Source organism: Pleurodeles waltl, chromosome 12 (assembly GCF_031143425.1).
Source record: "Pleurodeles waltl isolate 20211129_DDA chromosome 12, aPleWal1.hap1.20221129, whole genome shotgun sequence".
Classification (NCBI taxonomy): Eukaryota; Metazoa; Chordata; class Amphibia; order Caudata; family Salamandridae; genus Pleurodeles; species Pleurodeles waltl.
In genome coordinates this window covers 4526014-4597499 of record NC_090451.1, presented here as the reverse complement: position 1 = coordinate 4597499, position 71486 = coordinate 4526014, and the positions used below count along the sequence as shown (strand labels likewise).

The 71486-nt window shown below is 47.7% G+C and overlaps 5 non-coding genes across 5 annotated transcripts; all 5 read right to left on the bottom strand.

Annotated features, from left to right (window-relative positions):
* Positions 1-18208: 18208 nt before the first annotated feature.
* TRNAW-CCA (transfer RNA tryptophan (anticodon CCA)) lies at positions 18209-18280 on the bottom strand. The gene has a single exon. It is a non-coding gene; the product is annotated as a tRNA-Trp (tRNA).
* Positions 18281-23544: 5264 nt separating this feature from the next.
* Positions 23545-23616, bottom strand: TRNAG-UCC (transfer RNA glycine (anticodon UCC)). The gene has a single exon. It is a non-coding gene; the product is annotated as a tRNA-Gly (tRNA).
* An 11380-nt stretch (positions 23617-34996) lies between these two features.
* On the bottom strand, positions 34997-35068 carry TRNAW-CCA (transfer RNA tryptophan (anticodon CCA)). Its single transcript has one exon. It is a non-coding gene; the product is annotated as a tRNA-Trp (tRNA).
* Positions 35069-51594: 16526 nt separating this feature from the next.
* Positions 51595-51666, bottom strand: TRNAG-UCC (transfer RNA glycine (anticodon UCC)). The gene has a single exon. It is a non-coding gene; the product is annotated as a tRNA-Gly (tRNA).
* An 11400-nt stretch (positions 51667-63066) lies between these two features.
* TRNAW-CCA (transfer RNA tryptophan (anticodon CCA)) lies at positions 63067-63138 on the bottom strand. Its single transcript has one exon. It is a non-coding gene; the product is annotated as a tRNA-Trp (tRNA).
* Between the last annotated feature and the right edge of the window lie 8348 nt (positions 63139-71486).

Genomic DNA, 71486 nt, shown 5'->3' with positions numbered 1-71486 from the left:
AAAACCTCACCTGAAGCCCAACTCACTGACACAACCTCACGCAAAGCAACCCCAACTCACTAACACAACCTCACGCAAAGCAACCCCAACTCACTAACACACCTCACCCGAAGCCCAACTTACTGACACAACCTCACCTGAAGCAAGCCCAACTCACTGACACAACTTCAAGCGAAGCAACCCCAACTCACTAACACAACCTCACCGAAGCCCAACTCACTGACACAACCTCACCCGAAGCTCAACTCTCTGACACAACCTCACCTGAAGGAAGCCAAACTCACTGACACAACCTCACGAGAAGCAAGCCCAACTCACTAACACAACTTCACGCAAAGCAACCCCAACTCACTAACACAACCTCATGCGAAGCAACCCCAACTCACTAACACAACCTCATGCAAAGCAACCCCAACTCTCTAACACAACCTCATGCGAAGCAACCCCAGCTCATTGACACAACCTCACCTGAAGCAAGCCCTGACCAGCCCACCCCTGTGGGTGCACTGATATCTGTAGTAACTGACAACACCCTCCAATGGTCGCTGCCCCTTAAAACCTAGTGAAAACACATGCACAGCTGCAGAGGCACACAACTGTGTTTAGACCTTCTACAACCCCCTCCTGCCTCCCATGAATCAGTGATCTACTCTTCCTCACAGTGGCTTACACTTCCTGAGACAAACAAGCCCCACATAGTACAGCAAGACTCGTCTTAAGCACATCGCCCGGATTGTGGGTGTCCACAAAGGCATCAAACCTGTGAAGAGTCTCAGACTGAGGACCTGCACCTACACTGCACCACACACCTCCCCCCCTGTCCTACTGACTAACAGAGCACCATGTGGTAACCCTGCATCCAGAGGTGGACTCACTCACCTGGTGGCGCATATTCTAAAGTGTTCACAATTTCAATACCTGAAATACACCAGTCCAATCCCTAAACACCAACACACAACCTCACAATTAGAAGAACCAGTGAAACGACCGACAGCCTCAGCCGGGCGCACACTGAATGTGTTCGTCGCTTCCAACAAACTGGGAGCAAAACTCTGCTCTTTGTCAAAAAGTAATAAGCGGCCAAGAAGGTGACAGATGTGTGTTATAGTTTCAAGTTTAAATTTATTGGCACAGTTAGTTAAAACCATCGCAATTCAAACATACATATTTGTAGAAATACTTAGCATACTCACTGTATTAAATAGAGACTCATAAAAACATAAAATGCTTGTTTAAACTAAAACTTATCATAATGATCAATTTGTGCATGACTAAAATGTTCTCTACTGATTCCAACCTTACTCTTGGTCTTAAATTTAGGACTTTCTTACTCCCGTGCAAAACTGTGATTGTAGATGAGTAGGGCTCAGGGAATACTAAAAATGACGAACACTAAGTTATACCTGAGACTGTTTTCTGGCTGCAGCTAACCTGTTGGGTGCTTTACTAACATAAAATGATAACCCGTGCGCACTCGGCTTAGACTTTATTCTCTAGTTCTTTCTGGGCCTGTACCATAAATTTGGCCCCCGACAAGAAAAGGCTGGCCTGCATGTTCAATATCCTACAAATATTTTTCAGATACAATATCCTGTAACCTAGCAACGCCGGGCACACACAGAAAATGTGTTCTAAGGACTCCTGTCTGTATCCACACAGTCGACAGGAATGTGTCGGATCTTGTTGTCTCCATGAAGGGACCATATCTTTCGTTTCCATCAACCCAAATCGAAAGAGCATGAACTAGTGTTCCAGCAACTGGTTGAAGGATGCTGCTAAATATTCCTGTGCCCGTAAGGTTTTGTATGATGTTGTTACAATCCTGGCGTGCTGTCTTCTTCTTCCCAATTTTTGTTTGTCAGAATTTAAAGATTTTATCTTAGTGACAGCATTTGCCTTCCGGTAAATCTCCTTTTTGCCCAAATCAAATCAAATCATTAACATTTATAAAGCGCGCTACTCACCCGTGCGGGTCTCAAGGCGCTAGGGGGGAAAGGGGGGGTTATCGCTGCTCGAACAGCCAAGTCTTTAGGAGTCTCCGGAAAGCGGAGTGGTCCTGGGTGGTCCTGAGGCTGGTGGGGAGGGAGTTCCAGGTCTTGGCCGCCAGGAAGGAGAAAGATCTCCCACCCGCCGTGGAGCGGCGGGTGCGAGGGACGGCAGCAAGTGCGAGGCCAGCGGAGCGGAGGGGGCGGGTGGGGACGTAGAAGCTGAGGCGTCTGTTGAGGTATTCCGGTCCCTTGTTGTGGAGGGCTTTGTGTGCGTGGGTGAGAAGACGGAAGGTGATCCTTTTGCTGACTGGGAGCCAATGCAGGTGTCTCAGGTGTGCGGAGATGTGGCTGTTGCGGGGTACGTCGAGGATGAGGCGGGCCGAGGCGTTTTGGATGCGTTGCAGGCGGTTTTGGAGTTTGGCGGTGGTCCCGGCGTAGAGGGTGTTGCCGTAGTCCAGGCGACTCGTGACAAGGGCGTGGGTCACGGTTTTTCTGGTGTCGGCGGGGATCCAGCGGAAGATCTTGCGGAGCATGCAGAGAGTGAGGAAGCAGGCGGAGGACACGGCGTTGACTTGCTTGGTCATGGTGAGAAGAGGGTCCAAGATGAAGCCGAGGTTGCGGGGGCGTGGTCTGCGGGGGTCGGTGCGGTGCCGAGGGCCGTGGGCCACCAGGAGTCGTCCCAGGCGGACGGGGTGTTGCCGAGGATGAGGACTTCCGTTTTTTCAGAGTTCAGCTTTAGGCGGCTGAGCCTCATCCAATCTGCGACGTCCTTCATACCCTCTTGTAGGTTGGTCTTGGCGCTGGCGGGGTCCTTGGTGAGGGAGAGTACAAGTTGGGTGTCGTCGGCGTAGGAGGTGATGATGATGTCGTGCTTGCGTACGATGTCGGCGAGGGGGCTCATGTAGACATTGAAGAGTGTCGGGCTGAGCGATGAGCCTTGAGGTACGCCGCAGATGATCTTGGTGGGTTCTGAGCGAAACGGAGGGAGGTAAACTCTTTGGGAGCGGTTAGCGAGGAAGGAGGCGATCCAGTCCAGGGCCTGGCCTTGGATCCCGGTGGAGCGTAGGCGGGTGATTAGGGTGCGGTGACAGACGGTGTCAAAGGCAGCCGAGAGGTCGAGGAGAATGAGGGCGACTGTTTCACCGTTGTCCATCAGGGTTCTGATGTCGTCTGTGACTGAGATGAGGGCGGTTTCCGTGCTGTGGTTGGTTCGGAATCCGGTTTGTGAAGGGTCGAGCAGGTTGTTGTCTTCCAGGAAGGTGGTCAGCTGTTTGTTGACGGTCTTTTCTATTACCTTGGCTGGGAAAGGTAGAAGAGAGATGGGGCGGAAGTTTTTCAGGTCGCTTGGGTCAGCCGTAGGTTTCTTTAGTAGGGCGTTGACTTCAGCGTGCTTCCAGCATTCGGGGAAGGTAGCAGAAGAAAAAGAAGAGTTGATGACGGTCTGGAGGTGCGGGGCGATGATGTCGTCGGCTTTGTTAAAGATGAAGTGCGGGCAGGGGTCCGAAGGGGCGCCGGAGTGGATAGAGTTCATGATGGATTTGGTTTCTTCCGTGTTGATGTGGGTCCAGTTGTTGAGGGTGATGTCCGGGGAAGCGGGTTCAGTGGTGTATGGTTGGGTCTGGTGTCCGAAGCTGTCGTGGAGGTCGCTGATCTTGCGATGGAAGAAAGTGGCGAGGGATTCGCACAAATCCTGTGAGGGCGTGACGGCGTTGGCGCTGGCGCTGGGGTTGGAGAACTCTTTGACGATGTTGAAGAGTTCTCTGCTGTTGTGGCTGTTTTTGTCTAGTCTGTAGGTGAAAAAGTTCCTTTTGGCAGTGCGGATCAGGTGGTGGTGTTCGCGTGTAGCGTTCTTGAGGGCGGTCATGTTGTCAGCGGTGTGGTCCTTGCGCCAGGCCTTCTCAAGGGCACGACAAGTTTTCTTTGATTCTTTGAGGGTGTCAGAGAACCAGAGAGGTTTTTTGGTGTTGGTCTGTCGATGCGTGCGTTTGAGGGGAGCAAGGTTGTCAGCGCAGTTGGAGATCCAGTTTGTGAGGTTGAGAGCTGCGTCGTTGGGGTCGGTGGTGAGGGTGGGTTGGTTGGCGGCGAGAGCGGAGAAGAGTTGCTCTTCAGGGATCTTGTTCCACTGTCGACGAGGGATGGGTTGAGTGCGGAGGTGGGAGGTCTCGCATCGGAATGTGAAGTGGACGCAGCTGTGGTCGGTCCAGTGTAGGGCAGAGGTGTGGCTGAAGAAGACGTGTTTGCTGGCGGAGAAGATAGGGTCGAGCGTGTGTCCGGCGATGTGGGTGGCGGTGTTCACCAGTTGTTTGAGGCCGAGGTTGGCGAGGTTGTCGAGCAGGGTGGTGGTGTTGGGGTCGTTGTTTTGTTCCAGATGGAAGTTGAGGTCGCCTAGGAGGATGTAGTCCGGTGAGGCGAGGGCGTGCGGGGAGATGAAGTCGGCGATGGCGTCGCTGAAAGAGGCGCGAGGTCCGGGAGGACGGTAGACGAGGGATCCTCTGAGGGTGGTCCTTGGGTCGGTGCGAATCTGAAAATGCAGGTGTTCAGCGGCGAGGGGGGGGTCTTCGGTGGAGGTGGTGACGCTGATGGAGTCTTTGAAGATGATGGCGACACCTCCTCCTACTTGGTTGGTGCGGTCTTTTCTGGAGATCTTGTAGCCTTCGGGGATGGCGGGTAGCGATGTCTGGAGCAGAGGAGGCGTTCATCCATGTCTCCGTGATGAAGGCGACGTCCGGGGCTGTGGAGTCCAGGAGGTCCCAAAGTTCAACGGCGTGCTTGTGGACGGAGCGAGCGTTGACCAGGATGCACTTGAGGTGGTTGATGGCGCGTGGGCTTGTGGTCGTGGTAGTTGCGTGGTGGAAGATGCGTTTGCAGGAGTTGCAGGCGAAGGGTCCATGGGTGCGTTTGGGGTGAGCTAGGAAGCAGGTTTTGGAGCGCCCTGGATTGAGGGCGTGGAGGGTGGTGGGGTCGTAGCGGATCAGCGGGGCTTGGGGGAGCTGGGGACCAGGGGTCGTGGCGCTGGGCGCGGGCCAGGCGCGGACGGGCGCAGACGGGCTCGCCTCCGGCGCGCCAGCGGCGTGCCCGCTGCGCGCGCCCGCTGCGCAGTCGCGCAGCGGCCGCCATAAGAGGTAGGAGGGGGGGGGGAGGGGTCAGCTGGGGGCGAATGGGAGCTGGGGGGCGGGGGCGTGCAGGAGGTCGCGGCGGGAAAGCGCGAGGGAGGGGGGGGGACAGGTAGAGTGAGAGGAGCTGGGGGAGGGGGTTTAGGGTGGAGGAGGGTGAGTGTTAGGAGGTTTGGAGATTAGGGAGAGAGATAGGAGTAGGGTTGTGAAGATAGGGGAGGGGGGGTTGTAGAGGTGGGTGAGGGAGAGAGGTAGAGTGAGAGGATAGGGAGATAGGTAGTAGAGGGGGTGGCGGGAGGGGGGGAGAGATAGAGAAATAGATAGAGAAAATAGATAGAGAAGTCGATAGATAGGGAAATAGATAGATAGACAGATAGGTAGGTAGGAGGAGGTGGAGAGTGGGGGAGTTAGATAGTGAGATAGGGAGCTAGAGAGATAGGAAGATAGGAGGCGTGAGGGAGGTAGATAGCGAACGGGTTAGCTAGGGGTGAGAGAGGGGGAGGCGAGTGAGGGAGGGGGATGAGGAAGGAGCAGGAGGGCAGGCTCGGGGGAAGAAGACGGAGGAGGTAGAAGAGCCGAAGACAGGAGAACAGAAGACAGAAGAACAGAAGACAGAAGAACAGAAGACCTGAAGAGCAGAAGAGCAGAAGAACAGAAGCACAGAAGATCGGAACAGCAGAAGAACAGAGAAGAACAGAGAAGAACACAGAAGAACACAGAAGAACACAGAAGAACACAGAAGAACACAGAAGAACCGAGAAGAAGAACACAGAAGCACAGAGAAGAACAGAGAAGAAGAACACAGAAGACCGGAAGAACACAGAAGAACAGAAGGGAAGAACAGAAGAACAGAAGGGAAGAACAGAAGAACACAGAAGAAGATTGCAGAGGGGGAGCGAGGAGGAAGAGACAGAGAGGAGGAAAAGAAGCAGGAGCAGGAGAGAAGGTGAGTGGCGCGGGGCAGGGCGAGGGGCTGGGAGGAGGGGGGTACTTACAGTTAGGTGGGTCTCAGGAACACAGGAACTCGGGAACTTGGAGGAGCTGCAGCGGCAGGGGGAGCGACCTACCCTTGGGTCAAGGGTCGCTACCACTGTCGCGCAGCGGCCGCCATAAGAGGTAGGAGGGGGGGGGGAGGGGTCAGCTGGGGGCGAATGGGAGCTGGGGGGCGGGGGCGTGCAGGAGGTCGCGGCGGGAAAGCGCGAGGGAGGGGGGGGGACAGGTAGAGTGAGAGGAGCTGGGGGAGGGGGTTTAGGGTGGAGGAGGGTGAGTGTTAGGAGGTTTGGAGATTAGGGAGAGAGATAGGAGTAGGGTTGTGAAGATAGGGGAGGGGGGGTTGTAGAGGTGGGTGAGGGAGAGAGGTAGAGTGAGAGGATAGGGAGATAGGTAGTAGAGGGGGTGGCGGGAGGGGGGGAGAGATAGAGAAATAGATAGAGAAAATAGATAGAGAAGTCGATAGATAGGGAAATAGATAGATAGACAGATAGGTAGGTAGGAGGAGGTGGAGAGTGGGGGAGTTAGATAGTGAGATAGGGAGCTAGAGAGATAGGAAGATAGGAGGAGTGAGGGAGGTAGATGGCGAACGGGTTAGCTAGGGGTGAGAGAGGGGGAGGCGAGTGAGGGAGGGGGATGAGGAAGGAGCAGGAGGGCAGGCTCGGGGGAAGAAGACGGAGGAGGTAGAAGAGCCGAAGACAGGAGAACAGAAGACAGAAGAACAGAAGACAGAAGAACAGAAGACCGGAAGAGCAGAAGAGCAGAAGAACAGAAGCACAGAAGATCGGAAGAGCAGAAGAACAGAGAAGAACAGAGAAGAACAGAGAAGAACACAGAAGAACACAGAAGAACACAGAAGAACCGAGAAGAAGAACACAGAAGCACAGAGAAGAACAGAGAAGAAGAACACAGAAGACCGGAAGAACACAGAAGAACAGAAGGGAAGAACAGAAGAACAGAAGGGAAGAACAGAAGAACACAGAAGAAGATTGCAGAGGGGGAGCGAGGAGGAAGAGACAGAGAGGAGGAAAAGAAGCAGGAGCAGGAGAGAAGGTGAGTGGCGCGGGGCAGGGCGAGGGGCTGGGAGGAGGGGGGTACTTACAGTTAGGTGGGTCTCAGGAACACAGGAACTCGGGAACTTGGAGGAGCGCCAGGGGGAGCGACCTACCCTTGGGTCAAGGGTCGCTACCACTGTCGCGCAGCGGCCGCCATAAGAGGTAGGAGGGGGGGGGGAGGGGTCAGCTGGGGGCGAATGGGAGCTGGGGGGCGGGGGCGTGCAGGAGGTCGCGGCGGGAAAGCGCGAGGGAGGGGGGGACAGGTAGAGTGAGAGGAGCTGGGGGAGGGGGTTTAGGGTGGAGGAGGGTGAGTGTTAGGAGGTTTGGAGATTAGGGAGAGAGATAGGAGTAGGGTTGTGAAGATAGGGGAGGGGGGGTTGTAGAGGTGGGTGAGGGAGAGAGGTAGAGTGAGAGGATAGGGAGATAGGTAGTAGAGGGGGTGGCGGGAGGGGGGGAGAGATAGAGAAATAGATAGAGAAAATAGATAGAGAAGTCGATAGATAGGGAAATAGATAGATAGACAGATAGGTAGGTAGGAGGAGGTGGAGAGTGGGGGAGTTAGATAGTGAGATAGGGAGCTAGAGAGATAGGAAGATAGGAGGAGTGAGGGAGGTAGATGGCGAACGGGTTAGCTAGGGGTGAGAGAGGGGGAGGCGAGTGAGGGAGGGGGATGAGGAAGGAGCAGGAGGGCAGGCTCGGGGGAAGAAGACGGAGGAGGTAGAAGAGCCGAAGACAGGAGAACAGAAGACAGAAGAACAGAAGACAGAAGAACAGAAGACCGGAAGAGCAGAAGAGCAGAAGAACAGAAGCACAGAAGATCGGAAGAGCAGAAGAACAGAGAAGAACAGAGAAGAACACAGAAGAACAGAGAAGAACACAGAAGAACACAGAAGAACCGAGAAGAAGAACACAGAAGCACAGAGAAGAACAGAGAAGAAGAACACAGAAGACCGGAAGAACACAGAAGAACAGAAGGGAAGAACAGAAGAACAGAAGGGAAGAACAGAAGAACACAGAAGAAGATTGCAGAGGGGGAGCGAGGAGGAAGAGACAGAGAGGAGGAAAAGAAGCAGGAGCAGGAGAGAAGGTGAGTGGCGCGGGGCAGGGCGAGGGGCTGGGAGGAGGGGGGTACTTACAGTTAGGTGGGTCTCAGGAACACAGGAACTCGGGAACTTGGAGGAGCTGCAGCGGCAGGGGGAGCGACCTACCCTTGGGTCAAGGGTCGCTACCACTGTCGCGCAGCGGCCGCCATAAGAGGTAGGAGGGGGGGGGAGGGGTCGTGCAGGAGGTCGCGGCGGGAAAGCGCGAGGGAGGGGGGGGACAGGTAGAGTGAGAGGAGCTGGGGGAGGGGGTTTAGGGTGGAGGAGGGTGAGTGTTAGGAGGTTTGGAGATTAGGGAGAGAGATAGGAGTAGGGTTGTGAAGATAGGGGAGGGGGGGTTGTAGAGGTGGGTGAGGGAGAGAGGTAGAGTGAGAGGATAGGGAGATAGGTAGTAGAGGGCGTGGCGGGAGGGGGGGAGAGATAGAGAAATAGATAGAGAAAATAGATAGAGAAGTCGATAGATAGGGAAATAGATAGATAGACAGATAGGTAGGTAGGAGGAGGTGGAGAGTGGGGGAGTTAGATAGTGAGATAGGGAGCTAGAGAGATAGGAAGATAGGAGGAGTGAGGGAGGTAGATGGCGAACGGGTTAGCTAGGGGTGAGAGAGGGGGAGGCGAGTGAGGGAGGGGGATGAGGAAGGAGCAGGAGGGCAGGCTCGGGGGAAGAAGACGGAGGAGGTAGAAGAGCCGAAGACAGGAGAACAGAAGACAGGAGAACAGAAGACAGGAGAACAGAAGACAGAAGAACAGAAGACAGGAAGAACAGAAGACCGGAAGAGCAGAAGAGCAGAAGAACAGAAGCACAGAAGATCGGAAGAGCAGAAGAACAGAGAAGAACAGAGAAGAACACAGAAGAACACAGAAGAACACAGAAGAACACAGAAGAACCGAGAAGAAGAACACAGAAGCACAGAGAAGAACAGAGAAGAAGAACACAGAAGACCGGAAGAACACAGAAGAACAGAAGGGAAGAACAGAAGAACAGAAGGGAAGAACAGAAGAACACAGAAGAAGATTGCAGAGGGGGAGCGAGGAGGAAGAGACAGAGAGGAGGAAAAGAAGCAGGAGCAGGAGAGAAGGTGAGTGGCGCGGGGCAGGGCGAGGGGCTGGGAGGAGGGGGGTACTTACAGTTAGGTGGGTCTCAGGAACACAGGAACTCGGGAACTTGGAGGAGCTGCAGCGGCAGGGGGAGCGACCTACCCTTGGGTCAAGGGTCGCTACCACTGTCGCGCAGCGGCCGCCATAAGAGGTAGGAGGGGGGGGGAGGGGTCAGCTGGGGGCGAATGGGAGCTGGGGGGCGGGGGCGTGCAGGAGGTCGCGGCGGGAAAGCGCGAGGGAGGGGGGGGGACAGGTAGAGTGAGAGGAGCTGGGGGAGGGGGTTTAGGGTGGAGGAGGGTGAGTGTTAGGAGGTTTGGAGATTAGGGAGAGAGATAGGAGTAGGGTTGTGAAGATAGGGGAGGGGGGGTTGTAGAGGTGGGTGAGGGAGAGAGGTAGAGTGAGAGGATAGGGAGATAGGTAGTAGAGGGGGTGGCGGGAGGGGGGGAGAGATAGAGAAATAGATAGAGAAAATAGATAGAGAAGTCGATAGATAGGGAAATAGATAGATAGACAGATAGGTAGGTAGGAGGAGGTGGAGAGTGGGGGAGTTAGATAGTGAGATAGGGAGCTAGAGAGATAGGAAGATAGGAGGAGTGAGGGAGGTAGATAGCGAACGGGTTAGCTAGGGGTGAGAGAGGGGGAGGCGAGTGAGGGAGGGGGATGAGGAAGGAGCAGGAGGGCAGGCTCGGGGGAAGAAGACGGAGGAGGTAGAAGAGCCGAAGACAGGAGAACAGAAGACAGAAGAACAGAAGACAGAAGAACAGAAGACAGAAGAACAGAAGACCGGAAGAGCAGAAGACAGAAGAACAGAAGAACAGAAGACAGAAAGAGCAGAAGAACAGAGAAGAACAGAGAAGAACAGAGAAGAACAGAGAAGAACACAGAAGAAACACAGAAGAACCGAGAAGAAGAACACAGAAGCACAGAGAAGAACAGAGAAGAAGAACACAGAAGACCGGAAGAACACAGAAGAACAGAAGGGAAGAACAGAAGAACAGAAGGGAAGAACAGAAGAACACAGAAGAAGATTGCAGAGGGGGAGCGAGGAGGAAGAGACAGATAGGAGGAAAAGAAGCAGGAGCAGGAGAGAAGGTGAGTGGCGCGGGGCAGGGCGAGGGGCTGGGAGGAGGGGGGTACTTACAGTTAGGTGGGTCTCAGGAACACAGGAACTCGGGAACTTGGAGGAGCTGCAGCGGCAGGGGGAGCGACCTACCCTTGGTTCTGCTTGGTTCTGCTCCCAGGCTTCTGGCAGACCTAGCACTTTAAAACAGTTGTTTAAATGCTGACCACAGGTGCCTTTATTGTTGTGACCCTGTTGCTCCTCGATTTCCATCCAACATAGGTTATTTAAGGTACCAATCTCTGCTGTACGCATCCTCCAGCATAATTTGGTGAAAGCACATTTACTCTGAAATTCGTAGTTTTTCAGACCCAATTCTAGGCAGACCTGGACTGGAGATGCTGGTCGGGGTATCCGAAAAACCATTTTGTAGGCCTTTGTCTGGACTTGATTGAAAAAAACTGCCTCCTTCCCCAGCATGATTTCGGCGCCATAAGTGACAGTCGGCATTAGTCGTGCTGCCATGACTGAAAGGAGGTGTGAATATGACGGGCAGCTCAGTTTTTGTTTTAGTATTTTGAAGCCATAGGTCAATGAAAGGGCTTTAGCTTGAGCAACAGCAAGCTGTGGCTTGAAGGTCAAGAGGCGGTCCATGGTGAATCCCAAATATTTGTATGTGGGGGCAGCCTCCACCCGGGTTCCCTTTATGAACCATGAAGAAGATTTGTACTTTATGTCTACTAGGCGGACAACCTTAGTTTTACTCAAATTCAATTCCAGACCTTGCATTGTTATGTATGTATGAAATGCGTTGATGCTATGCTGTAGGCCGACTTGTGTTTGGCTGAGTATGACTGTCGTCTGCATACTGTAGCCATGCTATTCCTTTCTTGGGCAATATTGGCGGATGGCTGTTTACCGATGCTAGAGCCTCAGCTAGGTCGGCAAGATATAAGTTGAACAGCGTAGGAGCTAATACATTCTTGTTTTAGTCCTTTTGCCATCAATATTCTGTTGGTGAGGTAGCCACCTTCTTCGATTTTTACTTGCGCCCAAGTGCCTATGTACAAGTCCATCATTGCATTGAGAAGGCTACAGGGTAAGCCCCAACCTTTCAGTTTGTCCCATAGGTGGGTTCTTGGTACGAAATCAAACCCTGCCTTTAGATCAATAAAACATGTGAATAGCCTTTTCTTCTTAAGCCTGGCTTTGTTTCCCAACAGAGCCAGGGTTGTCAGGTTAGTGGAGGCTCCCATACCAGTTCTGAAACGTGTCTGGCATTGTGGAATTAGATGTCTGTCATGAATCCATTCTGCTAGTAGTTGCAGTAAACATGCTGAGTAGAGTTTTATTTCCACATCTATCAATGCTATTAGCCTGTAGTTTGAAGGGCTAGCGGGGTTGCCTGCTTTATATATTGGATGGATGATACTGCCTTTCCATGCGTCTGGTAGACCCGTGGTGCCCTGGGGGTCATCAAAAAGCAGCATCATATATTGTGCCCAGAATGAAGGGTCTCCTCTAAATAGGGCATTTGGCATTCCGTTCCGGCCAGCTGAGCCTTCCAGTTTTAATTTCTTTATAAGGCTTATCACCTTTTCGATGTCGATGCTCTTTAGTGTGTACTTTTGTTCATTTTGGTTTATAAGTAAATCTGTTTGCGTTGTCTCTCTGAAACCAAAGTTATCTTACTTGGGTCATTGGCTGCCTGAGTGGCCTCCTCCTTTATATGGTGTACTGGGCGTGAGAACATTGTTTGTATGTGGGCTTCCCATGTGGCCGCATCAATTCCGGTGTTCATATGTCAATTTTTTCCCCTGATTTAGTACATTTATCAGTTCCCAGAACTTTTCATTATTTTTCTGTTTGTTGGACATGAGCAGCTTGGTCCACAAATCCTCATGATACCTCCGTTTTGCCATCCAGCAATTTTTCTTGTATTTGGCTCTTAGCTCAGAGAGCCTTGTGTTGTCAGATTTCCTTCCCCAGCGTGTGTCCTTTAGGACTTCTTTTAATTCTCTAGAGACTTGATTTTTCTGATTATGCAGTGTTTTGTTAAACCATGGCTTTTCTGCTCTGCCGCTCTTAACTTTGTTTTTTGTTTCTATGACCTAAATTGGGAGACTTTTTTTGATGGAAAATGTATTCATTAAGGAATCACACAAGTGCGTCCTATCGGTCACTCGTTCTCCTAGAGGAAGATTTTCTTGTTCCTGCATTCTTAGTGTTTCTTTAAGCTCATTAATTGTGCCAGCACTGCGGTACACTTCTTCCATTACTATACCGAGGCCTGGCCCCTTCCATTTAAATTGTTTTGTGTCATAAGTCACTGGGGCTGAAATTATGATATTGGCAGAGGGTAGCCTGTTCCATTCATTCCGGATCTTAATGAGTTGTGGGAAGTGATCGCTCTCAGTGCGTTCTTGGATCCTATATGCTAAAACCAATGGCAGTGCAGTTTCATTGATAAATGTAAAGTCGATGTTAGATTTTTTTGTGCCACTTAAGAAGGTTACTTGTGCGGATGAAGCATCCTCAGGAAGAGGAATCAGGCAACGCAAACACAGGGTTTCAAGCTTTGAGTTAGTGTATGTTCCATTTAGAGGTTTTGTGCTGCACTTTCTCAAATCAAGGTTGAAATCGCCAGACAGAATGAGGATTGCGTCCTTATTTTGCTTCTGCAGCATTTTTACAATGCTGATCAACGTTTCCATATTTTCTCTGTTTTGCATTTTATTAGGATGATTATATACATTGATCAGTAGTAGGGTTCTGTTGTTGCCTAATGGAGCCCAGTGTTCCAACATAGTTGGTAGCAGCCAGTCAATGCCCAGGTCGATCTGTTTGATCACCCAGTTGATTTTCGTGGAGCAGTATGTTGTAAGGCCCCCCTTGGGGTGTCCGTGACTTTGAGGTTGTTTTGCAGAGACGTCTATCCCTGAATGTCCAGAAATGTGTATTGGCTCCATGCACCATGTTTCCTGCAACATGAAGATTTCAAACTGCTTTAGGAAACTCAGTGCCAGCTTATTGGTAACCAGGTTTTTTAGACCACAAGTGTTCCAGGAGCATATGGGGATATTGTAGGGAGTTGGCTCTGTATGTACTATTTCAAAGTAAGAAATAGCATGCACAGTGTCCAAGGGTTCCCCTTAGAGGTAAGATAGTGGCAAAAGAGATAATTCTAATGCTCTATTTTGTGGTAGTGTGGTCGAGAAGTAGGCTTATCAGAGGGTAGTGTTAAGCATTTGTTGTGCACACACAGGCAATATAAGAGGAACACACACTCAAAGACAATTCCATGCCAACAGGTTTTTGTATAGAAAAATATATTTTCTTAGTTTATTTTAAGAACCACAGGTTCAAGATTTACAAGTAATACTTTAAATGAAAGGTATTTCACTTAGGTAACTTAAGAACTTTGAATCAGCAAAATAGCATGTACAGTTTTCACAAAAATGGCAATAAGCTTTTTTTAAACTAGACACTGCAATTTTCAACAGTTCCTGGGGGAGGTAAGTATTTGTTAGTTTTGCAGGTTAGTAAACCACCTGCAGGGTTCAAAGTTGGGTCCAAGGTAGCCCACCGTTGGGGGTTCAGAGCAACCCCAAAGTTACTACACCAGCAGCTCAGGGCCGGTCAGGTGCAGAGGTCAAAGTGGTGCCCAAAACGCATAGGCTTCAATGGAGAAGGGGAACCCCCCGGTTCCAGTCTGCCAGCAGGTAAGTACCCGCGACTTCGGAGGGCAGTCCAGGGGGGTTTTGTAGGGCACTGGGGGGGACACAAGTCAGCACAGAAAGTGCACCCTCAGCGGCACGGGGGCGGCCGGGTGCAGAGTGCAAACAGGCGTCGGTTTGTAATGGAGTTCAATGGGAGACCAAGGGGTCTCTTCAGCGATGCAGGCAGGCAAGGGGGGGGCTCCTCGGGGTAGCCGCCACCTGGGCAAGGGAGAGGGCCACCTGGGGAACGCTTCTGCACTGGAGGTCGGATCCTTCAGGTCCTGGGGGCTGCGGGTGCAGTGTCTTTACCAGGCGTCGGGTTCTTAGAAGCAGGCAGTTGCGGTCAGGGGGAGCCTCTGGATTCCCTCTGCAGGCGTCGCTGGGGGGGCTGAGGGGGGTCAACTCTGGCTACTCACAGGGTCGTAGTCGCCGGGGAGTCCTCCCTGTAGTGTTGTTTCTCCGCAGGTCGAGCCGGGGGTCTCGGGTGCAGACTGCAAAGTCTCATGCTTCCGGCGAGAAAAGTGTTGTCTTTATTGCAAAGATGTTTCTTCTTTGGAGCAGAGCCGCCGTCCTAGGGAGTTCTTGGTCCTTTTAGATGCAGGGTAGTTCTCTGAGGGTCCAGAGGTCGCTGGACCCTGTGGAACGCGTCGCTGTTGCAGTTTTTCTTGAAGTGGGGAGACAGGCCGGTAGGGCTGGGGCCAAAGCAGTTGGTGTCTCCGTCTTCTCTGCAGGGCTTTCAGGCCAGCAGTCCTTCTTCGTCTTCAGGTTGCAGGAATCTATCTTGCTAGGTTCTGGGAGCCCCTAAATACTCAATTTAGGGGTGTGTTTAGGTCTGGGGGGTTAGTAGCCAATGGCTACTAGCCCTGAGGGTGGCTACACCCTCTTTGTGCCTCCTCCCTGAGGGGAGGGGGGCACATCCCTAATCCTATTGGGGGAATCCTCCATCTGCAAGATGGAGGATTTCTAAAAGTCAGAGTCACCTCAGCTCAGGACACCTTAGGGGCTGCCCTGACTGGCCAGTGACTCCTCCTTGTTTTTCTCATTATCTCCTCCGGCCTTGCTGCCAAAAGTGGGGCCGTGGCCGGAGGGGGCTGGCAACTCCACTAGCTGGAGTGCCCTGGGGTGCTGTAACAAAGGGGGTGAGCCTTTGAGGCTCACCGCCAGGTGTTACAGTTCCTGCAGGGGGAGGTGAGAAGCACCTCCACCCAGTACAGGCTTTGTTACTAGCCACAGAGTGACAAGGGCACTCTCCCCGTGTGGCCAGCAACATGTCTGGTGTGTGGCAGGCTGGTAAAACTAGACAGCCCACACTGGAAGTCGGGTATGTTTTCAGGGGGCATCTCTAAGATGCCCTCTGGGGTGTATTTCACAATAAAATGTACACTGGCATCAGTGTGCATTTATTATGCTGAGAAGTTTGATACCAAACTTCCCAGTTTCCAGTGTAGCCATTATGGTGCTGGGGTGTTCGTGTATGACAGACTCCCAGACCATATACTCTTATGGCTACCCTGCACTTACAATGTCCAAGGTTTTGCTTAGACACTGTAGGGGCATAGTGCTCATGCACCTATGCCCTCACCTATGGTATAGTGCACCCTGCCTTAGGGCTGTAAGGCTTGCCAGAGGGGTGACTTACCTATGCCATAGGTAGTGTGAGGTTGGCATGGCACCCTGAGTCATTTTCTCCCCACCAGCACACACAAGCTGGCAAGCAGTGTGTCTGTGCTGAGTGAGGGGCCTCCAGGGTGGCATAAGACATGCTGCAGCCCTTAGAGACCTTCCCTGGCATCAGGGCCCTTGGTACCAGGGGTACCAGTTACAAGGGACTTACCTGGATGCCAGGGTGTGCCAATTGTGGAAACAAAGGTACAGGTTAGGGAAAGAACAGTGGTGCTGGGGCCTGGTTAGCAGGCCTCAGCACACTTTCAAATCATAACTTGGCATCAGCAAAGGCAAAAAGTCAGGGGGTAACCATGCCAAGGAGGCATTTCCTTACAGATTTTTTCTGAGTTTTCATCAGGACCAGTTATGATTGTTGTCGTTTAAAATTTGCCTTCCAGCCTGTTTGACTGTCGAGGGCATACCGATGAAGAACTGTTGGTGCGTGCCGTTATGAAGCATGCTATGATGCTTTACTATAGCCTTAGAACCCGCCGTAGCGGGCTCTACCGGCTATTAAAGGCCCGCTCGGCTCGGGCATTTAACAAGGGAGAGGGACTTTAATAGCCGGTAGATCCCGCTACGGCGGGTTCTAAGGCTATTAGAACATTCTGCCACACAGGGCAGAATGTTCCATTAAAAAAAAAAAAAATGTTCACGGAGCCAGAGGGGATTAATATCCCCTCTGGCTCCATGAGGCTTTGTTCACAGCTGTTGCTGTGAACAAAGCAAACATTGGAATGTTGGCGCTGCGGGCTTTTACCGGCCAGTAAAAGCCTGCAGCACTCCATTGTTTTCAATGGAGCCCCCAGCATTCCAATGTTCTAATATTGTCAAATGTTCCCGATTACTTGGGGAGGTTTCTACTTCCACGGCCCCTTTTAAAATTGATCTGCCCTTCTTTTGTTGCGGTATTAAAAGATTAGTATGTCCGGGCGGTTCTAATTTTTGCAGGACGATGCCCCATGCGCTGAACGTACCTTGATATTCTAGATCTGTTAGGTGACAGATGTGTGTTATAATATTGTAACACCACACCACACATACACAGCACACACAACACAAAGCAACAGAAGGTAACATAACAACATATGATAACAGATATGTTGGTTCACTTAAATGCTTAAGTAGGTTTAGATCATAAGCATGTTAAAAGTGCCTTTGAATATACAATATACAATTGTTCACTTCCACCCCCCTGGGTATCTGAGTACCTCTGGGTCTTGATCCCAACGCTTGATTTTTTGTCTTAAATGTTCAGAGGTGACAAGTTAAAACCATCTGCTCTGTATATGCGAAGATCCTGGAGGGGGCTGAGCAGAATGTGTCAGGAAGGAGAGTAATGCAGAGCGAGGCATGCAATGTAAAAAGACAGGGAGAAACAGAGCCTCAAATGAAAATGTTATTGCACCCAAAGGGTCCTCTCCAGATGGTCTCACTCCTCCAGTCTTAAGGGTGAAGAGCGTTGTATACGTGTTTGTGGTCAGTCATTGTTTAGTCGCTTGAGTGTTTGTGGTCAGTCACGTGAACTAACTCAACGCACCAGTATAATATGCGAAAATAAATCTGAGGGACATTCTAAGAAATCTGCAGAAAGGAAAAGGCCAAAATGCAAAATACATATATACATCTCATGAAGTACCACGCACTGTGTTTATGTACAGAGATCCATAATGTTTGGTTTGAACCCTTCTTGGTAAAAATAGGTTCTCTGGTCTCACATAAATGCATCGCATAATGTGTGCATTACCGCAGAAATATTTCTGCTGAATCACATATTTTATCAATAATGACAGGGCTGTAGAATTTCACTAAATAAAAAGGATTAAGGACTCTTTTCCGTGTGAAACAGTAGAGATCCCAGTGGAAAATTAGTAGGCCTGTAACTCTGTGGTCCAAGGTTCGAAGTCGTCCTCTGCTAGTCATTTTGACTTCCAGCACCATATTTTCATTTAACAGTTCATGATTAGTTCTGTATTATCTTCCGCTGAAGGAAAACGTAATATTTTATTTTCCACTCCACAAGTGGAAAGAATGATTCATCATATGCGGCTATAGACTTATACGACAGCGCCATCTACTGTCTATCAATTGAAGTATCCAACGCATTGTTTAGATAATAACTAGCAATGTGGGGTGAGGTAAGGCTGCTACTTCCTGTTAATGTAATACAGAATTGTGGCATAGCATTATTTTTGTTGCTCAATGCAGCTAAAACACTTGCATTTTTCCCAAAGGGTACATTATAAATGATGCGAAGCTTCTAAGTACACATTAGAAGCAGGTTTCCAGGTAATCTATGAGAGCTTGGTCCACATTTATGTTTATATAAAACAAGAGTTTTTAAATGCAATTATTTTTTTAATTGAGAAATTAGGGTAAATTCATGGGAGTCAATTTTGGAGTTTAAAAGAACAACTTTTTGACCCCGACGTGATTTGAACACGCAACCTTCTGATCTGGAGTCAGACGCGCTACCGTTGCGCCACGAGGTCTACTGTTCTGTTCAACAGGATGACTTAAAAGTGAGCAAAATGATTTCGTGCTCGTCAAACTTTCCAGAGTAATTAACGAGATTAAAGTACATGAAGCTATTCTACAGGCCTGGCACTAGGTCACTCTAAAGTAAACATTTACAGTCCATTCAATAACACAGACCATCCATGCGATATGTATTACTACATTTTCATGACACCCTTGTACTTGCTTTGTTGCTGGCGCTGCTAATTTATAGTCCTGTCAAGTGTGACATAGACTATGAAAAACACATTTCTTGTATCATCAGCAGCGAAAGATCAGACATTTGTAACACAAGTCAGCCGAGATCCCATAAACTCAGCAAACAGAGTTTTTTGTTAATATGCCACTCTCCTCGAGGGCACAGAGTCAGAACTCTGCCTCCTTGGCCACAATTGTTAGTAGCTTTGCTTTGGTGGGCGCACTGTTACTGGGTGAATGGGAGAGTCACGCATGAGTCCAAGTGGAGAGATGATTTTGGAGTGAACTGTGTCAGTGGACATCACTCAAGTGTGTCACGGAGAATACTCAAATAGCGACAGAAAATGCTGCCCGCCCCGAAATATCCTTGCACAGGGATACCTTGTTGAAGTTGCTACTCGCGCTAGGAAATTCTCCTCCTTAACTTTTCAGTTAATTTCAAGTATTTTCTATCCTTTGAAGGGTGTGGCCCCAGGAACATCACAATGGTATCTATCAACAGTGCAGCAGGTGCAGTGGCACTGAGGTTGTTGAATTTGAGCGGACCACTACATCCCAATTAGGCTTTTTGCTACTTAACCAGAGGACATGTATGCATTTCCCTTGCTTGCATGAGGGCACCATGTACCCTCACTGCACCACTGGCCAAGATATCCATTGCGAAGGTTTGTACTAATGTTTAAGTCAGGCAAAGAAGGAGTGCACATGACCTAGATTTTGATAGATGATATCACAATTAATAAAAATAAGTTAGATGACTATGACTAGTGGGAGAAAAATGTGAAACAGAAATCTATAGGAAAAAAAATCACTGGCAGATTGAACTTTCCACTTTTCACGACTGTATTCCACTTGTTGGATTTAGTGGAATTTTGGAGCTATTGCACATTTTGTGCTCTTTCAAACCCCCACTGTGAACCACCACGAAACACCATGAACCACCAACTGCAAACTACTAATCAGAACAAGCATTTGCAATTCTATAGGTCTTGCATTTTCTTGAGTTTGAGCTATTGGCATTGTAAATTCATAACTGGACTTTCCTTGCCTAAACGTCTGAACAGAAATTGGGAAATCAGGCTGGAAAAGTATTTTCTTTTTGTTTTAACAGAATGAAACATCTTGAAAGCCTAATTGCCTTCCATTTCAACAAAGCTCGAATGAAGTTAACAATAGCAGAGCAGCCTGAGAAGATTTTTTTTCCCCCAATAAAGGAGGTAAGAAATGCCCTATGTGCTATGTCGTGAGAGCTGGCAGGGAGGGGCCCTTGAGAAAGAGACTCAAGATGCATGTGAGGCTAAGCAAGATTCACATTATTGCTTCTAGGTTTAGCTACATTGTACCAGAAAGGGCATATTGTGGCTTTCGTGAACAGTGAGCTAAACAATGGTGTGTTTCTTTTATAAAATAAGCGTATTTTAGAACCCGGAGGTAAACAAGGACAGCACTGGAATAAAGCCAAAACAAATGTCAGCGAAATGGGAGGAGGTGGGAGGAATGAAATGCTGCAACAAAACGCAGGTCGCTACCAGCCTAAAATGCCCACAGTGAAAAGGGAGTACCAAAGAAATAACAAAAATAGTCAGTCCCAGCAACAGATAAAGAAACCAAAGTGGATCAGTACAGTAGTTGGTCACTGCTCTGAAACAGTACAAGGAGTGAGAAAAAGGCAGAACTGACCACTAGCGATTTTTAAAGGACACTGCAACCAACAAATGAAATTGCTTTAAGCCATAAGAAGTATTCTAAAAGTGTACACGAGGCCGATGGCTTACGCTCGACCAAAAAATGGCACAAAAATGGCAAAAAAAGGGGGGGTGGCCTGACGCAGAAGAATGTGGCAGCTAAGCCTGGTCCTGGTGTGCCGTCTCCCTGATGCCATAAACCCTTCAGTTCTTCAGAGCTGAGATTCCCCACTGAGGCCCAAAGCATGAGGATAAGCCTTCAGATCATGTAGAAGCAAAAACTGAAGCCCTACAGAGTCTCACTGTACACTATTGAGCCTTACACCCTGCCCGACAGCCAGGCGCCCGCCACCATGACCGCTCTCGTCTGCTCAATATGGCTTGGACTGAACCCCAAGATGTAACACAATTGCGTTGCTCATTAGTGCATAAAAGTCGCTGTCTCATCTCTACATACACCTGACACAAAAATGAGTGCCTCCCCTGTATATTTTGCCTAGCACGATATGAGTGCTCTCATCTTAACAAACCACCTTTTGCCATATGATTCGCACCAAAGGCCGACCATAAATGAGCTTTTAGCCCTGAGCTGCTGGTGTGGTAACTTTGGGGTTGCCTTGAACCCCCATCGGTGAGCTGCCTATGCCCCAGGACTGAGACTTGTAAGTGTTTTACTTACCTCCTAATCTAACGTTTACTTACCTCCCCCTGGAAATGTTGATTTTTGCACTGTCTACTTTGAAAATAGCTTATTGCAATTTTTACAAAGGCTGTACATGATATTGTTTTCATTCAAAGTTCCTAAAGTATCTAAGTGAAGTACCTAGCATTTAAAGTGTTTAATGTAAATCTTGAACCTGTGGTTCTTAAAATAAACTAAGAAAATATATTTTTCCAATATAAAAACCTATTGGCCTGGAGTAAGTCTTTGAGTGTGTGTTCCTCATTAATTGCCTGTGTGTGTACAACAAATGCTTAACACGACCCTCTGATAAGCTTACTGCTCAGCATTTTTGCTACACTCAGCGGCTGCTCTGAAATCTTGCGAGTCGCGTAGGTCCATTGGTGTATAAGCGGCTTCAGAGTTTACACCTGCCGGCTGTGCGACGACTGCCTCTGGATCAGGGTCCTCCTGAAAGCCCATATCTTCATAGACTTGTGAATTCGGTGGTGCAATACAGTTTTCATCATCTTCACTGTCGATGAAGTTGATTGAATCATTTAATTAGTCTTTCGAGGCTTCGCGGCCGTCGCCTTCAACCTTAATAGGGGATTTCAGTTGCGGCAAATCCTAGAGGCTGAGCTTTTCAAGCCGCTCGCAAACTTCCTTTTGAAAATTGGTAACGTTGGAACCCCCCTCTGTAGGGGCAGCCAGCTGTGCATTCTCATCCACACCGGAGGTGTTAGGGACCGATAATATCTATTGATAGTGTTCTGGGCACCTGAGGAGGCGGCTTTTCTGGTGAGCGGACTGTATCTCTTCATAATGCCTTGACAACCTATTTCAGAAATGGTTCTCGGTTTGGCGTGCTGCTCTGGCCGGCTCCTTATATGTATTCAATGGTTCAAAAAGGGCGTACGCCTCTACAACATAGCGGTCACATGCTCACCTTGACGGCTCTGATACGTTGAGGGGTTACACGTAACAGTAACCATATGTCATGACCTTTGCAGCATTTGCCCAGCCCCTCTTTTTGGATTAGTTGGTAGGGTGGAGGTTTGTCATTACAACCCCAATGCTCTGCCCTGCGAGGTGGCCCCCCAGGCAGCCACTCGGTCCTGAATGTCTGACATGTCCACACTTGTCCTCTTAGGCCATGAAGCATGCTGCACACCTGCACAGCCGCCATTTCACACAGTCCATAGACCTACACACAAGGGACAGCATCAGGGCACGTGACTAACACAGCATCACATCATGTCACAACCCACGTGACTCACCTACGTCATTACTTACGTCATCACGGGGCAGGGTACCCACGTCATTGCCTACGTGATCACGGGGCGGGCACCTGTCAAAAAGTTTGATGGAAGGTATCCCCTTATACAACTGAGGGGCAACTTCCTGAGACAGTCAGATTGTCCTCGCATTCGGTAGAAATGTAGTGAACTATAGAAGTTTCATATTTAATAATCCAACCACCTCTACTAAAGAAAGCGGCCAGAGCTCTGATTTGACAACCGGTCTTTTGTGTTATTCATGTGTCAGATTCTCTGAGTTTCTAAAGCAATTTCACCTTAAATAAGAAGATTAATCCGTTCAGCTTTGCTGCCCTCTGACAACGAAGACTGAAAGGACAGGGTTTTAGCTATCAGTATCTTTGCAGCACTGTTATGTTTCAATGGCACCGGTGATACCAGCCACAAGGTTTGCACTGTCACCCCTAAAGTCTTTAGTCATTGAGGGTCACCTGACATAAGCTTTCAAGGTAAGTCGAACAATTAAATTTATATTTTTGTTAACAGCATTTTCTCACCAAGCCTGAGCGAAGTTTTATTACACCAGCAAGATCTGCGAATTTCACACCATGCAATACTCACAGAACTTCATGAATTTCATCAGTGAGAAATTAATTTCTCACATTTTTTTTTTTTTTTTTACAAATGAGAGACAGCAAACTACTCCCCTCGCTAATCTCACAGTCGTTTAAGCACAATAAATCCACTATACCTCACAGCATTATAACACATTTCTGTGAAACAATGTTTTTCTGTTTCACACAGTTGTAGTTTTTACCAGCTGAGCCAACTGTCCGGACTACTGCAAAGAACCGACCTTGGTCTAACATTCGGGGCAATAAACCAGGGCCTCTTTCAGAAAGGGTTAATCTCCCGTTTTGTGAATGATTTCTTAACAAGTAGAAAGTGCAGGATTGGCCGCTGCAGACCCCGGAAAATCCCCAGTGGGTTGAGGGTCTGGAGATGCTACTAGCGCTGAAAGGACTGAGGGATTCACTGTCCTACCGAACAGCAAAACAGAACTGAGGCACTGACTTACAGTTCCCACGTCATCATGTACAGGATGTGCAGCTGCAAACACGTACTAGTTCTTGCTATGGAGCCAGAGCTAGAAGTACTGGAGTAATTCACGATTCTTTTCAGAAGTGGCTGCACATACGTTCACCCGGTGTGTCAGCTGCCGGTGCAGCCCTGCAGGAGGAGATCCAGAACATAAACCTGTGGGTGGAAATGCGTCCGAGTCGCTCCGGCCTCTCCGTGATATTCATTCCTCGTGGTTTCCTTAGTTCTGTATCCTTGTGAGTCAATGTCAGTCGTGAGACAGACTAAATGATTTACTATCAAAGTGAAACTCACACAGTAATAATGAAATTATATTATTGCACAAAAATATATACTGCGTTGGCCGGGAATCGAACCCGGGTCAACTGCTTGGAAGGCAGCTATGCTCACCACTATACCACCAACGCTTGCTACTATTGTAGGAGCTGCTTTCCCTCTGAGAAATAACACAAGCCCGCCGATATCTTCACAGAAGAGTTATTCTGCAGCTAAGGCGAGCATTCCCGCACAGACTTTTCACTCCACTCACCCGTCTAAGAGCCCCCAGATAGTCCAGTTTTAACAGCCCCTCCGCGGGACTGAGCACCAATAACTGAAGCCATCAATTCTACTCAGACAGAAACCAGCAGCATCACCCAAACTCCGCAATTTAATCGTATGCTGACTTCCCTCCGGTCCTAGCAGTAGGTTAGCCTTAGTATTATGGGCGCCAGGGTCAGAATGGACATGAGCCCCAGAAACCTCTGGTCCTCGGTGCCACTCTACCTGCTGCACGCCCTGTGGCCTACAACAGTGAATTCGACCTGTCGAGGGGCGGTAAACCAACCTGCAGGGGGAGATCCGTGGTGTCAATCAAGGGTTATCCAGCTCCAGACAATCTGTTTTAAGGAAAGCGATGGTGCCCCCTCCCCATTTCCCCACCCTTATTTCAAGAATCTCTACATTGTCACTAGAAAGAAGCCCGGCACAGAAGAGAAGCTTTCAGAGCTGCCGGGAGAGGGTTGAACCTTCAGTTTACAGAAGCCGAATAGTCCACCAGACTCACCGCTGCATTAAAGGGATCCCACGGCCTCTCGGAGGCAGAATGTAGCAAGAATCCATCTGAGGTCACGGGGGTCCGCACATCGACTTCACGCACTGGAAAGAACAAGATGGGACCGATGCTGGGGGGCTACAGGCGGGGGAGAACCACCTCATTCTATGGGGCATCCTTTAATACACCCCGTCTGGCCAGGGGTTCCTGGGGTGATGGAACATCATCCCAGAGACCCCCCCATATCTTGTCTGAATGCTGAATAAACACGCGGGGAAACTTGCGGAGGGTGATAAATGCGCTCTTATCACTGGCCGGTCAGACCCTACTAGCTGGCTGCTGACCGGGGCATCCATTCCAGGTTTTCCCGGGTCAGTGCGTGATGTGCTGCTCCAGTCCAAGTTTTTAGTTTGAATTCTGGGAGTTTTAGTTTTATTTATTCCATTATAAAACAGGACTACAAGTCCAGAATTCAAAGTAAAAAAAACTCGGATTGGAGCAACACATAAAGAATGGACCTGGGAAACTTGGCAGCTATGCTGGTGCCACCCTGGAGGGTTGGTACCACAGAGTGTGGCATGTTCTAGGGGTGGAAAACCTCACACATTCTGATACGGGTCCGGATGCCGTATCCCACTGGTGGGGGCCCTGCTCCTGACGTTAGTTTACAAAAGACCACACGGGCCTTACATGCCCAAGAGCACACGAGTGGTACTACTGCAGCCTGGGGCAGGAAGGAGAGATGGACTACAGGGAAAGGCGCTGCTGAGCTTCAGTCCTTCCGGTTTCACCATCACGAACGGGTCAGTTTCTGAGAAAACACATTAAAGTGGGGAACGGGAGAGACAGAGTGTTTCTCTTCATGTCTGGAAACGTGTAAATGTTATTCTTAAAAAGAAATCAATAAGGGGACCAATCACAGCAACAAAAACGAAACGCCGCATCAGTGCATCGAAGCAAGGTAGTCAAACGACAATTGCTGAACCCTGCAAGCTCCGCATGCCATGATTCACCATGGTATCCAACCGAACCCCCCCCGCCCACAGCGCCCAGCTCACTGACACAACCTCATCTGAAGCAAGGTTAACCCACTGACAAAACCTCACCTGAAGCCCAACTCACTGACACAACCTCACCCGAAGCCCAACTCACTGACACAACCTCACGCAAAGCAACCCCAACTCACTAACACACCTCACCCGAAGCCCAACTTACTGACACAACCTCACCTGAAGCAAGCCCAACTCACTGACACAACTTCAAGCGAAGCAACCCCAACTCACTAACACAACCTCACCGAAGCCCAACTCACTGACACAACCTCACCCGAAGCTCAACTCTCTGACACAACCTCACCTGAAGGAAGCCAAACTCACTGACACAACCTCACGAGAAGCAAGCCCAACTCACTAACACAACTTCACGCAAAGCAACCCCAACTCACTAACACAACCTCATGCGAAGCAACCCCAACTCACTAACACAACCTCATGCAAAGCAACCCCAACTCACTAACACAACCTCATGCGAAGCAACCCCAGCTCATTGACACAACCTCACCTGAAGCAAGCCCTGACCAGCCCACCCCTGTGGGTGCACTGATATCTGTAGTAACTGACAACACCCTCCAATGGTCGCTGCCCCTTAAAACCTAGTGAAAACACATGCACAGCTGCAGAGGCACACAACTGTGTTTAGACCTTCTACAACCCCCTCCTGCCTCCCATGAATCAGTGATCTACTCTTCCTCACAGTGGCTTACACTTCCTGAGACAAACAAGCCCCACATAGTACAGCAGGACTCGTCTTAAGCACATCAGCCGGATTGTGGGTGTCCACAAAGGCATCAAACCTGTGAAGAGTCTCAGACTGAGGACCTGCACCTACACTGCACCACACACCTCCCCCCCTGTCCTACTGACTAACAGAGCACCATGTGGTAACCCTGCATTCAGAGGTGGACTCACTGACCCGGTGGCGCATATTCTAAAGTGTTCACAATTTCAATACCGGACTACACCGGTCCAATCCCTAAACACCAGCACACAACCTCACAATTAGAAGAACCAGTGAAACGATCGACAGCCTCAGCCGGGCGCACACTGAATGTGTTTGTCGCTTCCAAAAAACTTGCAGCAACACTCTGCTCTTTGTCAAGAAGAATGAGAGGCCAAGAAGGTGACAGATGTGTGTTATAGTTTCAAGTTTAAATTTATTGGCACAGTTAGTTAAAACCATTGCAATTCAAACATACATATTTGTAGAAATACTTAGCATACTCACTGTATTAAATAGAGACTCATAAAAACATAAAATGCTTGTTTAAACTAAAACTTATCATAATGATCAATTTGTGCATGACTAAAATGTTCTCTACTGATTCCAACCTTACTCTTGGTCTTAAATTTAGGACTTTCTTACTCCCGTGCAAAACTGTGATTGTAGATGAGTAGGGCTCAGGGAATACTAAAAATGACGAACACTAAGTTATACCTGAGACTGTTTTCTGGCTGCAGCTAACCTGTTGGGTGCTTTACTAACATAAAATGATAACCCGTGCGCACTCGGCTTAGACTTTATTCTCTAGTTCTTTCTGGGCCTGTACCATAAATTTGGTCCCCCGACAAGAAAAGAGTATTGAGAGTCCGCTGAGCCAACTGATGACGGCTGGACTGCATGTTCAATATCCTAAAAATATTTTTCAGATACAATATCCTGTAACCTAGCAACACCGGGCACACACAGAAAATGTGTTCTAATGACTCCTGTCTGTATCCACACAGTCAACAGGAATGCGTTGGATCTTGTTGTCTCCATGAAGGGACCATGGGCCAGATGTATCAAAGGTTTTTACCCATTCTGTGTCTATGGGAAAAAGTGTTTGTACATATGTCCCCATATCTTTCATTTCCATCAACCCAAATCGAAAGAGCATGAACTAGTGTTCCAGCAACTGGTTGAAGGATGCTGCTAAATATTCCTGTACCCGTAAGGTTTTGTAAGATGTTGTTACAATCCTGGTGTGCTGTCTTCTTCTTCCCAATTTTTGTTTGTCAGAATTTAAAGATTTTATCATAGTGACAGCATTTGCCTTCCGGTAAATCTCCTTTTTGCCCAGGTTCTGCTCCCAGGCTTCTGGCAGACCTAGCACTTTAAAACAGTTGTTTAAATGCTGACCACAGGTGCCTTTATTGTTGTGACCCTGTTGCTCCTCGATTTCCATCCAACATAGGTTATTTAAGGTACCAATCTCTGCTGTACGCATCCTCCAGCATAATTTGGTGAAAGCACATTTACTCTGAAATTCGTAGTTTTTCAGACCCAATTCTAGGCAGACCTGGACTGGAGATGCTGGTCGGGGTATCCGAAAAACCATTTTGTAGGCCTTTGTCTGGACTTGATTGAAAAAAACTGCCTCCTTCCCCAGCATGATTTCGGCGCCATAAGTGACAGTCGGCATTAGTCGTGCTGCCGTGACTGAAAGGAGGTGTGAATATGACGGGCAGCTCAGTTTTTGTTTTAGTATTTTGAAGCCATAGGTCAATGAAAGGGCTTTAGCTTGAGCAACAGCAAGCTGTGGCTTGAAGGTCAAGAGGCGGTCCATGGTGAATCCCAAATATTTGTATGTGGGGGCAGCCTCCACCCGGGTTCCCTTTATGAACCATGAAGAAGATTTGTACTTTATGTCTACTAGGCGGCCAACCTTAGTTTTACTCAAATTCAATTCCAGACCTTGCATTGTTATGTATGTATGAAATGCGTTGATGCTATGCTGTAGGCCGACTTGTGTTTGGCTGAGTATGACTGTCGTCTGCATACTGTAGCCATGCTATTCCTTTCTTGGGCAATATTGGCGGATGGCTGTTTACCGATGCTAGAGCCTCAGCTAGGTCGGCAAGATATAAGTTGAACAGCGTAGGAGCTAATACATTCTTGTTTTAGTCCTTTTGCCATCAATATTCTGTTGGTGAGGTAGCCACCTTCTTCGATTTTTACTTGCGCCCAAGTGCCTATGTACAAGTCCATCATTGCATTGAGAAGGCTACAGGGTAAGCCCCAACCTTTCAGTTTGTCCCATAGGTGGGTTCTTGGTACGAAATCAAACCCTGCCTTTAGATCAATAAAACATGTGAATAGCCTTTTCTTCTTAAGCCTGGCTTTGTTTCCCAACAGAGCCAGGGTTGCCAGGTTAGTGGAGGCTCCCATACCAGTTCTGAAACGTGTCTGGCATTGTGGAATTAGATGTCTGTCATGAATCCATTCTGCTAGTAGTTGCAGTAAACATGCTGAGTAGAGTTTTATTTCCACATCTATCAATGCTATTAGCCTGTAGTTTGAAGGGCTAGCGGGGTTGCATGCTTTATATATTGGATGGATGATACTGCCTTTCCATGCGTCTGGTAGACCCGTGGTGCCCTGGGGGTCATCAAAAAGCAGCATCATATATTGTGCCCAGAATGAAGGGTCTCCTCTAAATAGGGCATTTGGCATTCCGTTCCGGCCAGCTGAGCCTTCCAGTTTTAATTTCTTTATAAGGCTTATCACCTTTTCGATGTCGATGCTCTTTAGTGTGTACTTTTGTTCATTTTGGTTTATAAGTAAATCTGTTTGCGTTGTCTCTCTGAAACCAAAGTTATCTTACTTGGGTCATTGGCTGACTGAGTGGCCTCCTCCTTCATATGGTGTACTGGGCGTGAGAACATTGTTTGTATGTGGGCTTCCCATGTGGCCGCATCAATTCCGGTGTTCATATGTCGATTTTTTTCCCCTGATTTAGTACATTTATCAGTTCCCAGAACTTTTCATTATTTTTCTGTTTGTTGGACATGAGCAGCTTGGTCCACAAATCCTCATGATAGCTCCGTTTTGCCATCCAGCAATTTTTCTTGTATTTGGCTCTTAGCTCAGAGAGCCTTGTGTTGTCAGATTTCCTTCCCCAGCGTGTGTCCTTTAGGACTTCTTTTAATTCTCTAGAGACTTGATTTTTCTGATTATGCAGTGTTTTGTTAAACCATGGCTTTTCTGCTCTGCCGCTCTTAACTTTGTTTTTTGTTTCTATGACCTAAATTGGGAGACTTTTTTTGATGGAAAATGTATTCATTAAGGAATCACACAAGTGCGTCCTATCGGTCACTCGTTCTCCTAGAGGATGATTTTCTTGTTCCTGCATTCTTAGTGTTTCTTTAAGCTCATTAATTGTGCCAGCACTGCGGTACACTTCTTCCATTACTATACCGAGGCCTGGCCCCTTCCATTTAAATTTTTTTGTGTCATAAGTCACTGGGGCTGAAATTATGATATTGGCAGAGGGTAGCCGGTTCCATTCATTCTGGATCTTAATGAGTTGTGGGAAGTGATCGCTCTCAGTGCGTTCTTGGATCCTATATGCTAAAACCAATGGCAGTGCAGTTTCATTGATAAATGTAAAGTCGATGTTAGATTTTTTTGTGCCACTTAAGAAGGTTACTTGTGCGGATGAAGCATCCTCAGGAAGAGGAATCAGGCAACGCAAACACAGGGTTTCAAGCTTTGAGTTAGTGTATGTTCCATTTAGAGGTTTTGTGCTGCACTTTCTCAAATCAAGGTTGAAATCGCCAGACAGAATGAGGATTGCGTCCTTATTTTGCTTCTGCAGCATTTTTACAATGCTGATCAACGTTTCCATATTTTCTCTGTTTTGCATTTTATTAGGATGATTATATACATTGATCAGTAGTAGGGTTCTGTTGTTGCCTAATGGAGCCCAGTGTTCCAACATAGTTGGTAGCAGCCAGTCAATGCCCAGGTCGATCTGTTTGATCACCCAGTTGATTTTCGTGGAGCAGTATGTTGTAAGGCCCCCCTTGGGGTGTCCGTGACTTTGAGGTTGTTTTGCAGAGACGTCTATCCCTGAATGTCCAGAAATGTGTATTGGCTCCATGCACCATGTTTCCTGCAACATGAAGATTTCAAACTGCTTTAGGAAACCCAGTGCCAGCTTATTGGTAACCAGGTTTTTTAGAGCACAAGTGTTCCAGGAGCATATGGGGATATTGTAGGAAGTTGGCTCTGTATGTACTATTTCAAAGTAAGAAATAGCATGCACAGAGTCCAAGGGTTCCCCTTAGAGGTAAGATAGTGGCAAAAGAGATAATTCTAATGCTCTATTTTGTGGTAGTGTGGTCGAGAAGTAGGCTTATCAGAGGGTAGTGTTAAGCATTTGTTGTGCACACACAGGCAATATAAGAGGAACACACACTCAAAGACAATTCCAGGCCAACAGGTTTTTGTATAGAAAAATATATTTTCTTAGTTTATTTTAAGAACCACAGGTTCAAGATTTACAAGTAATACCTTTCATTTAAAGTATTTCACTTAGGTAACTTAAGAACTTTGAATCAGAAAAATAGCATGTACAGTTTTCACAAAAATGGCAATAAGCTTTTTTTAAACTAGACACTGCAATTTTCAACAGTTCCTGGGGGAGGTAAGTATTTGTTAGTTTTGCAGGTTAGTAAACCACCTGCAGGGTTCAAAGTTGGGTCCAAGGTAGCCCACCGTTGGGGGTTCAGAGCAACCCCAAAGTTACTACACCAGCAGCTCAGGGCCGGTCAGGTGCAGAGGTCAAAGTGGTGCCCAAAACGCATAGGCTTCAATGGAGAAGGGGAAGCCCCGGTTCCAGTCTGCCAGCAGGTAAGTACCCGCGACTTCGGAGGGCAGTCCAGGGGGGTTTTGTAGGGCACTGGGGGACACACAAGTCAGCACAGAAAGTGCACCCTCAGTGGCACGGGGGCGGCCGGGTGCAGAGTGCAAACAGGCGTCGGTTTGTAATGGAGTTCAATGGGAGACCAAGGGGTCTCTTCAGCGATGCAGGCAGGCAAGGGGGGGGCTCCTCGGGGTAGCCGCCACCTGGGCAAGGGAGAGGGCCACCTGGGGAACGCTTCTGCACTGGAGGTCGGATCCTTCAGGTCCTGGGGGCTGCGGGTGCAGTGTCTTTACCAGGCGTCGGGTTCTTAGAAGCAGGCAGTTGCGGTCAGGGGGAGCCTCTGGATTCCCTCTGCAGGCGTCGCTGGGGGGGCTGAGGGGGGTCAACTCTGGCTACTCACAGGGTCGTAGTCGCCGGGGAGTCCTCCCTGTAGTGTTGTTTCTCCGCAGGTCGAGCCGGGGGTCTCGGGTGCAGACTGCAAAGTCTCATGCTTCCGGCGAGAAAAGTGTTGTCTTTATTGCAAAGATGTTTCTTCTTTGGAGCAGAGCCGCTGTCCTAGGGAGTTCTTGGTCCTTTTAGATGCAGGGTAGTCCTCTGAGGGTCCAGAGGTCGCTGGACCCTGTGGAACGCGTCGCTGTTGCAGTTTTTCTTGAAGTGGGGAGACAGGCCGGTAGGGCTGGGGCCAAAGCAGTTGGTGTCTCCGTCTTCTCTGCAGGGCTTTCAGGCCAGCAGTCCTTCTTCGTCTTCAGGTTGCAGGAATCTATCTTGCTAGGTTCTGGGAGCCCCTAAATACTCAATTTAGGGGTGTGTTTAGGTCTGGGGGGTTAGTAGCCAATGGCTACTAGCCCTGAGGGTGGCTACACCCTCTTTGTGCCTCCTCCCTGAGGGGAGGGGGGCACATCCCTAATCCTATTGGGGGAATCCTCCATCTGCAAGATGGAGGATTTCTAAAAGTCAGAGTCACCTCAGCTCAGGACACCTTAGGGGCTGCCCTGACTGGCCAGTGACGACTCCTTGTTTTTCTCATTATCTCCTCCGGCCTTGCTGCCAAAAGTGGGGCCGTGGCCGGAGGGGGCTGGCAACTCCACTAGCTGGAGTGCCCTGGGGTGCTGTAACAAAGGGGGTGAGCCTTTGAGGCTCACCGCCAGGTGTTACAGTTCCTGCAGGGGGAGGTGAGAAGCACCTCCACCCAGTACAGGCTTTGTTACTAGCCACAGAGTGACAAAGGCACTCTCCCCATGTGGCCAGCAACATGTCTGGTGTGTGGCAGGCTGGTAAAACTAGTCAGCCCACACTGGAAGTCGGGTATGTTTTCAGGGGGCATCTCTAAGATGCCCTCTGGGGTGTATTTCACAATAAAATGTACACTGGCATCAGTGTGCATTTATTATGCTGAGAAGTTTGATACCAAACTTCCCAGTTTCCAGTGTAGCCATTATGGTGCTGGGGTGTTCGTGTATGACAGACTCCCAGACCATATACTCTTATGGCTACCCTGCACTTACAATGTCCAAGGTTTTGCTTAGACACTGTAGGGGCATAGTGCTCATGCACCTATGCCCTCACCTATGGTATAGTGCACCCTGCCTTAGGGCTGTAAGGCTTGCCAGAGGGGTGACTTACCTATGCCATAGATAGTGTGAGGTTGGCATGGCACCCTGAGTCATTTTCTCCCCACCAGCACACACAAGCTGGCAAGCAGTGTGTCTGTGCTGAGTGAGGGGCCTCCAGGGTGGCATAAGACATGCTGCAGCCCTTAGAGACCTTCCCTGGCATCAGGGCCCTTGGTACCAGGGGTACCAGTTACAAGGGACTTACCTGGATGCCAGGGTGTGCCAATTGTGGAAACAAAGGTACAGGTTAGGGAAAGAACAGTGGTGCTGGGGCCTGGTTAGCAGGCCTCAGCACACTTTCAAATCATAACTTGGCATCAGCAAAGGCAAAAAGTCAGGGGGTAACCATGCCAAGGAGGCATTTCCTTACAGATTTTTTCTGAGTTTTCATCAGGACCAGTTATGATTGTTGTCGTTTAAAATTTGCCTTCCAGCCTGTTTGACTGTCGAGGGCATACCGATGAAGAACTGTTGGTGCGTGCCGTTATGAAGCATGCTATGATGCTTTACTATAGCCTTAGATCCCGCCGTAGCGGGCTCTACCGGCTATTAAAGGCCCGCTCGGCTCGGGCATTTAACAAGGGAGAGGGACTTTAATAGCCGGTAGATCCCGCTACGGCGGGTTCTAAGGCTATTAGAACATTCTGCCACACAGGGCAGAATGTTCCATTAAAAAAAAAAAAAATGTTCACGGAGCCAGAGGGGATTAATATCCCCTCTGGCTCCATGAGGCTTTGTTCACAGCTGTTGCTGTGAACAAAGCAAACATTGGAATGTTGGCGCTGCGGGCTTTTACCGGCCAGTAAAAGCCTGCAGCACTCCATTGTTTTCAATGGAGCCCCCAGCATTCCAATGTTCTAATATTGTCAAATGTTCCCGATTACTTGGGGAGGTTTCTACTTCCACGGCCCCTTTTAAAATTGATCTGCCCTTCTTTTGTTGCGGTATTAAAAGATTAGTATGTCCGGGCGGTTCTAATTTTTGCAGGACGATGCCCCATGAGCTGAACGTACCTTGATATTCTAGATCTGTTAGGTGACAGATGTGTGTTATAATATTGTAACACCACACCACACATACACAGCACACACAACACAAAGCAACAGAAGGTAACATAACAACATATGATAACAGATATGTTGGTTCACTTAAATGCTTAAGTAGGTTTAGATCATAAGCATGTTAAAAGTGCCTTTGAATATACAATATACAATTGTTCACTTCCACCCCCCTGGGTATCTGAGTACCTCTGGGTCTTGATCCCAACGCTTGATTTTTTGTCTTAAATGTTCAGAGGTGACAAGTTAAAACCATCTGCTCTGTATATGCGAAGATCCTGGAGGGGGCTGAGCAGAATGTGTCAGGAAGGAGAGTAATGCAGAGCGAGGCATGCAATGTAAAAAGACAGGGAGAAACAGAGCCTCAAATGAAAATGTTATTGCACCCAAAGGGTCCTCTCCAGATGGTCTCACTCCTCCAGTCTTAAGGGTGAAGAGCGTTGTATACGTGTTTGTGGTCAGTCATTGTTTAGTCGCTTGAGTGTTTGTGGTCAGTCACGTGAACTAACTCAACGCACCAGTATTATATGCGAAAATAAATCTGAGGGACATTCTAAGAAATCTGCAGAAAGGAAAAGGCCAAAATGCAAAATACATATATACATCTCATGAAGTACCACGCACTGTGTTTATGTACAGAGATCCATAATGTTTGGTTTGAACCCTTCTTGGTAAAAATAGGTTCTCTGGTCTCACATAAATGCATCGCATAATGTGTGCATTACCGCAGAAATATTTCTGCTGAATCACATATTTTATCAATAATGACAGGGCTGTAGAATTTCACTAAATAAAAAGGATTAAGGACTCTTTTCCGTGTGAAACAGTAGAGATCCCAGTGGAAAAGTAGTAGGCCTGTAACTCTGTGGTCCAAGGTTCGAAGTCGTCCTCTGCTAGTCATTTTGACTTCCAGCACCATATTTTCATTTAACAGTTCATGATTAGTTCTGTATTATCTTCCGCTGAAGGAAAACGTAATATTTTATTTTCCACTCCACAAGTGGAAAGAATGATGCATCATATGCGGCTATAGACTTATACGACAGCGCCATCTACTGTCTATCAATTGAAGTATCCAACGCATTGTTTAGATAATAACTAGCAATGTGGGGTGAGGTAAGGCTGCTACTTCCTGTTAATGTAATACAGAATTGTGGCATAGCATTATTTTTGTTGCTCAATGCAGCTAAAACACTTGCATTTTTCCCAAAGGGTACATTATAAATGATGCGAAGCTTCTAAGTACACATTAGAAGCAGGTTTCCAGGTAATCTATGAGAGCTTGGTCCACATTTATGTTTATATAAAACAAGAGTTTTTAAATGCAATTATTTTTTTAATTGAGAAATTAGGGTAAATTCATGGGAGTCAATTTTGGAGTTTAAAAGAACAACTTTTTGACCCCGACGTGATTTGAACACGCAACCTTCTGATCTGGAGTCAGACGCGCTACCGTTGCGCCACGAGGTCTACTGTTCTGTTCAACAGGATGACTGAAAAGTAAGCAAAATGATTTCTTGCTCGTCAAACTTTCCAGAGTAATTAACGAGATTAAAGTACATGAAGCTATTCTACAGGCCTGGCACTAGGTCACTCTAAAGTAAACATTTACAGTCCATTCAATAACACAGACCATCCATGCGATATGTATTACTACATTTTCATGACACCCTTGTACTTGCTTTGTTGCTGGCGCTGCTAATTTATAGTCCTGTCAAGTGTGACATAGACTATGAAAAACACATTTCTTGTATCATCAGCAGCGAAAGATCAGACATTTGTAACACAAGTCAGCCGAGATCCCATAAACTCAGCAAACAGAGTTTTTTGTTAATATGCCACTCTCCTCGAGGGCACAGAGTCAGAACTCTGCCTCCTTGGCCACAATTGTTAGTAGCTTTGCTTTGGTGGGCGCACTGTTACTGGGTGAATGGGAGAGTCACGCATGAGTCCAAGTGGAGAGATGATTTTGGAGTGAACTGTGCCAGTGGACATCACTCAAGTGTGTCACGGAGAATACTCAAATAGCGACAGAAAATGCTGCCCGCCCCGAAATATCCTTGCACAGGGATACCTTGTTGAAGTTGCTACTCGCGCTAGGAAATTCTCCTCCTTAACTTTTCAGTTAATTTCAAGTATTTTCTATCCTTTGAAGGGTGTGGCCCCAGGAACATCACAATGGTATCTATCAACAGTGCAGCAGGTGCAGTGGCACTGAGGTTGTTGAATTTGAGCGGACCACTACATCCCAATTAGGCTTTTTGCTACTTAACCAGAGGACATGGATGCATTTCCCTTGCTTGCATGAGGGCACCATGTACCCTCACTGCACCACTGGCCAAGATATCCATTGCAAAGGTTTGTACTAATGTTTAAGTCAGGCAAGGAAGGAGTGCACATGACCTAGATTTTGATAGATGATATCACAATTAATAAAAATAAGTTAGATGACTATGACTAGTGGGAGAAAAATGTGAAACAGAAATCTATAGAAAAAAAATCACTGGCAGATTGAACTTGCCACTTTTCACGACTGTATTCCACTTGTTGGATTTAGTGGAATTTTGGAGCTATTGCACATTTTGTGCTCTTTCAAACCCCCACTGTGAACCACCACGAAACACCATGAACCACCAACTGCAAACTATTAATCAGAACAAGCATTTGCAATTCTATAGGTCTTGCATTTTCTTGAGTTTGAGCTATTGGCATTGTAAATTCATAACTGGACTTTCCTTGCCTAAACGTCTGAACAGAAATTGGGAAATCAGGCTGGAAAAGTATTTTCTTTTTGTTTTAACAGAATGAAACATCTTGAAAGCCTAATTGCCTTCCATTTCAACAAAGCTCGAATGAAGTTAACAATAGCAGAGCAGCCTGAGAAGATTTTTTTTCCCCCAATAAAGGAGGTAAGAAATGCCCTATGTGCTATGTCGTGAGAGCTGGCAGGGAGGGGTCCTTGAGAAAGAGACTCAAGATGCATGTGAGGCTAAGCAAGATTCACATTATTGCTTCTAGGTTTAGCTACATTGTACCAGAAAGGGCATATTGTGGCTTTCGTGAACAGTGAGCTAAACAATGGTGTGTTTCTTTTTTAAAATAAGCGTATTTTAGGACCCGGAGGTAAACGAGGACAGCACTGGAATAAAGCCAAAACAAATGTCAGCGAAATGGGAGGAGGTGGGAGGAATGAAATGCTGCAACAAAACGCAGGTCGCTACCAGCCTAAAACGCCCACAGTGAAAAGGGAGTACCAAAGAAATAACAAAAATAGTCAGTCCCAGCAACAGATAAAGAAACCAAAGTGGATCAGTACAGTAGTTGGTCACTGCTCTGAAACAGTACAAGGAGTGAGAAAAAGGCAGAACTGACCACTAGCGATTTTTAAAGGACACTGCAACCAACAAATGAAATTGCTTTAAGCCATAAGAAGTATTCTAAAAGTGGACACGAGGCCGATGGCTTACGCTCGACCAAAAAATGGCACAAAAATGGCAAAAAAAGGGGGGGTGGCCTGACGCAGAAGAATGTGGCAGCTAAGCCTGGTCCTGGTGTGCCGTCTCCCTGATGCCATAAACCCTTCAGTTCTTCAGAGCTGAGATTCCCCACTGAGGCCCAAAGCATGAGGATAAGCCTTCAGATCGTGTAGAAGCAAAAACTGAAGCCTGTAGGAGGCTGGACTGGCTTGTAGTGAGTACCAAGGGGTACTTGCACCTTGCACCAGGCCCAGTTATCCCTTATTAGTGTATAGGGTGTCTAGCAGCTTAGGCTGATAGATAATGGTAGCTTAGCAGAGCAGCTTAGGCTGAACTAGGAGACGTGTGAAGCTACTACAGTACCACTTAGTGTCATATGCACAATATCATAAGAAAACACAATACACAGTTATACTAAAAATAAAGGTACTTTATTTTTATGACAATATGCCAAAGTATCTTAGAGTGTACCCTCAGTGAGAGGATAGGAAATATACACAAGATATATATACACAATAGCAAAAATATGCAGTATAGTCTTAGAAAACAGTGCAAACAATGTATAGTTACAATAGGATGCAATGGGGAAACATAGGGATAGGGGCAACACAAACCATATACTCCAAAAGTGGAATGCGAACCACGAATGGACCCCAAACCTATGTGACCTTGTAGAGGGTCGCTGGGACTATTAGAAAATAGTGAGAGTTAGAAAAATAACCCTCCCCAAGACCCTGAAAAGTGAGTGCAAAGTGCACTAAAGTTCCCCTAAGGACAAAAGAGTCGTGTTAGAGGAATAATGCAGGAAAGACACAAACCAGCAATGCAACAACTGTGGATTTCCAATCTAGGGTACCTGTGGAACAAGGGGACCAAGTCCAAAAGTCACAAGCAAGTCGGAGATGGGCAGATGCCCAGGAAATGCCAGCTGCGGGTGCAAAGAAGCTTCGACTGGACAGAAGAAGCTGAGGTTTCTGCAGGAACGAAAAGGGCTAGAGACTTCCCCTTTGGTGGACGGAACCCGTCTTGCCTTGTAGAGTCGTGCAGAAGTGTTTTCCCGCCGGAAGGACGCCAACAAGCCTTGCTACACGCAAATCGTGCGTTTGGCGTTTTTGGACGCTGCTGGGGCCCAGGAGGGACCAGGAGGTCGCAAATTAGACCTGCAGAGACAGGGGACGTCGAGCAAGACAAAGAGCCCTCACTGATGCAGGTAGCACCCGGAGAAGTGCCAGAAACAGGCACTACGAGGATGCGTGAAACAGTGCTCACCGAAGTTGCACAAAGGAGTCCCACGTCGCCGGAGACCAACTTAGAAAGTCGTGCAATGCAGGTTAGAGTGCCGTGGACCCAGGCTTGGCTGTGCACAAAGGATTTCCGCCGGAAGTGCACAGGGGCCGGAATAGCTGCAAAGTCCCGGTTCCCAGCAATGCAGCCCAGCGAGGTGAGGCAAGGACTTACCTCCACCAAACTTGGGCTGAAGAGTCACTGGACTGTGGGGGTCACTTGGACAGCGTCGCTGGATTCGAGGGACCTCGCTCGTCGTGCTGAGAGGAGACCCAAGGGACTGGTAATGCAGCTTTTTGGTGCCTGCGGTTGCAGGGGGAAGATTCCGTCGACCCACGGGAGATTTCTTCGGAGCTTCTGGTGCAGAGAGGAGGCAGGCTACCCCCACAGCATGCACAAGCAGGAAAACAGTCGAGAAGGCGGCAGGATCAGCGTTACAGAGTTGCAGTAGTCGTCTTTGCTACTATGTTGCAGGTTTGCAGGCTTCCAGCGCAGTCAGCGGTCGTTTCCTTATCAGAAGGTGAAGAGAGAGATGCAGAGGAACTCGGCTGAGCTCATGCATTCGTTATCTAAAGTTTCCCCAGAGACAGAGACCCTAAATAGCCAGAAAAGAGGGTTTGGCTACCTAGGAGAGAGGAAAGGCTACTAACACCTGAAGGAGCCTATCAGCAGGAGTCTCTGACGTCACCTGGTGGCACTGGCCACTCAGAGCAGTCCAGTGTGCCAGCAGCACCTCTGTTTCCAAGATGGCAGAGGTCTGGAGCACACTGGAGGAGCTCTGGACACCTCCCAGGGGAGGTGCAGGTCAGGGGAGTGGTCACTCCCCTTTCCTTTGTCCAGTTTCGCGCCAGAGCAGGGGCTAAGGGGTCCCTGAACCGGTGTAGACTGGCTTATGCAGAATTGGGCACATCTGTGCCCAACAAAGCATTTCCAGAGGCTGGGGGAGGCTACTCCTCCCCTGCCTTCACACCATTTTCCAAAGGGAGAGGGTGTCACACCCTCTCTCAGAGGAAGTTCTTTGTTCTGCCATCCTGGGCCAGGCCTGGCTGGACCCCAGGAGGGCAGCTGCCTGTCTGAGGGGTTGGCAGCAGCAGCAGCTGCAGAGAAACCCCAGGAAGGGCAGTCTGGCAGTACCAGGGTCTGTGCTACAGACCACTGGGATCATGGAATTGTACCAACAATGCCAGGATGGCATAGAGGGGGCAATTCCATGATCATAGACATGTTACATGGCCATATTCGGAGTTACCATGGTGAAGCTACATATAGGTAGTGACCTATATGTAGTGCACGCGTGTAATGGTGTCCCCGCACTCACAAAGTTCAGTGAATTGGCTCTGAACAATGTGGGGGCACCTTGGCTAGTGCCAGGGTGCCCTCACACTAAGTAACTTTGCACCTAACCTTTACCAAGTAAAGGTTAGACATATAGGTGACTTATAAGTTACTTAAGTGCAGTGTAAAATGGCTGTGAAATTACGTGGACGTTATTTCACTCAGGCTGCAGTGGCAGGCCTGTGTAAGAATTGTCAGAGCTCCCTATGGGTGGCAAAAGAAATGCTGCAGCCCATAGGGATCTCCTGGAACCCCAATACCCTGGGTACTTCAGTACCATATACTAGGGAATTATAAGGGTGTTCCAGTAAGCCAATGTAAATTGGTAAAAATGGTCACTAGCCTGTCAGTGACAATTTGGAAAGAAATGAGAGAGCATAACCACTGAGGTTCTGATTAGCAGAGCCTCAGTGAGACAGTTAGTCACTACACAGGTACCACATTCAGGCACACTTATGAGCACTGGGGCCCTGGGTTACCAGGGTCCCAGTGACACATACAACTAAAACAACATATATACAGTGAAAAATGGGGGTAACATGCCAGGCAAGATGGTACTTTCCTACACAACCCCCCCCCCCAAACGAAGGACAATAAGACTAGCCATTACCTGATGAGTCTTCATTGTCTAAGTGGAAATATCTGGAGAGTCCATATGCATTGGAGTGGCTACTCCCAGGTCTATGTTCCACTGTATAGTCCATTCCCTGTAGGGATATGGACCACCTCAACAATTTAGGATTTTCACCTTTCATTTGTTTTAGCCAAAGTAGAGGTTTGTGGTCTGTCTGAACAATGAAGTGAGTGCCAAACAGGTATGGCCTCAACTTCTTCAGAGCCCAGACCACAGCAAAGGCCTCCCTCTCAATGGCAGACCAACACTTTTCTCTAGGGGTCAACCTTCTACTAATAAAAGCAACAGGTTGATCCTGGCCCTCAGAATTAAGTTGTGATAGGACTGCCCCTACTCCTAATTCAGATGCATCAGTTTGGACATAGAATTTTTTAGAGTAACAAGGGCTTTTCAGGACAGGTGCAGAGCACATGGCCTGCTTCAGCTCCTCAAAAGCTTTCTGACAGTTTGCTGTCCATAATACCTTTTTAGGCATTTTCTTGGATGTGAGGTCATTAAGAGGGGCTGCAATGGAGCCATAGTTCTTAATGAACCTCCTGTAATACCCAGTGAGGCCTAGGAAGGCTCTCACCTGAGTCTGAGTGGTAGGGGGAACCCAATCAATAATAGTTTGGATTTTCCCCTGAAGTGGTGCAATCTGTTCCCCACCAACAAGGTGTCCCAGATAAACCACCTTACCCTGCCCTATCTGGCACTTTGAAGCCTTGATAGTGAGGCCTGCCTTTTGCAGAGCCTCCAAAACTTTCCAAAGGTGGACCAGGTGATCATCCCAGCTGGAGCTAAAGACAGCTATATCATCCAAATATGCTGCACTGAAAGCTTCCAGCCCTTGCAGGACTGTGTTCACCAACCTCTGAAAAGTGGCAGGTGCATTTTTCAAACCAAAAGGCATTACAGTAAACTGGTAATGTCCTCCAATGGTAGAAAATGCAGTCTTAGGTTTAGCATCTTCTGACAATTTGATCTGCCAATACCCTGCAGTCAAATCAAAAGTGCTTAGATACTTGGCAGATGCCAGTGTATCTATGAGCTCATCTGCCCTGGGTATAGGGTGAGCATCAGTTTTGGTTACCAAGTTGAGACCTCTATAGTCTACACAAAACCTCATTTCCTTCTTTCCATCTTTAGAATTGGGTTTTGGTACCAGTACCACAGGAGAAGCCCATGGACTGTCAGAGTGCTCAACCACTCCTAGTTCCAACATTTTCTGAACTTCTTGCTTTATGCAGTCCCTGACATGGTCAGGCTGCCTATAGATCTTACTTTTGACAGGTAAACTGTCTCCAGTATCTATAGTGTGCTCACACCAAGAAGTGGTGCCTGGCACAATGGAGAAGAGTTTTGAAAATTGTCCTAGGAGATTTATGCAATTATCTTTCTGCTCAGCAGTAAGACAATCCGCCAAAACTACACCTTCCACAAGAGCATCTTGTTCTGTGGAAGAGAAGAGATCAGGTAGAGGATCACTGTCTTCTTCCTGTCCCTCATCTGTTGCCATGAGCAGGGTGAGATCAGCCCTGTCATAGTAGGGTTTCAGGCGGTTGACATGGAGCACCCTAAGGGGACTCCTGGCAGTGCCTAAGTCAACCAAGTAGGTGACTTCACCCTTCTTTTCAACAATTGTGTAGGGTCCACTCCATTTATCTTGGAGTGCTCTTGGGGCCACAGGCTCCAAGACCCACACTTTCTGCCCTGGTTGGTACTGAACCAAAACAGCCTTCTGATCATGCCATTGCTTCTGGAGCTCTTGGCTGGCCTGAAGGTTTTTACTGGCCTTTTTCATGTACTCAGCCATCCTTGATCTGAGACCAAGTACATAATCCACAATATCCTGCTTAGGAGCTTTTAAAGGTTGTTCCCAACCCTCCTTTACAAGTGTGAGTGGACCCCTAACAGGGTGTCCAAAAAGAAGTTCAAAGGGGCTGAAGCCCACTCCTTTCTGGGGTACCTCCCTGTAGGCAAAAAGGAGGCATGGTAGAAGGATATCCCATCTCCTGCGGAGTTTTTCAGGGAGTCCCATAATCATGCCTTTGAGAGTTTTATTAAATCTCTCCACCAGTCCATTTGTTTGTGGATGATAGGGTGTTGTGAACTTGTAAGTTACACCACACTCCTTCCACATGGCCTTTAAGTATGCAGACATGAAATTGCTTCCTCTGTCTGATACTACTTCCTTTGGGAAGCCCACCCTGGAAAATATTCCCAGGAGGGCCTTTGCCACTGCAGGAGCTGTAGTGGTCCTTAAAGGAATTGCTTCAGGATATCTTGTGGCATGGTCCACTACCACCAAGATAAACCTATTGCCTGAAGCAGTAGGAGGGACAAGGGGGCCAACTATGTCAACCCCTACCCTTTCAAAGGGAACCCCAACCACAGGCAGTGGGATAAGGGGTGCCTTTGGGGTGCCACCTGTCTTGCCACTGGCTTGACAGGTTTCACAGGACATGCAAAATTCCTTTGTGTCCTCAGACATCCTAGGCCAATGAAACAATGGTACCAATCTGTCCCAAGTTTTCATTTGACCCAGGTGCCCAGCTAAGGGAATGTCATGTGCCAGTGTTAGGAGGAACTTTCTGTACTCCTGAGGAATCACTAATCTCCTGGCAGCTCCAGGTTTAGGATCTCTATGCTCAGTGTACAAGAGGTTGTCCTCCCAGTAAACTCTGTGAGAGTCACTGACATCCCCATTAGCTTGATTGACAGCTTGCTGTCTGAGACCCTCTAATGTGGGACAGGTTTGCTGTGCCACACTCAGCTCCTCCCTGGCAGGCCCCCCTTCACCCAAAAGCTCAGCAGTGTCTGCTTCCAGCTCCTCTGGTGTAGGTTCTGCACAGGGAGGGAATTCTTCTTCCTCAGAAGTTGAATCCACTGTAGAGGGAGGGATAGTAGGAAGTGGTTTGCTTCTACTAGACCTAGCTTTAGGGAGCACTTGGTCCATTGTTCCAGGATCCAAGCTTCCCTGTCCTTTTTGCTTTTTGGCCTGAGCCCTTGTCAAAGCAAAAATATGCCCTGGGATGCCCAGCATTGCTGCATGGGCCTCCAACTCCACATCTGACCAAGCTGATGTCTCCAAATCATTCCCTAATAGACAGTCTACAGGTAAATCTGAAGCTACCACAACTTTCTTTGGACCAGTTACCCCCCCCCCAGTTGAGATTTACAACAGCCATGGGGTGGCTTTGTGTTATGTTGTGAGCATCGGTTACTTGGTACTGGTGTCCAAGTATGTGTTGTTCAGGGTGCACCAGTTTCTCAATCACCATTGTGACACTGGCACCTGTGTCCCTGTAGGCCTGGACCTCAACACCATTTATTAGGGTTAGTTGCTTGTACTTCTCCAAGTTATGGGGGCAAGCAACCAAAGTGGCTAAATCAATAGCCCCTTCAGAGACTAAAGTAGCCTCTGTGGTCTCCCTAATCAGACCAACCCCAACTAAATTACCAAAAGTGAGCCCAGCTACTCCCTTGGATTGGCTATTAGTAGGTTTGCTCCCACCACCACTGCTATTAGTAGGGACACTAGGTGTAGCAGTAGGGGTTGTAGTGGTAGGAGCTGTGGTGCCTTTCTTTGGACAACTGGGATCTGTTGTCCAATGGCCTTTTATTTTACATAAATAGCACCATGGTTTCTTTTCCTTGTTCTGATTAAAGGAGGATTTGGACCCACCACCCCCACCAGAGTGTTTTTGTGGGCCTGATGAAGATTCATTTTTAGATTTGTCCCCACCCTTGTCAGAAGACTTACCATCCTTCTTTTTGTTGCCATCTTTGTCACCCCCTGTATGAACTTTTCTGTTCACTCTTGTTCTGACCCATTTGTCTGCCTTCTTTCCCAATTCTTGGGGAGAGGTCAGATCAGAGTCCACCAAGTACTGGTGCAACAAATCAGACACACAATTATTAAGAATATGCTCTCTCAGGATTAAGTTATACAGGCTGTCATAATCAGTAACTTTACTGCCATGTAACCACCCCTCCAAGGCCTTCACTGCCTGGTCAATGAAATCAACCCAGTCTTGTGAAGACTCCTTTTTGGTCTCTCTGAACTTTATCCTGTACTGTTCAGTGGTTAAGCCATAACCATCCAGGAGTGCATTCTTAAGAACTTGGAAATTATTGGCATCATTTTCTTTCACTGTAAGGAGCCTATCCCTACCTTTTCCACTAAATGATAGCCATAGGATAGCAGCCCACTGCTTTTGAGGGACATCCTGTACAGCACAGGCCCTCTCAAGTGCAGCAAACCACTTGTTAATGTCATCCCCCTCCTTATAAGGGGGAACTATGTTGTGCAGATTCCTGGAATCATGCTCTTTTGCAGGATGACTATGGGGAATACTGCTGCTGCCACCATGGGTTTCTAAACCCAACTTCTGTCTTTCCCTCTCTACTTCTAAAGACTGTCTATCCAAATCCAGCTGTTGCTTCTTGAGCTTCAGTCTGGTTTGTTCCACTCTCAATCTATTGAGCTCCCTTTCTAACAATCTGTCATCAGGGTGGGTGGGAGGGACATTTCTAGATACAGAGGTATGATGGGAATGAACAGAAGGAGACCTGTCCCTTACAGAGGGCACCCTAACAGCTTGGCTACCAGTATAATGTGAGAGCACACCATTAGTATGGTGTGATTCAACCTCTGTACCAACTATGCTAGACTGTCTAGTAATGGGCAGGCTGAGAAGTTTCTTTCCTGAACCTTTTCCTGGGGGAGTCCCTGGATCAGATTGAGAACCATTAGCTACTTTTTCTACAGATTGGGCACTTATGGCCTTTGTCCTGTACTCTAAGCATATTAATTAACAGTTCTAAGGAAGGATTCTTCCCTACACTCAAACCTCTCTCTATGCAGAGACTCCTTGCTCCTTTCCAGCTAAGGTGATCATATGCAAGTTTGGACAGTTCAACATTTTTTCCTGTGCCAGACATTTTTTAGAGAGAGTTAAAGTGATAGAAAAAGAGTAAAAAGTTTTCAGAACTTTTTGGAAAGACAGAAAAAAACTTTTAAAACTTTTAAGAACTTTTTGAAAGTTTAGAAGTACTTTTCAGCACTTAGAAAAGAGTGAAAAGAGGAAATGCAAAACTTTTTGGCTATGTGTATATACACTGACCTTGTTTTGTATATTTTTCTCTTATGAAAAGTACAATGACAAGAGTGGTAAGTAGTCTCAAGCACTTATCCCACCACTGCACAACCAATGTAGGAGGCTGGACTGGCTTGTAGTGAGTACCAAGGGGTACTTGCACCTTGCACCAGGCCCAGTTATCCCTTATTAGTGTATAGGGTGTCTAGCAGCTTAGGCTGATAGATAATGGTAGCTTAGCAGAGCAGCTTAGGCTGAACTAGGAGACGTGTGAAGCTACTACAGTACCACTTAGTGTCATATGCACAATATCATAAGAAAACACAATACACAGTTATACTAAAAATAAAGGTACTTTATTTTTATGACAATATGCCAAAGTATCTTAGAGTGTACCCTCAGTGAGAGGATAGGAAATATACACAAGATATATATACACAATAGCAAAAATATGCAGTATAGTCTTAGAAAACAGTGCAAACAATGTATAGTTACAATAGGATGCAATGGGGAAACATAGGGATAGGGGCAACACAAACCATATACTCCAAAAGTGGAATGCGAACCACGAATGGACCCCAAACCTATGTGACCTTGTAGAGGGTCGCTGGGACTATTAGAAAATAGTGAGAGTTAGAAAAATAACCCTCCCCAAGACCCTGAAAAGTGAGTGCAAAGTGCACTAAAGTTCCCCTAAGGACAAAAGAGTCGTGTTAGAGGAATAATGCAGGAAAGACACAAACCAGCAATGCAACAACTGTGGATTTCCAATCTAGGGTACCTGTGGAACAAGGGGACCAAGTCCAAAAGTCACAAGCAAGTCGGAGATGGGCAGATGCCCAGGAAATGCCAGCTGCGGGTGCAAAGAAGCTTCGACTGGACAGAAGAAGCTGAGGTTTCTGCAGGAACGAAAAGGGCTAGAGACTTCCCCTTTGGTGGACGGAACCCGTCTTGCCTTGTAGAGTCGTGCAGAAGTGTTTTCCCGCCGGAAGGACGCCAACAAGCCTTGCTACACGCAAATCGTGCGTTTGGCGTTTTTGGACGCTGCTGGGGCCCAGGAGGGACCAGGAGGTCGCAAATTGGACCTGCAGAGACAGGGGACGTCGAGCAAGACAAAGAGCCCTCACTGAAGCAGGTAGCACCCGGAGAAGTGCCAGAAAGAGGCACTACGAGGATGCGTGAAACAATGCTCACCGAAGTTGCACAAAGGAGTCCCACGTCGCCGGAGACCAACTTAGAAAGTCGTGCAATGCAGGTTAGAGTGCCGTGGACCCAGGCTTGGCTGTGCACAAAGGATTTCCGCCGGAAGTGCACAGGGGCCGGAATAGCTGCAAAGTCCCGGTTCCCAGCAATGCAGCCCAGCGAGGTGAGGCAAGGACTTACCTCCACCAAACTTGGGCTGAAGAGTCACTGGACTGTGGGGGTCACTTGGACAGCGTCGCTGGATTCGAGGGACCTCGCTCGTCGTGCTGAGAGGAGACCCAAGGGACCGGTAATGCAGCTTTTTGGTGCCTGCGGTTGCAGGGGGAAGATTCCGTCGACCCACGGGAGATTTCTTCGGAGCTTCTGGTGCAGAGAGGAGGCAGGCTACCCCCACAGCATGCACAAGCAGGAAAACAGTCGAGAAGGCGGCAGGATCAGCGTTACAGAGTTGCAGTAGTCGTCTTTGCTACTATGTTGCAGGTTTGCAGGCTTCCAGCGCAGTCAGCGGTCGTTTCCTTATCAGAAGGTGAAGAGAGAGATGCAGAGGAACTCGGCTGAGCTCATGCATTCGTTATCTAAAGTTTCCCCAGAGACAGAGACCCTAAATAGCCAGAAAAGAGGGTTTGGCTACCTAGGAGAGAGGAAAGGCTACTAACACCTGAAGGAGCCTATCAGCAGGAGTCTCTGACGTCACCTGGTGGCACTGGCCACTCAGAGCAGTCCAGTGTGCCAGCAGCACCTCTGTTTCCAAGATGGCAGAGGTCTGGAGCACACTGGAGGAGCTCTGGACACCTCCCAGGGGAGGTGCAGGTCAGGGGAGTGGTCACTCCCCTTTCCTTTGTCCAGTTTCGCGCCAGAGCAGGGGCTAAGGGGTCCCTGAACCGGTGTAGACTGGCTTATGCAGAATTGGGCACATCTGTGCCCAACAAAGCATTTCCAGAGGCTGGGGGAGGCTACTCCTCCCCTGCCTTCACACCATTTTCCAAAGGGAGAGGGTGTCACACCCTCTCTCAGAGGAAGTTCTTTGTTCTGCCATCCTGGGCCAGGCCTGGCTGGACCCCAGGAGGGCAGCTGCCTGTCTGAGGGGTTGGCAGCAGCAGCAGCTGCAGAGAAACCCCAGGAAGGGCAGTCTGGCAGTACCAGGGTCTGTGCTACAGACCACTGGGATCATGGAATTGTACCAACAATGCCAGGATGGCATAGAGGGGGCAATTCCATGATCATAGACATGTTACATGGCCATATTCGGAGTTACCATGGTGAAGCTACATATAGGTAGTGACCTATATGTAGTGCACGCGTGTAATGGTGTCCCCGCACTCACAAAGTTCAGTGAATTGGCTCTGAACAATGTGGGGGCACCTTGGCTAGTGCCAGGGTGCCCTCACACTAAGTAACTTTGCACCTAACCTTTACCAGGTAAAGGTTAGACATATAGGTGACTTATAAGTTACTTAAGTGCAGTGTAAAATGGCTGTGAAATTACGTGGACGTTATTTCACTCAGGCTGCAGTGGCAGGCCTGTGTAAGAATTGTCAGAGCTCCCTATGGGTGGCAAAAGAAATGCTGCAGCCCATAGGGATCTCCTGGAACCCCAATACCCTGGGTACTTCAGTACCATATACTAGGGAATTATAAGGGTGTTCCAGTAAGCCAATGTAAATTGGTAAAAATGGTCACTAGCCTGTCAGTGACAATTTGGAAAGAAATGAGAGAGCATAACCACTGAGGTTCTGATTAGCAGAGCCTCAGTGAGACAGTTAGTCACTACACAGGAAACACATTCAGGCACACTTATGAGCACTGGGGCCCTGGGTTACCAGGGTCCCAGTGACACATACAACTAAAACAACATATATACAGTGAAAAATGGGGGTAACATGCCAGGCAAGATGGTACTTTCCTACAAAGCCCTACAGAGTCTCACTGTACACTATTGAGCCTTACACCCTGCCCGACAGCCAGGCGCCCGCCACCATGACCGCTCTCGTCTGCTCAATATGGCTTGGACTGAACCCCAAGATGTAACACAATTGCGTGGCTCATTAGTGCATAAAAGTCGCTGTCTCATCTCTACATACACCTGACACAAAAATGAGTGCCTCCCCTGTATATTTTGCCTAGCACGATATGAGTGCTCTCATCTTAACAAACCACCTTTTGCCATATGATTCGCACCAAAGGCCGACCATAAATGAGCTTTTAGCCCTGAGCTGCTGGTGTGGTAACTTTGGGGTTGCCTTGAACCCCCATCGGTGAGCTGCCTATGCCCCAGGACTGAGACTTGTAAGTGTTTTACTTACCTCCTAATCTAACGTTTACTTACCTCCCCCAGGAAATGTTGATTTTTGCACTGTGTCTACTTTGAAAATAGCTTATTGCAATTTTTACAAAGGCTGTACATGATATTGTTTTCATTCAAAGTTCCTAAAGTATCTAAGTGAAGTACCTAGCATTTAAAGTGTTTAATGTAAATCTTGAACCTGTGGTTCTTAAAATAAACTAAGAAAATATATTTTTCCAATATAAAAACCTATTGGCCTGGAGTAAGTCTTTGAGTGTGTGTTCCTCATTAATTGCCGGTGTGTGTACAACAAATGCTTAACACGACCCTCTGATAAGCTTACTGCTCAGCATTTTTGCTACACTCAGCGGCTGCTCTGAAATCTTGCGAGTCGCGTAGGTCCATTGGTGTATAAGCGGCTTCAGAGTTTACACCTGCCGGCTGTGCGACGACTGCCTCTGGATCAGGGTCCTCCTGAAAGCCCATATCTTCATAGACTTGTGAATTCGGTGGTGCAATACAGTTTTCATCATCTTCACTGTCGATGAAGTTGATTGAATCATTTAATTAGTCTTTCGAGGCTTCGCGGCCGTCGCCTTCAACCTTAATAGGGGATTTCAGTTGCGGCAAATCCTAGAGGCTGAGCTTTTCAAGCCGCTCGCAAACTTCCTTTTGAAAATCGGTAACGTTGGAACCCCCCTCTGTAGGGGCAGCCAGCTGTGCATTCTCATCCACATCGGAGGTGTTAGGGACCGATAATATCTATTGATAGTGTTCTGGGCACCTGAGGAGGCGGCTTTTCTGGTGAGCGGACTGTATCTCTTCATAATGCCTTGACAACCTATTTCAGAAATGGTTCTCGGTTTGGCGTGCTGCTCTGGCCGGCTCCTTATATGTATTCAATGGTTCAAAAAGGGCGTACGCCTCTACAACATAGCGGTCACATGCTCACCTTGACGGCTCTGATACGTTGAGGGGTTACACGTAACAGTAACCATATGTCATGACCTTTGCAGCATTTGCCCAGCCCCTCTTTTTGGATTAGTTGGTAGGGTGGAGGTTTGTCATTACAACCCCAATGCTCTGCCCTGCGAGGTGGCCCCCCAGGCAGCCACTCGGTCCTGAATGTCTGACATGTCCACACTTGTCCTCTTAGGCCATGAAGCATGCCGCACACCTGCACAGCCGCCATTTCACACAGTCCATAGACCTACACACAAGGGACAGCATCAGGGCACGTGACTAACACAGCATCACATCATGTCACAACCCACGTGACTCACCTACGTCATTACTTACGTCATCACGGGGCAGGGTACCCACGTCATTGCCTACGTGATCACGGGGCGGGCACCTGTCAAAAAGTTTGATGGAAGGTATCCCCTTATACAACTGAGGGGCAACTTCCTGAGACAGTCAGATTGTCCTCGCATTCGGTAGAAATGTAGTGAACTATAGAAGTTTCATATTTAATAATCCAACCACCTCTACTAAAGAAAGCGGCCAGAGCTCTGATTTGACAACCGGTCTTTTGTGTTATTCATGTGTCAGATTCTCTGAGTTTCTAAAGCAATTTCACCTTAAATAAGAAGATTAATCCGTTCAGCTTTGCTGCCCTCTGACAACGAAGACTGAAAGGACAGGGTTTTAGCTATCAGTAACTTTGCAGCACTGTTATGTTTCAATGGCACCGGTGATACCAGCCACAAGGTTTGCACTGTCACCCCTAAAGTCTTTAGTCATTGAGGGTCACCTGACATAAGCTTTCAAGGTAAGTCGAACAATTAAATGTATATTTTTGTTAACAGCATTTTCTCACCAAGCCTGAGCGAAGTTTTATTACACCAGCAAGATCTGCGAATTTCACACCATGCAATACTCACAGAACTTCATGAATTTCATCAGTGAGAAATTAATTTCTCACATTTTTTTTTTTTTTTTTTTACAAATGAGAGACAGCAAACTACTCCCCTCGCTAATCTCACAGTCGTTTAAGCACAATAAATCCACTAAACCTCACAGCATTATAACACATTTCTGTGAAACAATGTTTTTCTGTTTCACACAGTTGTAGTTTTTACCAGCTGAGCCAACTGTCCGGACTACTGCAAAGAACCGACCTTGGTCTAACATTCGGGGCAATAAACCAGCGCCTCTTTCAGAAAGGGTTAATCTCCCGTTTTGTGAATGATTTCTTAACAAGTAGAAAGTGCAGGATTGGCCGCTGCAGACCCCGGAAAATCCCCAATGGGTTGAGGGTCTGAGATGCTACTAGCGCTGAAAGGGCTGAGGGATTCACTGTCCTACCGAACAGCAAAACAGAACTGAGGCACTGACTTACAGTTCCCACGTCATCATGTACAGGATGTGCAGCTGCAAACACGTACTAGTTCTTGCTATGGAGCCAGAGCTCGAAGTACTGGAGTAATTCACGATTCTTTTCAGAAGTGGCTGCACATACGTTCACCCGGTGTGTCAGCTGCCGGTGCAGCCCTGCAGGAGGAGATCCAGAACATAAACCTGTGGGTGGAAATGCGTCCGAGTCGCTCCGGCCTCTCCGTGATATTCATTCCTCGTGGTTTCCTTAGTTCTGTATCCTTGTGAGTCAATGTCAGTCGTGAGACAGACTAAATGATTTACTATCAAAGTGAAACTCACACAGTAATAATGAAATTAGATTATTGCACAAAAATATATACTGCGTTGGCCGGGAATCGAACCCGGGTCAACTGCTTGGAAGGCAGCTATGCTCACCACTATACCACCAACGCTTGCTACTATTGTAGGAGCTGCTTTCCCTCTGAGAAATAACACAAGCCCGCCGATATCTTCACAGAAGAGTTATTCTGCAGCTAAGGCGAGCATTCCCGCACAGACTTTTCACTCCACTCACCCGTCTAAGAGCCCCCAGATAGTCCAGTTTTAACAGCCCCTCCGCGGGACTGAGCACCAATAACTGAAGCCATCAATTCTACTCAGACAGAAACCAGCAGCATCACCCAAACTCCGCAATTTAATCGTATGCTGACTTCCCTCCGGTCCTAGCAGTAGGTTAGCCTTAGTATTATGGGCGCCAGGGTCAGAATGGACATGAGCCCCAGAAACCTCTGGGCCTCGGTGCCACTCTACCTGCTGCACGCCCTGTGGCCTACAACAGTGAATTCGACCTGTCGAGGGGCGGTAAACCAACCTGCAGGGGGAGATCCGTGGTGTCAATCAAGGGTTATCCAGCTCCAGACAATCTGTTTTAAGGAAAGCGATGGTGCCCCCTCCCCATTTCCCCACCCGCCACCCAACCTCACCCTTATTTCAAGAATCTCTACATTGTCACTAGAAAGAAGCCCGGCACAGAAGAGAAGCTTTCAGAGCTGCCGGGAGAGGGTTGAACCTTCAGTTTACAGAAGCCGAATAGTCCACCAGACTCACCGCTGCATTAAAGGGATCCCACGGCCTCTCGGAGGCAGAATGTAGCAAGAATCCATCTGAGGTCCCGGGGGTCCGCACATCGACTTCACGCACTGGAAAGAACAAGATGGGACCGATGCTGGGGGGCTACAGGCGGGGGAGAACCACCTCATTCTATGGGGCATCCTTTAATACACCCCGTCTGGCCAGGGGTTCCTGGGGTGATGGAACATCATCCCAGAGACCCCCCCATATCTTGTCTGAATGCTGAATAAACACGCGGGGAAACTTGCGGAGGGTGATAAATGCGCTCTTATCACTGGCCGGTCAGACCCTACTAGCTGGCTGCTGACCGGGGCATCCATTCCAGGTTTTCCCGGGTCAGTGCGTGATGTGCTGCTCCAGTCCAAGTTTTTAGTTTGAATTCTGGGAGTTTTAGTTTTATTTATTCCATTATAAAACAGGACTACAAGTCCAGAATTCAAAGTAAAAAAAACTCGGATTGGAGCAACACATAAAGAATGGACCTGGGAAACTTGGCAGCTATGCTGGTGCCACCCTGGAGGGTTGGTACCACAGAGTGTGGCATGTTCTAGGGGTGGAAAACCTCACACATTCTGATACGGGTCCGGATGCCGTATCCCACTGGTGGGGGCCCTGCTCCTGACGTTAGTTTACAAAAGACCACACGGGCCTTACATGCCCAAGAGCACACGAGTGGTACTACTGCAGCCTGGGGCAGGAAGGAGAGATGGACTACAGGGAAAGGCGCTGCTGAGCTTCAGTCCTTCCGGTTTCACCATCACGAACGGGTCAGTTTCTGAGAAAACACATTAAAGTGGGGAACGGGAGAGACAGAGTGTTTCTCTTCATGTCTGGAAACGTGTAAATGTTATTCTTAAAAAGAAATCAATAAGGGGACCAATCACAGCAACAAAAACGAAACGCCGCATCAATGCATCGAAGCAAGGTAGTCAAACGACAATTGCTGAACCCTGCAAGCTCCGCATGCCATGATTCACCATGGTATCCAACCGAACCCCCCCCCCCGCCCACAGCGCCCAGCTCACTGACACAACCTCATCTGAAGCAAGGTTAACCCACTGACAAAACCTCACCTGAAGCCCAACTCACTGACACAACCTCACCCGAAGCCCAACTCACTGACACAACCTCACGCAAAGCAACCCCAACTCACTAACACACCTCACCCGAAGCCCAACTTACTGACACAACCTCACCTGAAGCAAGCCCAACTCACTGACACAACTTCAAGCGAAGCAACCCCAACTCACTAACACAACCTCACCGAAGCCCAACTCACTGACTCAACCTCACCCGAAGCTCAACTCTCTGACACAACCTCACCTGAAGGAAGCCAAACTCACTGACACAACCTCACGAGAAGCAAGCCCAACTCACTAACACAACTTCACGCAAAGCAACCCCAACTCACTAACACAACCTCATGCGAAGCAACCCCAACTCACTAACACAACCTCATGCAAAGCAACCCCAACTCACTAACACAACCTCATGCGAAGCAACCCCAGCTCATTGACACAACCTCACCTGAAGCAAGCCCTGACCAGCCCACCCCTGTGGGTGCACTGATATCTGTAGTAACTGACAACACCCTCCAATGGTCGCTGCCCCTTAAAACCTAGTGAAAACACATGCACAGCTGCAGAGGCACACAACTGTGTTTAGACCTTCTACAACCCCCTCCTGCCTCCCATGAATCAGTGATCTACTCTTCCTCACAGTGGCTTACACTTCCTGAGACAAACAAGCCCCACATAGTACAGCAGGACTCGTCTTAAGCACATCAGCCGGATTGTGGGTGTCCACAAAGGCATCAAACCTGTGAAGAGTCTCAGACTGAGGACCTGCACCTACACTGCACCACACACCTCCCCCCCTGTCCTACTGACTAACAGAGCACCATGTGGTAACCCTGCATTCAGAGGTGGACTCACTGACCCGGTGGCGCATATTCTAAAGTGTTCACAATTTCAATACCGGACTACACCGGTCCAATCCCTAAACACCAGCACACAACCTCACAATTAGAAGAACCAGTGAAACGATCGACAGCCTCAGCCGGGCGCACACTGAATGTGTTTGTCGCTTCCAAAAAACTTGCAGCAACACTCTGCTCTTTGTCAAGAAGAATGAGAGGCCAAGAAGGTGACAGATGTGTGTTATAGTTTCAAGTTTAAATTTATTGGCACAGTTAGTTAAAACCATTGCAATTCAAACATACATATTTGTAGAAATACTTAGCATACTCACTGTATTAAATAGAGACTCATAAAAACATAAAATGCTTGTTTAAACTAAAACTTATCATAATGATCAATTTGTGCATGACTAAAATGTTCTCTACTGATTCCAACCTTACTCTTGGTCTTAAATTTAGGACTTTCTTACTCCCGTGCAAAACTGTGATTGTAGATGAGTAGGGCTCAGGGAATACTAAAAATGACGAACACTAAGTTATACCTGAGACTGTTTTCTGGCTGCAGCTAACCTGTTGGGTGCTTTACTAACATAAAATGATAACCCGTGCGCACTCGGCTTAGACTTTATTCCCTAGTTCTTTCTGGGCCTGTACCATAAATTTGGTCCCCCGACAAGAAAAGAGTATTGAGAGTCCGCTGAGCCAACTGATGACGGCTGGACTGCATGTTCAATATCCTAAAAATATTTTTCAGATACAATATCCTGTAACCTAGCAACACCGGGCACACACAGAAAATGTGTTCTAATGACTCCTGTCTGTATCCACACAGTCAACAGGAATGCGTTGGATCTTGTTGTCTCCATGAAGGGACCATGGGCCAGATGTATCAAAGGTTTTTACCCATTCTGTGTCTATGGGAAAAAGTGTTTGTACATATGTCCCCATATCTTTCATTTCCATCAACCCAAATCGAAAGAGCATGAACTAGTGTTCCAGCAACTGGTTGAAGGATGCTGCTAAATATTCCTGTACCCGTAAGGTTTTGTAAGATGTTGTTACAATCCTGGTGTGCTGTCTTCTTCTTCCCAATTTTTGTTTGTCAGAATTTAAAGATTTTATCTTAGTGACAGCATTTGCCTTCCGGTAAATCTCCTTTTTGCCCAGGTTCTGCTCCCAGGCTTCTGGCAGACCTAGCACTTTAAAACAGTTGTTTAAATGCTGACCACAGGTGCCTTTATTGTTGTGACCCTGTTGCTCCTCGATTTCCATCCAACATAGGTTATTTAAGGTACCAATCTCTGCTGTACGCATCCTCCAGCATAATTTGGTGAAAGCACATTTACTCTGAAATTCGTAGTTTTTCAGACCCAATTCTAGGCAGACCTGGACTGGAGATGCTGGTCGGGGTATCCGAAAAACCATTTTGTAGGCCTTTGTCTGGACTTGATTGAAAAAAACTGCCTCCTTCCCCAGCATGATTTCGGCGCCATAAGTGACAGTCGGCATTAGTCGTGCTGCCGTGACTGAAAGGAGGTGTGAATATGACGGGCAGCTCAGTTTTTGTTTTAGTATTTTGAAGCCATAGGTCAATGAAAGGGCTTTAGCTTGAGCAACAGCAAGCTGTGGCTGGAAGGTCAAGAGGCGGTCCATGGTGAATCCCAAATATTTGTATGTGGGGGCAGCCTCCACCCGGGTTCCCTTTATGAACCATGAAGAAGATTTGTACTTTATGTCTACTAGGCGGCCAACCTTAGTTTTACTCAAATTCAATTCCAGACCTTGCATTGTTATGTATGTATGAAATGCGTTGATGCTATGCTGTAGGCCGACTTGTGTTTGGCTGAGTATGACTGTCGTCTGCATACTGTAGCCATGCTATTCCTTTCTTGGGCAATATTGGCGGATGGCTGTTTACCGATGCTAGAGCCTCAGCTAGGTCGGCAAGATATAAGTTGAACAGCGTAGGAGCTAATACATTCTTGTTTTAGTCCTTTTGCCATCAATATTCTGTTGGTGAGGTAGCCACCTTCTTCGATTTTTACTTGCGCCCAAGTGCCTATGTACAAGTCCATCATTGCATTGAGAAGGCTACAGGGTAAGCCCCAACCTTTCAGTTTGTCCCATAGGTGGGTTCTTGGTACGAAATCAAACCCTGCCTTTAGATCAATAAAACATGTGAATAGCCTTTTCTTCTTAAGCCTGGCTTTGTTTCCCAACAGAGCCAGGGTTGTCAGGTTAGTGGAGGCTCCCATACCAGTTCTGAAACGTGTCTGGCATTGTGGAATTAGATGTCTGTCATGAATCCATTCTGCTAGTAGTTGCAGTAAACATGCTGAGTAGAGTTTTATTTCCACATCTATCAATGCTATTAGCCTGTAGTTTGAAGGGCTAGCGGGGTTGCCTGCTTTATATATTGGATGGATGATACTGCCTTTCCATGCGTCTGGTAGACCCGTGGTGCCCTGGGGGTCATCAAAAAGCAGCATCATATATTGTGCCCAGAATGAAGGGTCTCCTCTAAATAGGGCATTTGGCATTCCGTTCCGGCCAGCTGAGCCTTCCAGTTTTAATTTCTTTATAAGGCTTATCACCTTTTCGATGTCGATGCTCTTTAGTGTGTACTTTTGTTCATTTTGGTTTATAAGTAAATCTGTTTGCGTTGTCTCTCTGAAACCAAAGTTATCTTACTTGGGTCATTGGCTGACTGAGTGGCCTCCTCCTTCATATGGTGTACTGGGCGTGAGAACATTGTTTGTATGTGGGCTTCCCATGTGGCCGCATCAATTCCGGTGTTCATATGTCGATTTTTTTCCCCTGATTTAGTACATTTATCAGTTCCCAGAACTTTTCATTATTTTTCTGTTTGTTGGACATGAGCAGCTTGGTCCACAAATCCTCATGATACCTCCGTTTTGCCATCCAGCAATTTTTCTTGTATTTGGCTCTTAGCTCAGAGAGCCTTGTGTTGTCAGATTTCCTTCCCCAGCGTGTGTCCTTTAGGACTTCTTTTAATTCTCTAGAGACTTGATTTTTCTGATTATGCAGTGTTTTGTTAAACCATGGCTTTTCTGCTCTGCCGCTCTTAACTTTGTTTTTTGTTTCTATGACCTAAATTGGGAGACTTTTTTTGATGGAAAATGTATTCATTAAGGAATCACACAAGTGCGTCCTATCGGTCACTCGTTCTCCTAGAGGATGATTTTCTTGTTCCTGCATTCTTAGTGTTTCTTTAAGCTCATTAATTGTGCCAGCACTGCGGTACACTTCTTCCATTACTATACCGAGGCCTGGCCCCTTCCATTTAAATTTTTTTGTGTCATAAGTCACTGGGGCTGAAATTATGATATTGGCAGAGGGTAGCCGGTTCCATTCATTCTGGATCTTAATGAGTTGTGGGAAGTGATCGCTCTCAGTGCGTTCTTGGATCCTATATGCTAAAACCAATGGCAGTGCAGTTTCATTGATAAATGTAAAGTCGATGTTAGATTTTTTTGTGCCACTTAAGAAGGTTACTTGTGCGGATGAAGCATCCTCAGGAAGAGGAATCAGGCAACGCAAACACAGGGTTTCAAGCTTTGAGTTAGTGTATGTTCCATTTAGAGGTTTTGTGCTGCACTTTCTCAAATCAAGGTTGAAATCGCCAGACAGAATGAGGATTGCGTCCTTATTTTGCTTCTGCAGCATTTTTACAATGCTGATCAACGTTTCCATATTTTCTCTGTTTTGCATTTTATTAGGATGATTATATACATTGATCAGTAGTAGGGTTCTGTTGTTGCCTAATGGAGCCCAGTGTTCCAACATAGTTGGTAGCAGCCAGTCAATGCCCAGGTCGATCTGTTTGATCACCCAGTTGATTTTCGTGGAGCAGTATGTTGTAAGGCCCCCCTTGGGGTGTCCGTGACTTTGAGGTTGTTTTGCAGAGACGTCTATCCCTGAATGTCCAGAAATGTGTATTGGCTCCATGCACCATGTTTCCTGCAACATGAAGATTTCAAACTGCTTTAGGAAACTCAGTGCCAGCTTATTGGTAACCAGGTTTTTTAGAGCACAAGTGTTCCAGGAGCATATGGGGATATTGTAGGAAGTTGGCTCTGTATGTACTATTTCAAAGTAAGAAATAGCATGCACAGAGTCCAAGGGTTCCCCTTAGAGGTAAGATAGTGGCAAAAGAGATAATTCTAATGCTCTATTTTGTGGTAGTGTGGTCGAGAAGTAGGCTTATCAGAGGGTAGTGTTAAGCATTTGTTGTGCACACACAGGCAATATAAGAGGAACACACACTCAAAGACAATTCCAGGCCAACAGGTTTTTGTATAGAAAAATATATTTTCTTAGTTTATTTTAAGAACCACAGGTTCAAGATTTACAAGTAATACCTTTCATTTAAAGTATTTCACTTAGGTAACTTAAGAACTTTGAATCAGAAAAATAGCATGTACAGTTTTCACAAAAATGGCAATAAGCTTTTTTTAAACTAGACACTGCAATTTTCAACAGTTCCTGGGGGAGGTAAGTATTTGTTAGTTTTGCAGGTTAGTAAACCACCTGCAGGGTTCAAAGTTGGGTCCAAGGTAGCCCACCGTTGGGGGTTCAGAGCAACCCCAAAGTTACTACACCAGCAGCTCAGGGCCGGTCAGGTGCAGAGGTCAAAGTGGTGCCCAAAACGCATAGGCTTCAATGGAGAAGGGGAAGCCCCGGTTCCAGTCTGCCAGCAGGTAAGTACCCGCGACTTCGGAGGGCAGTCCAGGGGGGTTTTGTAGGGCACTGGGGGACACACAAGTCAGCACAGAAAGTGCACCCTCAGCGGCACGGGGGCGGCCGGGTGCAGAGTGCAAACAGGCGTCGGTTTGTAATGGAGTTCAATGGGAGACCAAGGGGTCTCTTCAGCGATGCAGGCAGGCAAGGGGGGGGCTCCTCGGGGTAGCCGCCACCTGGGCAAGGGAGAGGGCCACCTGGGGAACGCTTCTGCACTGGAGGTCGGATCCTTCAGGTCCTGGGGGCTGCGGTGCAGTGTCTTTACCAGGCGTCGGGTTCTTAGAAGCAGGCAGTTGCGGTCAGGGGGAGCCTCTGGATTCCCTCTGCAGGCGTCGCTGGGGGGGCTGAGGGGGGTCAACTCTGGCTACTCACAGGGTCGTAGTCGCCGGGGAGTCCTCCCTGTAGTGTTGTTTCTCCGCAGGTCGAGCCGGGGGTCTCGGGTGCAGACTGCAAAGTCTCATGCTTCCGGCGAGAAAAGTGTTGTCTTTATTGCAAAGATGTTTCTTCTTTGGAGCAGAGCCGCTGTCCTAGGGAGTTCTTGGTCCTTTTAGATGCAGGGTAGTCCTCTGAGGGTCCAGAGGTCGCTGGACCCTGTGGAACGCGTCGCTGTTGCAGTTTTTCTTGAAGTGGGGAGACAGGCCGGTAGGGCTGGGGCCAAAGCAGTTGGTGTCTCCGTCTTCTCTGCAGGGCTTTCAGGCCAGCAGTCCTTCTTCGTCTTCAGGTTGCAGGAATCTATCTTGCTAGGTTCTGGGAGCCCCTAAATACTCAATTTAGGGGTGTGTTTAGGTCTGGGGGGTTAGTAGCCAATGGCTACTAGCCCTGAGGGTGGCTACACCCTCTTTGTGCCTCCTCCCTGAGGGGAGGGGGGCACATCCCTAATCCTATTGGGGGAATCCTCCATCTGCAAGATGGAGGATTTCTAAAAGTCAGAGTCACCTCAGCTCAGGACACCTTAGGGGCTGCCATGACTGGCCAGTGACTCCTCCTTGTTTTTCTCATTATCTCCTCCGGCCTTGCTGCCAAAAGTGGGGCCGTGGCCGGAGGGGGCTGGCAACTCCACTAGCTGGAGTGCCCTGGGGTGCTGTAACAAAGGGGGTGAGCCTTTGAGGCTCACAGCCAGGTGTTACAGTTCCTGCAGGGGGAGGTGAGAAGCACCTCCACCCAGTACAGGCTTTGTTACTAGCCACAGAGTGACAAAGGCACTCTCCCCATGTGGCCAGCAACATGTCTGGTGTGTGGCAGGCTGGTAAAACTAGTCAGCCCACACTGGAAGTCGGGTATGTTTTCAGGGGGCATCTCTAAGATGCCCTCTGGGGTGTATTTCACAATAAAATGTACACTGGCATCAGTGTGCATTTATTATGCTGAGAAGTTTGATACCAAACTTCCCAGTTTCCAGTGTAGCCATTATGGTGCTGGGGTGTTCGTGTATGACAGACTCCCAGACCATATACTCTTATGGCTACCCTGCACTTACAATGTCCAAGGTTTTGCTTAGACACTGTAGGGGCATAGTGCTCATGCACCTATGCCCTCACCTATGGTATAGTGCACCCTGCCTTAGGGCTGTAAGGCTTGCCAGAGGGGTGACTTACCTATGCCATAGATAGTGTGAGGTTGGCATGGCACCCTGAGTCATTTTCTCCCCACCAGCACACACAAGCTGGCAAGCAGTGTGTCTGTGCTGAGTGAGGGGCCTCCAGGGTGGCATAAGACATGCTGCAGCCCTTAGAGACCTTCCCTGGCATCAGGGCCCTTGGTACCAGGGGTACCAGTTACAAGGGACTTACCTGGATGCCAGGGTGTGCCAATTGTGGAAACAAAGGTACAGGTTAGGGAAAGAAGAGTGGTGCTGGGGCCTGGTTAGCAGGCCTCAGCACACTTTCAAATCATAACTTGGCATCAGCAAAGGCAAAAAGTCAGGGGGTAACCATGCCAAGGAGGCATTTCCTTACAGATTTTTTCTGAGTTTTCATCAGGACCAGTTATGATTGTTGTCGTTTAAAATTTGCCTTCCAGCCTGTTTGACTGTCGAGGGCATACCGATGAAGAACTGTTGGTGCGTGCCGTTATGAAGCATGCTATGATGCTTTACTATAGCCTTAGATCCCGCCGTAGCGGGCTCTACCGGCTATTAAAGGCCCGCTCGGCTCGGGCATTTAACAAGGGAGAGGGACTTTAATAGCCGGTAGAGCCCGCTACGGCGGGTTCTAAGGCTATTAGAACATTCTGCCACACAGGGCAGAATGTTCCATTAAAAAAAAAAAAAATGTTCACGGAGCCAGAGGGGATTAATATCCCCTCTGGCTCCATGAGGCTTTGTTCACAGCTGTTGCTGTGAACAAAGCAAACATTGGAATGTTGGCGCTGCGGGCTTTTACCGGCCAGTAAAAGCCTGCAGCACTCCATTGTTTTCAATGGAGCCCCCAGCATTCCAATGTTCTAATATTGTCAAATGTTCCCGATTACTTGGGGAGGTTTCTACTTCCACGGCCCCTTTTAAAATTGATCTGCCCTTCTTTTGTTGCGGTATTAAAAGATTAGTATGTCCGGGCGGTTCTAATTTTTGCAGGACGATGCCCCATGAGCTGAACGTACCTTGATATTCTAGATCTGTTAGGTGACAGATGTGTGTTATAATATTGTAACACCACACCACACATACACAGCACACACAACACAAAGCAACAGAAGGTAACATAACAACATATGATAACAGATATGTTGGTTCACTTAAATGCTTAAGTAGGTTTAGATCATAAGCATGTTAAAAGTGCCTTTGAATATACAATATACAATTGTTCACTTCCACCCCCCTGGGTATCTGAGTACCTCTGGGTCTTGATCCCAACGCTTGATTTTTTTGTCTTAAATGTTCAGAGGTGACAAGTTAAAACCATCTGCTCTGTATATGCGAAGATCCTGGAGGGGGCTGAGCAGAATGTGTCAGGAAGGAGAGTAATGCAGAGCGAGGCATGCAATGTAAAAAGACAGGGAGAAACAGAGCCTCAAATGAAAATGTTATTGCACCCAAAGGGTCCTCTCCAGATGGTCTCACTCCTCCAGTCTTAAGGGTGAAGAGCGTTGTATACGTGTTTGTGGTCAGTCATTGTTTAGTCGCTTGAGTGTTTGTGGTCAGTCACGTGAACTAACTCAACGCACCAGTATTATATGCGAAAATAAATCTGAGGGACATTCTAAGAAATCTGCAGAAAGGAAAAGGCCAAAATGCAAAATACATATATACATCTCATGAAGTACCACGCACTGTGTTTATGTACAGAGATCCATAATGTTTGGTTTGAACCCTTCTTGGTAAAAATAGGTTCTCTGGTCTCACATAAATGCATCGCATAATGTGTGCATTACCGCAGAAATATTTCTGCTGAATCACATATTTTATCAATAATGACAGGGCTGTAGAATTTCACTAAATAAAAAGGATTAAGGACTCTTTTCCGTGTGAAACAGTAGAGATCCCAGTGGAAAAGTAGTAGGCCTGTAACTCTGTGGTCCAAGGTTCGAAGTCGTCCTCTGCTAGTCATTTTGACTTCCAGCACCATATTTTCATTTAACAGTTCATGATTAGTTCTGTATTATCTTCCGCTGAAGGAAAACGTAATATTTTATTTTCCACTCCACAAGTGGAAAGAATGATGCATCATATGCGGCTATAGACTTATACGACAGCGCCATCTACTGTCTATCAATTGAAGTATCCAACGCATTGTTTAGATAATAACTAGCAATGTGGGGTGAGGTAAGGCTGCTACTTCCTGTTAATGTAATACAGAATTGTGGCATAGCATTATTTTTGTTGCTCAATGCAGCTAAAACACTTGCATTTTTCCCAAAGGGTACATTATAAATGATGCGAAGCTTCTAAGTACACATTAGAAGCAGGTTTCCAGGTAATCTATGAGAGCTTGGTCCACATTTATGTTTATATAAAACAAGAGTTTTTAAATGCAATTATTTTTTTAATTGAGAAATTAGGGTAAATTCATGGGAGTCAATTTTGGAGTTTAAAAGAACAACTTTTTGACCCCGACGTGATTTGAACACGCAACCTTCTGATCTGGAGTCAGACGCGCTACCGTTGCGCCACGAGGTCTACTGTTCTGTTCAACAGGATGACTTACAAGTAAGCAAAATGATTTCTTGCTCGTCAAACTTTCCAGAGTAATTAACGAGATTAAAGTACATGAAGCTATTCTACAGGCCTGGCACTAGGTCACTCTAAAGTAAACATTTACAGTCCATTCAATAACACAGACCATCCATGCGATATGTATTACTACATTTTCATGACACCCTTGTACTTGCTTTGTTGCTGGCGCTGCTAATGTATAGTCCTGTCAAGTGTGACATAGACTATGAAAAACACATTTCTTGTATCATCAGCAGCGAAAGATCAGACATTTGTAACACAAGTCAGCCGAGATCCCATAAACTCAGCAAACAGAGTTTTTTGTTAATATGCCACTCTCCTCGAGGGCACAGAGTCAGAACTCTGCCTCCTTGGCCTCAATTGTTAGTAGCTTTGCTTTGGTGGGCGCACTGTTACTGGGTGAATGGGAGAGTCACGCATGAGTCCAAGTGGAGAGATGATTTTGGAGTGAACTGTGCCAGTGGACATCACTCAAGTGTGTCACGGAGAATACTCAAATAGCGACAGAAAATGCTGCCCGCCCCGAAATATCCTTGCACAGGGATACCTTGTTGAAGTTGCTACTCGCGCTAGGAAATTCTCCTCCTTAACTTTTCAGTTAATTTCAAGTATTTTCTATCCTTTGAAGGGTGTGGCCCCAGGAACATCACAATGGTATCTATCAACAGTGCAGCAGGTGCAGTGGCACTGAGGTTGTTGAATTTGAGCGGACCACTACATCCCAATTAGGCTTTTTGCTACTTAACCAGAGGACATGGATGCATTTCCCTTGCTTGCATGAGGGCACCATGTACCCTCACTGCACCACTGGCCAAGATATCCATTGCAAAGGTTTGTACTAATGTTTAAGTCAGGCAAGGAAGGAGTGCACATGACCTAGATTTTGATAGATGATATCACAATTAATAAAAATAAGTTAGATGACTATGACTAGTGGGAGAAAAATGTGAAACAGAAATCTATAGAAAAAAAATCACTGGCAGATTGAACTTGCCACTTTTCACGACTGTATTCCACTTGTTGGATTTAGTGGAATTTTGGAGCTATTGCACATTTTGTGCTCTTTCAAACCCCCACTGTGAACCACCACGAAACACCATGAACCACCAACTGCAAACTATTAATCAGAACAAGCATTTGCAATTCTATAGGTCTTGCATTTTCTTGAGTTTGAGCTATTGGCATTGTAAATTCATAACTGGACTTTCCTTGCCTAAACGTCTGAACAGAAATTGGGAAATCAGGCTGGAAAAGTATTTTCTTTTTGTTTTAACAGAATGAAACATCTTGAAAGCCTAATTGCCTTCCATTTCAACAAAGCTCGAATGAAGTTAACAATAGCAGAGCAGCCTGAGAAGATTTTTTTTCCCCCAATAAAGGAGGTAAGAAATGCCCTATGTGCTATGTCGTGAGAGCTGGCAGGGAGGGGTCCTTGAGAAAGAGACTCAAGATGCATGTGAGGCTAAGCAAGATTCACATTATTGCTTCTAGGTTTAGCTACATTGTACCAGAAAGGGCATATTGTGGCTTTCGTGAACAGTGAGCTAAACAATGGTGTGTTTCTTTTTTAAAATAAGCGTATTTTAGGACCCGGAGGTAAACGAGGACAGCACTGGAATAAAGCCAAAACAAATGTCAGCGAAATGGGAGGAGGTGGGAGGAATGAAATGCTGCAACAAAACGCAGGTCGCTACCAGCCTAAAACGCCCACAGTGAAAAGGGAGTACCAAAGAAATAACAAAAATAGTCAGTCCCAGCAACAGATAAAGAAACCAAAGTGGATCAGTACAGTAGTTGGTCACTGCTCTGAAACAGTACAAGGAGTGAGAAAAAGGCAGAACTGACCACTAGCGATTTTTAAAGGACACTGCAACCAACAAATGAAATTGCTTTAAGCCATAAGAAGTATTCTAAAAGTGGACACGAGGCCGATGGCTTACGCTCGACCAAAAAATGGCACAAAAATGGCAAAAAAAGGGGGGGTGGCCTGACGCAGAAGAATGTGGCAGCTAAGCCTGGTCCTGGTGTGCCGTCTCCCTGATGCCATAAACCCTTCAGTTCTTCAGAGCTGAGATTCCCCACTGAGGCCCAAAGCATGAGGATAAGCCTTCAGATCGTGTAGAAGCAAAAACTGAAGCCTGTAGGAGGCTGGACTGGCTTGTAGTGAGTACCAAGGGGTACTTGCACCTTGCACCAGGCCCAGTTATCCCTTATTAGTGTATAGGGTGTCTAGCAGCTTAGGCTGATAGATAATGGTAGCTTAGCAGAGCAGCTTAGGCTGAACTAGGAGACGTGTGAAGCTACTACAGTACCACTTAGTGTCATATGCACAATATCATAAGAAAACACAATACACAGTTATACTAAAAATAAAGGTACTTTATTTTTATGACAATATGCCAAAGTATCTTAGAGTGTACCCTCAGTGAGAGGATAGGAAATATACACAAGATATATATACACAATAGCAAAAATATGCAGTATAGTCTTAGAAAACAGTGCAAACAATGTATAGTTACAATAGGATGCAATGGGGAAACATAGGGATAGGGGCAACACAAACCATATACTCCAAAAGTGGAATGCGAACCACGAATGGACCCCAAAGCTATGTGACCTTGTAGAGGGTCGCTGGGACTATTAGAAAATAGTGAGAGTTAGAAAAATAACCCTCCCCAAGACCCTGAAAAGTGAGTGCAAAGTGCACTAAAGTTCCCCTAAGGACAAAAGAGTCGTGTTAGAGGAATAATGCAGGAAAGACACAAACCAGCAATGCAACAACTGTGGATTTCCAATCTAGGGTACCTGTGGAACAAGGGGACCAAGTCCAAAAGTCACAAGCAAGTCGGAGATGGGCAGATGCCCAGGAAATGCCAGCTGCGGGTGCAAAGAAGCTTCGACTGGACAGAAGAAGCTGAGGTTTCTGCAGGAACGAAAAGGGCTAGAGACTTCCCCTTTGGTGGACGGAACCCGTCTTGCCTTGTAGAGTCGTGCAGAAGTGTTTTCCCGCCGGAAGGACGCCAACAAGCCTTGCTACACGCAAATCGTGCGTTTGGCGTTTTTGGACGCTGCTGGGGCCCAGGAGGGACCAGGAGGTCGCAAATTGGACCTGCAGAGACAGGGGACGTCGAGCAAGACAAAGAGCCCTCACTGAAGCAGGTAGCACCCGGAGAAGTGCCAGAAACAGGCACTACGAGGATGCGTGAAACAGTGCTCACCGAAGTTGCACAAAGGAGTCCCACGTCGCCGGAGACCAACTTAGAAAGTCGTGCAATGCAGGTTAGAGTGCCGTGGACCCAGGCTTGGCTGTGCACAAAGGATTTCCGCCGGAAGTGCACAGGGGCCGGAGTAGCTGCAAAGTCCCGGTTCCCAGCAATGCAGCCCAGCGAGGTGAGGCAAGGACTTACCTCCACCAAACTTGGGCTGAAGAGTCACTGGACTGTGGGGGTCACTTGGACAGCGTCGCTGGATTCGAGGGACCTCGCTCGTCGTGCTGAGAGGAGACCCAAGGGACCGGTAATGCAGCTTTTTGGTGCCTGCGGTTGCAGGGGGAAGATTCCGTCGACCCACGGGAGATTTCCTCGGAGCTTCTGGTGCAGAGAGGAGGCAGGCTACCCCCACAGCATGCACAAGCAGGAAAACAGTCGAGAAGGCGGCAGGATCAGCGTTACAGAGTTGCAGTAGTCGTCTTTGCTACTATGTTGCAGGTTTGCAGGCTTCCAGCGCAGTCAGCGGTCGTTTCCTTATCAGAAGGTGAAGAGAGAGATGCAGAGGAACTCGGCTGAGCTCATGCATTCGTTATCTAAAGTTTCCCCAGAGACAGAGACCCTAAATAGCCAGAAAAGAGGGTTTGGCTACCTAGGAGAGAGGAAAGGCTACTAACACCTGAAGGAGCCTATCAGCAGGAGTCTCTGACATCACCTGGTGGCACTGGCCACTCAGAGCAGTCCAGTGTGCCAGCAGCACCTCTGTTTCCAAGATGGCAGAGGTCTGGAGCACACTGGAGGAGCTCTGGACACCTCCCAGGGGAGGTGCAGGTCAGGTGAGTGGTCACTCCCCTTTCCTTTGTCCAGTTTCGCGCCAGAGCAGGGGCTAAGGGGTCCCTGAACCGGTGTAGACTGGCTTATGCAGAATTGGGCACATCTGTGCCCAACAAAGCATTTCCAGAGGCTGGGGGAGGCTACTCCTCCCCTGCCTTCACACCATTTTCCAAAGGGAGAGGGTGTCACACCCTCTCTCAGAGGAAGTTCTTTGTTCTGCCATCCTGGGCCAGGCCTGGCTGGACCCCAGGAGGGCAGCTGCCTGTCTGAGGGGTTGGCAGCAGCAGCAGCTGCAGAGAAACCCCAGGAAGGGCAGTCTGGCAGTACCAGGGTCTGTGCTACAGACCACTGGGATCATGGAATTGTACCAACAATGCCAGGATGGCATAGAGGGGGCAATTCCATGATCATAGACATGTTACATGGCCATATTCGGAGTTACCATGGTGAAGCTACATATAGGTAGTGACCTATATGTAGTGCACGCGTGTAATGGTGTCCCCGCACTCACAAAGTTCAGTGAATTGGCTCTGAACAATGTGGGGGCACCTTGGCTAGTGCCAGGGTGCCCTCACACTAAGTAACTTTGCACCTAACCTTTACCAGGTAAAGGTTAGACATATAGGTGACTTATAAGTTACTTAAGTGCAGTGTAAAATGGCTGTGAAATTACGTGGACGTTATTTCACTCAGGCTGCAGTGGCAGGCCTGTGTAAGAATTGTCAGAGCTCCCTATGGGTGGCAAAAGAAATGCTGCAGCCCATAGGGATCTCCTGGAACCCCAATACCCTGGGTACTTCAGTACCATATACTAGGGAATTATAAGGGTGTTCCAGTAAGCCAATGTAAATTGGTAAAAATGGTCACTAGCCTGTCAGTGACAATTTGGAAAGAAATGAGAGAGCATAACCACTGAGGTTCTGATTAGCAGAGCCTCAGTGAGACAGTTAGTCACTACACAGGTACCACATTCAGGCACACTTATGAGCACTGGGGCCCTGGCTTACCAGGGTCCCAGTGACACATACAACTAAAACAACATATATACAGTGAAAAATGGGGGTAACATGCCAGGTAAGATGGTACTTTCCTACACAACCCCCCCCCCCCAAACGAAGGACAATAAGACTAGCCATTACCTGATGAGTCTTCATTGTCTAAGTGGAAATATCTGGAGAGTCCATCTGCATTGGAGTGGCTACTCCCAGGTCTATGTTCCACTGTATAGTCCATTCCCTGTAGGGATATGGACCACCTCAACAATTTAGGATTTTCACCTTTCATTTGTTTTAGCCAAAGTAGAGGTTTGTGGTCTGTCTGATAAATGAAGTGAGTGCCAAACAGGTATGGCCTCAACTTCTTCAGAGCCCAGACCACAGCAAAGGCCTCCCTCTCAATGGCAGACCAACACTTTTCTCTAGGGGTCAACCTTCTACTAATAAAAGCAACAGGTTGATCCTGGCCCTCAGAATTAAGTTGTGATAGGACTGCCCCTACTCCTAATTCAGATGCATCAGTTTGGACATAGAATTTTTTAGAGTAACAAGGGCTTTTCAGGACAGGTGCAGAGCACATGGCCTGCTTCAGCTCCTCAAAAGCTTTCTGACAGTTTGCTGTCCATAATACCTTTTTAGGCATTTTCTTGGATGTGAGGTCATTAAGAGGGGCTGCAATGGAGCCATAGTTCTTAATGAACCTCCTGTAATACCCAGTGAGGCCTAGGAAGGCTCTCACCTGAGTCTGAGTGGTAGGGGGGAACCCAATCAATAATAGTTTGGATTTTCCCCTGAAGTGGTGCAATCTGTTCCCCACCAACAAGGTGTCCCAGATAAACCACCTTACCCTGCCCTATCTGGCACTTTGAAGCCTTGATAGTGAGGCCTGCCTTTTGCAGAGCCTCCAAAACTTTCCAAAGGTGGACCAGGTGATCATCCCAGCTGGAGCTAAAGACAGCTATATCATCCAAATATGCTGCACTGAAAGCTTCCAGCCCTTGCAGGACTGTGTTCACCAACCTCTGAAAAGTGGCAGGTGCATTTTTCAAACCAAAAGGCATTACAGTAAACTGGTAATGTCCTCCAATGGTAGAAAATGCAGTCTTAGGTTTAGCATCTTCTGACAATTTGATCTGCCAATACCCTGCAGTCAAATCAAAAGTGCTTAGATACTTGGCAGATGCCAGTGTATCTATGAGCTCATCTGCCCTGGGTATAGGGTGAGCATCAGTTTTGGTTACCAAGTTGAGACCTCTATAGTCTACACAAAACCTCATTTCCTTCTTTCCATCTTTAGAATTGGGTTTTGGTACCAGTACCACAGGAGAAGCCCATGGACTGTCAGAGTGCTCAACCACTCCTAGTTCCAACATTTTCTGAACTTCTTGCTTTATGCAGTCCCTGACATGGTCAGGCTGCCTATAGATCTTACTTTTGACAGGTAAACTGTCTCCAGTATCTATAGTGTGCTCACACCAAGAAGTGGTGCCTGGCACAATGGAGAAGAGTTTTGAAAATTGTCCTAGGAGATTTATGCAATTATCTTTCTGCTCAGCAGTAAGACAATCCGCCAAAACTACACCTTCCACAAGAGCATCTTGTTCTGTGGAAGAGAAGAGATCAGGTAGAGGATCACTGTCTTCTTCCTGTCCCTCATCTGTTGCCATGAGCAGGGTGAGATCAGCCCTGTCATAGTAGGGTTTCAGGCGGTTGACATGGAGCACCCTAAGGGGACTCCTGGCAGTGCCTAAGTCAACCAAGTAGGTGACTTCACCCTTCTTTTCAACAATTGTGTAGGGTCCACTCCATTTATCTTGGAGTGCTCTTGGGGCCACAGGCTCCAAGACCCACACTTTCTGCCCTGGTTGGTACTGAACCAAAACAGCCTTCTGATCATGCCATTGCTTCTGGAGCTCTTGGCTGGCCTGAAGGTTTTTACTGGCCTTTTTCATGTACTCAGCCATCCTTGATCTGAGACCAAGTACATAATCCACAATATCCTGCTTAGGAGCTTTTAAAGGTTGTTCCCAACCCTCCTTTACAAGTGTGAGTGGACCCCTAACAGGGTGTCCAAAAAGAAGTTCAAAGGGGCTGAAGCCCACTCCTTTCTGGGGTACCTCCCTGTAGGCAAAAAGGAGGCATGGTAGAAGGATATCCCATCTCCTGCGGAGTTTTTCAGGGAGTCCCATAATCATGCCTTTGAGAGTTTTATTAAATCTCTCCACCAGTCCATTTGTTTGTGGATGATAGGGTGTTGTGAACTTGTAAGTTACACCACACTCCTTCCACATGGCCTTTAAGTATGCAGACATGAAATTGCTTCCTCTGTCTGATACTACTTCCTTTGGGAAGCCCACCCTGGAAAATATTCCCAGGAGGGCCTTTGCCACTGCAGGAGCTGTAGTGGTCCTTAAAGGAATTGCTTCAGGATATCTTGTGGCATGGTCCACTACCACCAAGATAAACCTATTGCCTGAAGCAGTAGGAGGGTCAAGGGGGCCAACTATGTCAACCCCTACCCTTTCAAAGGGAACCCCAACCACAGGCAGTGGGATAAGGGGTGCCTTTGGGGTGCCACCTGTCTTGCCACTGGCTTGACAGGTTTCACAGGACTTGCAAAATTCCTTTGTGTCCTCAGACATCCTAGGCCAATGAAACAATGGTACCAATCTGTCCCAAGTTTTCATTTGACCCAGGTGCCCAGCTAAGGGAATGTCATGTGCCAGTGTTAGGAGGAACTTTCTGTACTCCTGAGGAATCACTAATCTCCTGGCAGCTCCAGGTTTAGGATCTCTATGCTCAGTGTACAAGAGGTTGTCCTCCCAGTAAACTCTGTGAGAGTCACTGACATCCCCATTAGCTTGTTTGACAGCTTGCTGTCTGAGACCCTCTAATGTGGGACAGGTTTGCTGTGCCACACTCAGCTCCTCCCTGGCAGGCCCCCCTTCACCCAAAAGCTCAGCAGTGTCTACTTCCAGCTCCTCTGGTGTAGGTTCTGCACAGGGAGGGAATTCTTCTTCCTCAGAAGTTGAATCCACTGTAGAGGGAGGGATAGTAGGAAGTGGTTTGCTTCTACTAGCCCTAGCTTTAGGGAGCACTTGGTCCATTGTTCCAGGATCCAAGCTTCCCTGTCCTTTTTGCTTTTTGGCCTGAGCCCTTGTCAAAGCAAAAATATGCCCTGGGATGCCCAGCATTGCTGCATGGGCCTCCAACTCCACATCTGACCAAGCTGATGTCTCCAAATCATTCCCTAATA